Raw genomic sequence first — 70552 nt, forward strand, 5'->3', positions numbered from 1 at the left:
TTGGCCACATTACCCCAATCTCAGAGACCAGAAAAATTAGGTATGGCAATAGCCAAGGGTCTCAAAGCAGAAGTCAAACACCGGCATCTGACAGTTCCAAAACACCCGGCCGAATGAAGTTCAATCTCCTATCTTCCTCTTCATATTGGCTAAACCAGATCAAGCTGTCTGAATCTGCTGCTAAGCACTCAATTTCACTTGGATTCTTCAAACTTGCTTGGGAAGCAAGATGTGAGGTAACAATATCAGTAGATATTACAAACATAAATTTTCTGCATGTTTCAATTTTCTTTCCTTTTACTTCTTTAGGTTCAAATATATTTTTCATTAATTCACCTTTTTTGTCTGCCGTATTATCTTTACGGATTGCAATTTGCCGCAGAAAACAGTATCTCTGCCTTGTTCTTTTTGTTAACTAATTGAACCCTGAACCCTTTTTCGTTTCATGATTCCTTGGTTCAATGGCAACAACCATAGCCGTTCCCGATGATGCAAGACGAGCTAAAATCTTATGTGCAAAGACATGAGCTTGCTGAACTCGGAGAAGTGAAAGAACTGCTTCAAAGCTATTACATTGCAGAAAATATAGAGCAGACCCCAGTTTCTGAAAGCATTTCGCAGGTGCTAGAGGAGGAGGGAACTCGATCCTCTGATGATGGAGTACACTGCTGTTCTTCATCCATCATGGATACTGAAAAAGTGAAACCCGAATCATTGGAAACCGAATCCACACCATTATCTCCTGTTAAAGCAGAGCCAACAAAGAAGGAAACTGGCCAAAAGAATAACCTCGGATCCAGGTTGAGAGAAAATCTCAAAAAGAACTCTGCAAATTCAACACCTGTTTCTGAAAGGGGGAGCTCTAGGTTGGTTAAAAAATCAAAGAAGCCAACTAAGCAACAAACTAAGAAGGAAAGGAGCGAGCTCAAGAAACAACCACAAAAATCTGATGTTATTAAAGGCAAGAGTCCAAAAATAGTTAACACTGATGACATTTTTTTAGTTCAGCTAGTCTAACAATATCTCGTGATCATTTTCTTTCACAGTTCCAATTAGCCCTACAGGTTCTGTAGACAATGCACAGGGAAACAAAGAAAATATGGTAACTTACTATTAAGTATAATTTTTGACAAAGTTGTGAAAAGGGGGTTATGTGACTAACATGTTTTGCTTCTTTCACGTGTAGGACGTTCGGTCAACTGATGAGATCAGTTTGTTGACAGAAGTCGCGTAAACAAGATTGCAGATCTTAAGTTTGTAATTCTCAAACTTTGCCTACTGTACTTTATGTTTGCCCAGTTTGTTGTCTATATATATAGGAAAACGGGTGAAAATTGTTGTCACCGTTTTGTGCTTCGTGTCTTGATGTGTGTTAATCAAACCAAACTGTATTGAATATTCTGGCAAGTGCTTTTTATATAATAATATATATATTTTGCATACACATGGATTTCAGACGTAATTAGCATGTTTAAAGTTATTATTTCTTAAATGATTATACGGATTTCAACGTTATGATATGTTTTGTGAATATATACGTTAAAATCCATAATGTTTAAATTGGAATATGATATATAACGTTTAAATTTGAAATATGATGCCTAAATATGTCATAATAATAATATCGTCCAAATTGAGAAAATTTTAACCTGAATTTAGATTCATTTTAACCAAACAATATATTCTCTCTTTCTTTAGAAGAAAATTCGTGTTTTCCAACATGTTCTTGGGACTGAGGTTGGCTGATATTTTCTGTTTTTTCAAATGATTAATGTATGGGTTTGAACATAAATTATGTTAAACGTGATTTTTATTATAAGAATATGAAAGCACAACTTTATTTAAACTATTATAAAAATTGTCAAACTTTTAGTATACATATTTAAATAATAATGTCAAATATTCTTTGAAATGATGAGTATATTTTGTACGCTTAAATGTTGTAACATTATTAGAAGCGAACCATCATTAACTTATGTAATAATAAGAAGTGATACCCAACACACTTTTTAATATATTCTTTATTATTACTTAAAATTTACTAATAGTAAATAAATTGTGTAGGATATAACTTTTGATTTATATTCTAATATTTTTTACCAATAATGTTTCAAAATGATAGAATAAAAAAAGCGTTTTACCAATTGCATTTTAAGGTAAATAAACATATACAACTTTTTCTTTTAAATATCAGGAAAATTTCTTACAATCAAAATCAGTATGAATTCAGAACATAATTATTAGCTTTGTCTAATTTATTTAATTTTTTAAACTTTGATGAGATTTTTCCACATTCTATGAAAAATAAAAGCTAAATTTACATATTATATTTTATTCGTACAATATACAAACTAAACAATAGTAATTTATTTAAGCTTGTCATTGTTTAAGATTTCTGCCAGACATTCCACCAATGTTGTCAAACAATTAAGTGCATGTTTGTTTGATTATCATAAAACTGTGTAAACTATTCCCACCTTCTAAACTATGCTCAGTAAATCCATATTTGTCAAGCAAATCCCTCTATATACGAAATAAACCTATGGGCTTCCTATATATATAAAACATATTTGTTTGCAATATATTAATGTTGAACAATTCAAATAATATTTTAGGTTAAATATAAATAATAATAATTTGTTTGCAACATATTATATTAAATAGATATATTTATATTTTTTTAATCATTAAACAAGACCTAAAGAGTCAAACTTACAAAGTCATTGAAAAATATAGCCCTCACCGTGACCTTATTAAAAAGAATAGTTTCTTAACAATTACTTTATTATGTTGTATTATAACTGTATATAATAATAACCATATACAATAAATGTATTACATGATAATATAAGAAAATGTGTAATTGCTAATAAACTTATTTAGGTTGATAGGACAGACTTTTGACGTTATTAGGTCCTTTTTATGCGAATCAGGTCGAGTTTAAAACAAATTAAAAGTCATTCTTAGATTGTTTTTTCTTATTATTATTTTAAGGTCATACTCAGATATAATAACGTCTAACCTAAGTTATTTTCACATCTAGAGCTGTGATCAATCACCTCATTCAGGCAGATACGTCGACTTCACAGTCACACAAGAGAAGGTTGAAAGCAAAATCAAACATGCAATGTGACAATGAAATCATTGAAATTGAAGCTAGTTTAATAAAGCCTTGGTATCATAACCAGTTCAGAAGACTACAACTTATACATTGAACCGTGTTAGACAATAATCCAATTCAAATTGACAGAATTCTATAATATAATACATGAACTGACATGAACAATGCATAGACTACGATTGATTAAACATAAGGTAATCCTAACATTCAAAACAGTAAGGAATGACATGAAATTCAGTAAGTTGGCACAATGATTCTTATAGGCAGCAGTCCAACCTAATTCATGTCTTCAAAGGCCCACAGACATATGACGGGTGGTGAGCTTAGTCAGCTGTCCAACTTTGCTCCACAATTTCTCTAACTCGTCTATTGTACTCGCGCTTGTTTGCACTAAACGTCCGAGCTGCTTCTGAATTTGCAGGAGAATTTGGGTTGGGATCACAAAGTAATGACTGCCACAGAGTAATAATTACTTTTCAGAAGTAATGGAAACATTTTAACTACTATATATCAAACATGTCAAAGACTAGTACCATGAACTTAGCAATTTAGACATGCACAATTACTTCTCAACTACCCTGGACTGAGATATCACAGCCACGTTATATCAGAATGGAAAACAATAAAGTGTAACTTATCCCCAATAAATGGTGTGCACTCTGACAACAAGAGAATACTGATACCATCTTCTGTTACAAACCCAGAAAAAGAAAAAAAAAACGAAATAAAGTTAATAAGAAAATGAAATATGAACAGAAAAGGGAAAGTATTCTCCTTACAAAGGTTTCCCCATCACAGAGTTGTCCCTTTCACAACTGAGCTAAACCTCCGTTTTCAGACAATAATCAATTACTGATCCATATTCTACTCCCCTACCCCCACGCTGTTAAACTAACTGCCCAACTGATCATGTTACTAACTCTAGCAACTTTGCCTTACTTGTATCTCTAATTAGTTGGCATTGCTGGGCCTATTTATTTCCTATCATTCCTCTGATATTGACCCCATCATGGTCCTAGCACAGGGAGACATTGGAACATGGTGCTTACCTTGTAGCGGAAGCACACTTACCAGGTTCAATTACCATTGTCCAATGAGTTCCAATAATCACATTTAGCGCATCCTTAAAATGCCTCATCATGCCTAGGACCTCCCCCTTAAAGAAAATGAACCCCCCTCACCAAAAAAAAATATGACATGCTTCTATCTTATATGTTTGGTTTTGTGATTTATATTAGCAAAAAATTCCATTAAGATAAAAGCTCACAAAGAGGATGATCTGAAATCCTTCTAAATACAATAACCATGAAGGGAGGGAGGGGGAGAGGAATTGAAAATACATCATATCCGAACAACAATGCAGTCTCTTAAAAGGTCAGACCTAAAATAAATTCTTACAAGCTCCTTATACCCATAAACAAGGAAACTAAAAAAACGAAGCTGTTCTATTAAAATGTTTCACAGACTTAAAGGCTTAAAATTCTGGAACTACACTACAATTGACAGTAATGAGTTCAAACATTTAGCAGGGATAAGAAAGGACTGACAGACGATAAAAGAATCATTAAAATTGAGAGCGAGTAAATCAAAAGAAAATGCCTTGAAATTTGTAAAGAGAAGAAAATGATAATCTTATAAAGAAAATCATGTTCCTGAATTGCATTCTCCATTTTTTGTTGAAACTGTGAAATTAATGGTGTAAAAGGGAAAGCCAAGTTAACATTGCAAATGAATGAAGACATGAATCAGCAAACAGCAAGGGACATTTAAAAGGAAAGGTAATGCCTTGAAGCAGATAGCACTTCAATAGACAAAAAGACATAAATAATTTAAAAAGCCACAGGATCTTGCATTAATTTGTGCAAAATGTTGGATGGTCATGCATAGGTCAAGGCGGACAAACCAGACCTCAAGTCTGGAACTAATTGTGCAGATATAAGTGCTTGCTCTTCTTATTGTAATATACTAACAATGAAATGAAAAGAAATGTAGAATTGTTGACAATATTATACAAGATAATACCTGGATAGAAGTGAGTATTGCAGCTACGTCGTATATAGGACTCCATTGATTTTGTAATATATCCAAACAAATACTTCCATCCGCATAAACTTCCCACAGAAGAAAAACGACATTACTAGTTAGATAGGTAATTTATGTATAAGAAGATTAATCATTTCCACCTAAAACTTACTGTTTGGATGAAACATTCGAGAGACAAATCGTACAGTTGGTGGCTTGTTAGGATAATCCTCAGTAAACTGGAGAGTCAACTTAAACGTGCCTAAATAATTCAAAATGTGAAGACATTGTTGTGATAGGGTTAAGAGAGAAAAATGTGACTTCCAAGTATATGAATAAGATTTACTGATTATGAGCATCCAATTTTCATTTAACTTTTCCAGACCATAATACAGCTTCACGAAGAAAGAAAAATTTAGTTTAATATTCCAACAAAATATCCTTCTCTTGTTAATGTAAATGCAATCTCTAATATTAACATAACAAGAACAAAAGACTTATTCCACTAAGTCATCACCTCTGACAGAAACATAAACCAATATAAAAAAGAAACAATATAAAACTAATGTATGACAATATAATAAACAGAAATTAGAATTAATACTGCCAAATGAGAACCCAAAAAGAAAACAGTGGTAGCAACGAAATTGTTCCAAGATAGTAGCTATGGTAAAAACAAGCTCATCAAATATAACCTAACCAGTAGCGTAGCATGCAATGTACAAGATGGCTAAATAACTGATATGACACATGCATAAAAGAATTTCCAAGATAGGAATCATAGTAAGAGGACAGACTCACCTCCGTCCCATGGAGTATCATCAGGACTGCAATCCAAAGCAGACAAGAAAGCAGAAATTGCTTATCCATCCATACTTAAACAAAGCGGGGGAGGAAAATAAAACAAAACGAAGTGACTATATTATATAAGTAAACATCGCACCGCATCTTCTATCCAATTCAACTCACCCAAATATGACAGCATTCCACAGCATTATGTTGTTATCCTGAGGGGCACCACTGATTCCTGCAGGTGGGTCTTGTTGCAGCCTCTTGAAATCTCTCATGAGCCTCTTCCTAGAGGGAGTAGACATTGCTACCACCGAGAAACACTAACAGCCACAAGAGAGAAAACACGAAAGACTTCAATTTTCTTTTCAACAACAAAAAATAGAGGCAAAACCTAGTTCACCACTATATGCACAAGAACACACACAGACACACATATACATATATATATATATATATATATATATATATATATATATATATATATATAGAGTATAACTCTCAAAATTTTCACAATCATTCCCAGGACAACGACTCAGGCCAAATAGTTTCACTGGTCTCGTACTAAAGCTTCATCCGAAACATAACAAGAACAAACCCCAAAATTTTGAAAAAAAAGTGGAAATTTCCGAGGAACATTGAAAAGGGGGTTTTGATGCAGATCCACCTACCAATCATCGACCGTTAGGCCATAACAAACGCAAATTGAAAGGAACAAGATAACAAATGAATAAAAATAATGATAAAAAAACGAAGTAATTGAAAGTAGAGGTAAAAGGAGAAGAAATTGAGTCACCGATGTGTGTGAGTGGGAATGATAGTGAGAAAGAAGAAGCAAGAGCAATGAAAGATGGAGGATTGTGGGATCCAAAGTGGTGGCGGCAGAGAAAAAGTTAATAATGCTTCAATCTCACGATATTGATACGCGGATTTAAGAAGCGTACGTGCCGTAACTGTGTCTATGTCTGTCTCTCATCAGCCTTTCCAACACCCCGTTTAAAATATGGCATATGTTTTGCTCCAATTTTTCACGTACGAGTAATATTAAATTGGAATAAAAAGCATTTTAAACACATTCAACTTTTACCTTTCTACATACAATTAATAAACATCAACTATTATTTTACCTTAATTAATACTTACTCTTTTATTATTACTTTAATAGGTCTTCTCATTAAATTGATATTTATAGTTTTTTTAACTCATTTGATTAATAAAATAAATTTTAAAACAATTGTAAAATTATATATTTATAAAATGATTGCATTCTCTTTATTACTATAAATTAATTTTAATTGAATATTAAAATTAATTTTATTATTATCATTATTAATATTTTTTAGTATTATTCCACACTTTCATTTTTTTTCTTTTGTCATCCAACACTTTCTCTCTCCCTTCTCTCTTCAATTTCTCTTTCACACCTCATCTATTCTAAAATTTGATCACGTCATGTTGTGGCTGGGGAGTCAGGTTACATTTCTACCCGATCAGATTTTCAAACAGAAAAAGTGCATTTTTATTCTAAAGATTCTTTATTCTCTATTTTTCTTTATGATTTAGTCACCAATCTTAGTGGGTCAATTGAGAAAATTGTTTCTCTCAATTTGATTAATCTCATACTAAAATTTGGTAATATTTGAAAAAATTGCTATAGGTACCTAAATTTTAGAGTGGTTCCTCCGTTTGAAGTAGAATTTCCATCAGAATAAGGAATTTAAGGTAAAAATTCTGAGGTCTTGTGAGATTGCTTATGGGCTGAAAATCAACTTTAATAAATCAAAGTTGGCTACTATAAATGTTGAAAGAAGCTCCCTTGATCTATATGCTAAATCTCTAAACAATACTCTGATGAGGATACCTTTCAAGTATTTAGGACTAAAAGTAGGAGGAAATCGAAGAAAGAAACAGTTTTGGAAGCCAATTCTAAATAAGTTGCGCGACAAGTTGTGCGCTTGGAAAAATGGATATTCTTTTCATTGGCGGGAAGGATTTGCTTAATCAATTAAGTATTAATTGTCATCCCTCTATTCTATTTATCCTTCTTTAAAGCAATAACGGTGGTTTATAACAAAATTATTAGTATTCAAAGGAGCTTCATATGGGCGTGGGGCAGTGAAAAAAGAGTTATTTCTTGGGTTAGTTGAGAGAATGTTTGCAAACCTATGGAAGAAGATGGGTTGGGAATTAAAGATGCCAAAAGGTTTAACAATGCTTTACTGGCAAAATGGAAATGGCGGTTAGTGTGTAATGAACAAGGAAAGTGGAAAGACATATTAGTTTCCAAATATGGGTTGGAATCAGGTTGTAGGAAAATCCAGTCTTGGTGGTAGCGAGATTTATTCAAAGTATGCGGTGAGGGAGAAGAAGCAGGGTGGTTCCAAAAAGCTTTACAATGGAAAATTGGTGTCAAGGATAGAGCTGGATTTTGGGAGGACGGGTGGCTAGGTAGAGTAACCTCATGTGTTTGTATCATAGGTTGTATTCTTTATCCTTGGATTAGGGGATGGTAGTGGGAGAGGTAGGTTTATGGGAAGACTCAGGGTGGAGTTGGCATTTAAGGTGGAGGAGAATCAGGTCTGAATGGGAAGCTTTGCAAGAAGAACATATGCTTAGAATTATTTCTGCGTGTATTTTTAATAGGGAGCTAAAGGACAACCAAATTTGGGAAGGAGATATCTCAGGGGAGTTCTCGGTTAAATCTACTTACGAGTGTATAGCGTACCAGGACTCTAGTAACTCTCTTGGCATTTTCAATCAGTTTTGGCAAGTTAAAGCATTACTCAATGTTTTAGCTATTGCCTGGAGGTTCTCTTGAACAAAATGTCAACTCGAAGAAGTTTGATTAGAAGAGGAGTGGTAGTCGGTTCAACTATATGTGAGATGTGCCAAGATTTGGAAGGGTCGACTCAACATTTGTTCTTAGAATGCAGTGTTGCACAGAGGGGTTGGTCTCTGTGTTTTAGATAGTTAGGAATTCTGTTCGTTCAAAATAAGGATTTAAGAATCACTTTGAAAACTTTCATTTGGTTCATATGAATGCTAAACGGAATATGGTTTGGAAGGGTGTGTGGGCGACAGTCGTGAGAGGCATTTGGGAGCAAAGGAATTCTATTATCTTTAAGCTAGGGAAACCTGATGTGGAAGAAGTCTTTCATTTAGCACAACTTCAATAGTGGTTATGGATGAAAAATAGGATGCATGCATTGTCTTTCTCATTCTCGGTTGATATTTGAATACAGACTTATGTATTAAAAGCTATAGGTAAGTGACAAGGTTTGTTTTTGTGCCTGTGTATTTTTAGATCTGGTTGAGAAAAGGTTGTAGATCAATTATTTATAGTGCCTGTGTAATGAAATGTGCACATATATCTAGTCTCTAGTAGGCACTGTTGTTGAAGGGATCTTTTCTGCCTTGAGAGGGAGGTTTTACCCTCTGCCTTAAGAGACAAAATAGATTTGTAGTTTGCATATGTCTGCGGCAATAGCTTGCTCTCAGGTGGAGATTCATCATAAAGTGGAAGGGTGAGGAATTTTGTTGAACCTGGCTTTAAGTCATAAGCATGTATCGGCTTTAATGATGCTGAGGTTTTATGTTTGAGGCTTTAATTTTGTTAATACATTTGAAGTGGTGCCAACTCTGTGCTTATACAGTTCGGAAGGTGTATATATATACTCCAAAATTGGTTGATGGTGGATTTAAGAGTTGTGCAACATTGGAGTTGTAGGGTGGGAGATGTAGGAGAAATTCTCAGAAGATTTCTTTTTATGTATATGTGTTAGTTTGGTGTCTTGATGCAGATAGATTTGGTCTTGGAAAATTTGATTTGTTTCTTTGTTTTCCTGTGATGATTGGTTACTGGATGATTGGAGTGTGGGAGTGGGATGGTGTTGTTGGAGGTGCTTTGTGTATTAAAGGAATATTTGTATGAGCAAAACATGTGCCTTCTACAAAGTATACAACTTTTGTAGGTGCTGAAGCTGTCTTTAAAGCAGGTAATGGCACTGATTAAATATTTTGGGGTTGAGAACTAACATTGTTTTGTTATGGAAGGGTGGTTTGGACCCAAATCTGATTATTGCTTGCTTTGCTCTTTAAGAAGTGTAGGCAGTGTTAGGTGGTCATGTAGGGAGTTTTACCTTGCGTTCTTTTCTGATTTGGATTCTCTTGTTACCTGTGTTACGGGCATATCCTGCTTTGGTTAGCTATACTATGATATTTGTATAAAGGTTCCTTTTTAATTTATATTTATTTTTTGTTGAAAAAAAAATGTTTGGGAAACCGATCAAGTACCTGATTAAAACATGTACCTGATTAAAACATGAATCACACAACTTAAATAATGTTGGTTACAAATAATAAATAATATGGTTCCAAATAATAGAACGTTCGGCAAACCAGTATAACAAATGGAGTATTAAGATGTGTAATATTGAGTTAGTTTTAAAATTCTTTTTTAATATGATTTCAGAGATAGAATTTATTTTAATCTAAAATTTGTTTGATTTATCAAGTTATTCTTTCGGTGTTATTTAACGGTCCATAAATATATTTAGTACGAAATAACGGATCTTGATATGAGAGAATATATTGAAAATCTTAAATAAATGGATGATGATATTTTGACATCCAATTTATACTCATAATAAAATATTAATATTTATAATAAAAAATAAAAAATTGTCTTTAATAAAAATATGGACAAAATATAAAATATTAAAATAAATTTTAAAATTAAAAAAATTAAAATATTAATATTTAGTGGAGTTTAGGTGAATTACATCACAAACAATCATTTTCCCCTTATGTATACAAGTCAAAATCAACCAGCCTCTCAGATTTCCTACCACTAAAAAGTAAAACTCTATCCAAAATGAGAAAAACTGTGCTTGCTAATCCATTACTGCACAACTCAAACTCTCCAGTATTTAATCAAATGCAGTAGCTTCTGGTTCAGTCTTTGATAAAGTATATTTCATCCCAAAATAAATAAAAAAAGGAGTAAACATCTATGTTCATAATTTATTTACGTGTTTGTGCTGAATTTTACTTAGCATATCTTAATTAATTACATCAATAATCCAAGAAAAAAAAACTAAAGTAGCTGGTTATAGAAAAATCACCAAATGTTTAATTGGTGGTGTCGCTATTATCAGCAGGAGACGCAGATGCAGATGCACTTTTGGGGGTGGAAAACGGCAAAGACGACGGCGGTAGAAACATCAAACTTTTCGTCTGTGTATTATTCGCGGGCGTTTTGTTCAAGAAGCTCGATGCACAACCATTGACTTTCGAAGTTGAACAAGGCAAGGTAGAAGAGGAATTATTAGACGCGGGAAACACCTCACCCCACTTCATTTTCTGACCCAAACTTGGACTTTCTCCAACACTATTACCACCTTGATTTCCTCGAACACCACCACCAATAAACGAAGTGAGCGCTGCAGCCAAAGCTGATTGAAAAGTAGGATCTGCTGTGATCACTTTCGTTGCTGCAGATATAGTATCAGCTGGTACACCACCTTGAGGAACGTTTGGAATATTGCTGTTGTTCTTTTGCATGTAGGATTGGTATATATTTTCCACTTGTTGTCTCCCAAAGTTTACATTCCCAAGTATGTTCCTGGTATTATATGGTGGTTGAATAGTATTATTATTGTTAAGGAAGCCGTTGCTCCACGACAATGCATTGATTTCTGAGGAACTGCTGAAGCTTAGGCTTGAGGAAGAGGGGTATCTGGGTTGGTTGTAGTTTGAAGAGAATCTAACGAAGGGTGATGAGGAGGAAGAAGCTGGGTGTGAAGTGAGGTCGAGAGTGATGGTTGGATGGGAAGGTGAAGATGACAGTGCAGGGTTGGACAGGTATAATTGCCTTGGTTTTGAACCATCTGAAAGATAGAAGTTGAGGCCGTGGAGATTGGTAGCAGAAGTGGCTGCTGTTGTTGAAGGTGTTGATGCAGAGTGAGAGGTTGATGAACCAGAAAGAAGCATGGATGCTGCTGCGGAAGTTGTGGATGCCATGGCAGTAGCTGAAGGTGGAAGAGTGTGGTTGTGGGTCCCTTCATACGTGGTAATTAGAATGGACATGTCATCAACGCATCTTTGCACCTGAAATATGCACATCATCAGTTGCATTTTAATCCTAGTATTTCCATAAATTATCACAAAACAATTTCAATATTTTCATAGACGTCTTCAATTTTCCTTAATGTGGGATACACATCCACATTAAGTGTTTGAATTATGTTATATATTTTCTTTATTGCACTATTTATTTTTATCTCTTTTATCTACATTAAAAGTCCAGCCATTTTTTGTAGAAAAAAAAAATGTAAACAAATAAGATGAAAATAATATATGATTGGGATATATATATATATATATATATATATGGATAAATATAGATATATAGATAGATATAGATACCTGTTTTCTGACAGGACATGATGGTGCAATGGTGCAACGATAGTAAGCTCGAGGGCAAGGATTTCCCTTTGCGATCTTCTGTCCATATTTCCTCCACTGGCATCCATCATTCATCTGTTTCAATAGTATAGCAAAGCGTGAACAAATGGCTCTCTATATTGAAACTCTTAAATACTATAGAGTTCTCTCCTATTTATATGTTTGTGCAAAGTGTTTTGTCTCATGCATAATTAGAGGGCGTGAAAATATGTTTTCTCATGACCAAAGAGACTAAATAGAATGAGGTGAGAGAATAGAGATTCACTGTTGGAGTGTCGCATCTTGCTCTAACGCAAACTCGTGGCTTCTTCATAGGGTTTTGCTGAGCAACTTCATCCTCTGTGTCCCTAATTGTCTTCTGTGTCTCCTTACTGGGAGGCCAAGTTTCCCCAGCTTCTTCCTTTGGAACTTCAGAACTGTTTTCTGGGATTGGATTAGGCAAAGCTTCAGTTGTGCTTCCTGACTTTGATTTGCACAGTCCAAGAGTCAAGTCTTCGTTAAACCCTTCATCATCCTTCAATTTTTTACAAACTTTTATTTTCTCATCGTTTCTTTGATTGTTAGGAACTCTTCCTAGGCTGAGAGAAACTAGATCCGATTCCTCTAATGTGTCTTCTTGGTTATCATTTCCTTTATTCCTTTTTGTCCCTTGCTTAAGTACGTCTTGAAATTGCATTTCAAGTGTCCGATACTCACTCATTATTTTGTTCAAAGACCTCTTTAACCGCTGATTTTCTTCTCTCACCACACCCATTTCAGCTTTCGTGCTCTCAAGCTGATCATCAACCTACAACCACCCATAGAAACATATATATCAGTACTATTTGTTCTTATACTTACTTCCTGAACCGTGGGAATGAGAACATAGAATAAAATAAGAAATCATTGCATCATTATAAATTCAACCTCTTCCTTTTTGTCTGCGGATGTGCTAGGTCCAGCCTCCTGTTTGGATCTTTCTGTGTTAGCTGCGGGTGCTTCCTATATCACACAACCAATAATCATCGCATTAAGTTTTTGATATAAACAAGGTTATGTCATATACTCCAATGATTCAAGAATGTTAAACAATGTTCTTAAAGATAAACAACTACCTTGCTTTTACATGATATATGAAATTTGTGGGGGAAACTTGTGATTGCAGGCATTATTACGAAGGACAAAGGAAAAAGAGAATTCTTATGTAGAATGGAAGGAACATATTTGTATTGAATGAAGAATTATATGACTATAAGAAACTCATCTAGAATGTTTCCCGTTTTATTTGGCCCGGTGTTAGAATATATTGGTTTTAACTTGCACGTGCTCGATGAATTATATCATGTTGAAAATATCATTAGTTTTCTTTTCAGGCACATGCGTTGGTCAACTCTTACCAGAGGTCATTGATTAATGAAATAACCCTTTTAGTAATGTTTGCCAAAAGATAAAACGTTTTTAACAATTTTCGCAAAGGCCATGCATGATTGGACATTTACATCAATTTCTCAACCGAGTTTTTTTAGCTTTTGGTTTAAGATTTCTATCAAAAGAAGAAAAAAATGGTTTTAAGATTTTCTGTACAAAGTCATTAGAAAGGTGCTACTCCTTGATTAATGTGCACCGAATAGGATAATTCTTTAAGGGAGTAAAGCTCTTTCACTTTATTTATTTCTTTTGTTCAGAAAATTCGTATTAAAAATCTTATTTATAGGAAATTAGTTTCCTTACAACCTAAACTAATAGACGTTAATATTGACGGGGTTTCTTTTGAATATAAATCTTTTCTTCGAGTTGACTAGTTCAATTACTTTCATGTTTCAAGTTGTAGATATACACACAATTTTCCTTTCTTTATCGTTATAACAGATAAAATTAAGAAAATATATGGATTTTGCCAAACATATCCACAAAGATTAATTGGTTGTCATTTTAGGATGCGCAAATTACTATGGTGGTGATGATACGACAAAAAAAAGAATCCAAAACTGTTTTCGGGAAAACCTATGCCCTGATAATCGAATTAAATTTCTTGTGAGGATTGAAAACAACCTCCAGAAACCGACCAAAAGAAATTCAACACTGTGTGTTTCAATTCTGGAAAATTATAAGGAGGGGGAGCTTAAGAAGGAATCAACATTAAAATATCAAAGTATCCAACAATCAACTATGCTTCTTTAAACAAGATCATTCTCTATAACTTGCTGGATTGGATGAAAATCTTAAAGGATTTCTAAAATAAATAAATAAAACTCCTACATAAACTAACACAAATGAGATGCATGCTTATAAAAAAACAAAACAAAAAATGATTTATGGATGTTTTTGTCATATAAAAGATAAAAAAGATGGTCCTTAAATAGATGGATATTAATTAGGAAGAGAATGAAAATCTTCACCTGGACAATAATCTCTTGTTTATGAGGAGAATCTTCAGCATCACCAACAGTATACTCATCACTTCTGTTTTCTTCCTTGAGTCCACTTCCTCCGTCACCAGATCTCTCCGAAGCAAGCTCCATATGTGGAAATTTTCTTTCTTCGTAAGCCCTTGTTCCTTCCTGATCTGGTTTCTTCTTCTGGGTCCTCGAGCAAAGCCCTTCCTTGTATATTAACATAAACACTGGAGAAAAAAGGGCCTGCATGAAGTATTTGACACATGAAAAAAATTGACTAATTAAAACGAAAAAAAGAAAGAAAATTAGTGATTGGTGCCACCTTTGAAGTTTCGTACGTTTTGTAAAGTCACATGGCCCAAATGTCGACAACAACGGTTTTCAGGTCAAACTTTTGCCACCACCAGTGACCGGAGCCTCCCTTAATTTCTTATATATTATTTTAATTTATTAATTTCGTGGTCTTCTCTTGGAGTCAAGCATTTAATCTAATGCGCCTTCCTTGCCTTTGGCGTATATGAACAAGTAAATATATAAAAATATAAGATTTGAAGATATTTTTTTCTCATTCATTTTTCTTGAACGAAAGTTATAGGAGTGAAAAAAAGATGTGTGAATTTGAGTGTAAATTAGATTTGGGTGTAGGTATTACAATAATTCACTGTCCCGATTTTGTGATGGACCCAACTGCATCTAGATATATAGGAAAAAGAAAATTCAGGGGGAGAAGGCGAGGGTCAAAGTAGGGTTGTGAGAATATATTCTTCATTGCTTCATGCTGATGTGGTGATGACAGTACCTTGATACTAAGATTTTAATCTTTTAACAACTTGTTCGTGGGCATGAATTAACCATATATTTGTTATGGTTCATTGACGTAAGAACTCCAAAGGTAAAGAAATGGTGAATGACCTATCATGGGGACGGGGATTTGTTTGAACAGTACTTTCTGTAATATTCAACTATTCAAAATTCACCTTTTTTTGTCGTGTACACAATATTAACACGAATGTGTACTTGGTTAATGTTGCAAACGTATTAATTATTTTTCTTTTAACCTTTTCAACCAAAAAGTTGTGATTTTTCTTAGATATATTTAGTTAAAGTTTCATAGGTGTTCTGATAGTCTAGTCAAATTTAAGAGGTCAGACAAAAAAAAACAATATATATATATATATATATATATATATATATTAATCTATTAAGATATTTTTGAGATAAAACTGCGAGGAAATCCAAATTTCAAAATGTATAATACTATTAATCCTAATAATATTATATCTCTTCATATTTTTAGTCTGAATAATAAATTTTTGTAACAACAAGCTTTTATGATTATAAGTAGAAACACTTTTTTAAAATTTACAATTTTAAGTAATTATTTTTACTTGTGGAAAATACTTATATTAACTAAATATGAATATTGTATGGATAGTATTAATTTTTAAATTAGAAACAATGATATGGAAGAATAAGTATAAAGAAAATTATTATTTTTCTTTTTAATTTATTAAAACATTCTTAAATTATTAAGTAACTTGATTTATTTTTTTATTATTCTTTTTTATTTTTTATTTTGTTACACATTTTTTTAATTCTCTTTCAATTGTAAAAGTGTTTGATATTCACCAATTTCACTCGCATTTTTAAATATTTTTTTCTATCACAACTTTAACTACACTTTTTTTTGTCTTCGATTTTGTTTAAGATTACATTTCAATTAACGAAAAGTCAATTTTATTAAATTAAATTATTTATAACATTTCCCCATTTATACTCCTTTTAATATTTTTTTTATTTTTTTATTTTCATCAACTCATAATATTCGACTCTCAATTTTTAAGTGTTAAATTGTATAAATCTATAACCCCAAAATTTATTTTCATTTTTCTTTTTAGTTTTTTCTTTCTTTTGCTTCTACACAATATTTTATTCTCCTCTTTATGTCTCCGTATCCAACAAGTTCATTCATTCTGAAGCTACTTTTTTTCTTTCAACATTGTTATAGAATTTTAAATATGTTTTTAGCATTACCTTTGTTTGAGATAAGATACAAATTTCATATATATGATGGGATGGAAATAAAGTTATCATGTATATAAAATGGTATTGATAAAAGGAGGAAAATTTTGCTGAAATTGTTTGATTTTGAAGAAAATTAAATTACTAATATAATTCTTACGGACAAACAATTTTATGCAACGACATATTATTGGTTCACTAAATTATCGCTTAGTATAATAAAGCATATTGTTAAATTTATAAATCTAATATTAGTATACAAATTTAGTATAAAATCTGTCGCAAGTAAAACAAGTTTACAACTTAGAATTTTTTAGTATACATATTAAAATTGTTTATGGTGACACTGCTGACCATATTAAAAGTATCTATGGTCATGAGGTTTAAATTATTGCGCAACTGCATCGTGATGCACTGGGGATAATACTTTTCTATCACTCTTAGATTTTTTAGTGTTTAAGGTTTTTAATTACATGGTAAGGTGAAAGCCTAAAATTATGAGCCTTAGATTAAAATAAAAAGGGTGCAGATATAATTGCAAAATATATGTAACTTTGATATAACAAATTCTTATTTTTACTTTTAACTTTGAACAAACATGTAACTTTACAAATTTTTCTCTTTTTGTAACTTTCACATCTTAAAAAATAAAATATAAATTATTTTCTTCGGAATTCGGGGAAGGCAACTTCCTCCATTTTTATATTTTATTATTTAATAAGGATATAATTAATAATAATACTTTAAAAACTTCAAAGATATATGAAAATTTATCTAAATATAGATAAAGATATTGTTTTTCATATCGCAGAAAAAAACTTTCAATTTATCAGTATCCATTTCCATTTAAATTTTCATATCTACGAGCCCCCCACTACGCCCAGTTTTTCTGGTCACTGATTACTATTTTAAGCATTAGAAGAAAGCCTAATACACACACACGCACACTCTTTTATCCAGATTTTTAAGATATATCTCCTAATTTATATTGAGATTGGACATGTATTTTTACTTTTTTTAATGTTTACAATAATTCCTTGTATACTAGGTATAGTTTTTATTTTTTTGTAATAAATTATTTTAAAGAATAAAAATATTGTGTAAGAGTAAAAAAGTGAGGAAATAAATATATAACAGAAAATATGTTGAAAGTTGAGGAAAATAACACGATACACTTAAAGAGAGTTAAGGTTATATATGACCTGATCCAGTGAGAGGAAATTTAAAATCCAAGTTGTGAAAGTATGGAAAAAACGATGTAGAGGCATATAAAATGGTCAATGGAAAAGACCAAAGGGAGTATAATAAGATTAGTCAACTAATGGGCTTGTAGATTAATTGATTAACGTATTAAGCATTACGTATTTAATGTGGATCGCGTATTTGTTTAATGACAAGTAGTTAATAGTATAGTATGAATGTGCGTCAGCGCAGCCATAGAAAATGAGGGAGGTAAGTTAGGTTGGCAAATGACAGATATAAAATAGTGTGAAGTTTCGTGGTCGTATATTTTGTGTATCTGTATCAATAATTTAATACTGTATACTAATTATCCACTTGTATGGCTGCGCTGACGTAATTACAAAATACTAATTATAAAATACTGTATACAAACAACCACAAACATTAACCTTTTTTTCTTTGTCTTTCTCCTCCGACAAACAAACACAAACATTAACCTTTCATAATTTTCTTTCAAAAGTTTTTAGTGTACATACCGCACTTAAAGAATCTAATTTAAGATCTTTGATAAAATATTCTTAAGGTGTTGTGATAATCATAGTTTTTATAAATTTAAAAAATATTTTTTAACACAAAATAATTAACGTAATTACAATATATAATATTATTTAAAATTCTTAAAATTCGATGTTAACTTGATAAATTGTTTTAATTTAAACATATCATGATCTTATAAATTTTGCATACCAATAAAAAAAATAGATGTATTAAATAAGATTTATTATTCTCATCTATCTTGTATAGAACTTTAATTTACATATCAGAGTATCTTTTGTAGGTACCCTACCCACACCAATTGGAAATTGAAGATATCAGAGTATTACCAATTAAATAAGTAGCAGCTTAAGAAGACCCATAGAGGATCAAGACATTTTTTACATTAGTAAGAACACCTAGATTTATTTTAAGTTAGTCACATTTAACTTCTTTTATTATATTAGGTACCATTTTAGTGACTAAGATACCATTTTAGAAACTAAAATAGTTTTTGGTTTCTAAATTAGTTTATATTATTGTTTCATAGTTTATAAATTGATATCTAATTAGTTAACAAGGTTTTAACTACAAGTTATTATATTAAAGTTGGTAGCAAAAACCTTAGTAGCTAATTAGATACCAATTTAAAAACTATTTAACAATAATATAAACTAATTTAAAAACTAAAAAAATAATTATTCTCTAAAATAATATTTAATTTAGTAAATATGATAATTAATTATTTTTTGTCTTTAAAAATAATTTTTATCTAATGATTTTCATTGTAGGAAAATAATAATGGTCAACTTTTTACTAATAATGTTACCAAATTAAGGTTGTTGTAAATATTTTTACAACCATAAATAGTTGTCCAATTTTAGCGTGATGATGTATATTAATGACTCGTGTCGTGGATCTATTATCTTTAACAAAAATTATCACCCAAATTACGTGGGGTCTTAGGGTAAAACAATATTTTCATTGCCTTCCTACAATGTCTAAGGTTGTTTATAATTACGTTTATATGATGTTTGTGATGTATTTAATAGACAATAAATATGATTAATTATAATTATTAAATTAATTTTTTAAAATAGTTTAAAATTGATAACTTCTTTATATTCTGCAATTCCTTTTTTAGATAATCAGTGTGATTGATTATAATGACTAAATTAATTAATATGAAAAGTTATATACTGAGCAGGTACAGGTATAAATTTAAAGGATTTTTTTTTTTTTTAAATAGAGCTACTAAAAAGATTAGGTGTTTTTATATATATATATAAATAAAGATGATAATATAATACTAAAAATATAAAATAAGTATATACTACTTTACATATGTCAGATTTTGTTTTGACTATTCCTTTTTTTTAAATTGATAACTAAGTTATCAATTTTTGGATTGAGTCATTAAACAATAAAATTACATTTTTTTAAAAACTATAGAAGTTAAAATATAAACATAACTATATATATAATTATATAATTATATATATAACTATGTATATAATTATATATATAACTGTATATATATAATTTTATATATATATATATAGTTATATATATATGATAAAAGTAAGAGAGAAGGTTGAAGGTTGTAAAGAAGGCTTATTTTCAGAATAACCACTTAACCTTTATTTAAAGTGACTTTGAGATTATTTTCCAAAATTTATCGAATTGGATATTGTATTAATGTGTATAATATTTTGTGGAATGCGTTTTTAAAATAATTTTTTCAGAACAAGTTTTTTGCATGTGTTCTATAAATAGATTTTTTAAACGACTTTTTTTCTCATCTTTTTTCTTTCTGTCTCTCATCTTCTTCTGCAGTATCAACATTGGTAACGGCAAAGTGATGTGGTACAGTGATGGAGGAGTTGATAGGGGGTAATTCATTAATTTCATCCAATTGTGGAGGTACAGGTTTAAAAATGGGAGAGTGGAGGAAGAAAAAGCATTTAAAAAAAGAGGGTAGGATCCAATTGCTTTATAATTGAGGGGGTTTCTCCTGCACCCCATCATTTTGAAAAAGATAATTTTATTCCTTTTAAAAATGACTTTCGAATTTTTTTTTTCGGAATATTTCCAAAACTTACTTTCCAGAACAAATTTTATGAATTTCAAATTTATTATTTTGAAAATTAAAAACATGTGTTACATAAAGGATATTTCATAATAATTTTTTGCCTTCTAAATTTTCTATTCCAAAAATACACTTTGCTTATAGAATCTCTATTCCGAAAACATCTTTTGCTTACAAAATTCTATTATCAAATCATCCAAAATTGTCAAGAATAATTATAGTATTTCAAAAAATGTAGGGGTGCAGAAAAAAAAGCCCTATAATTGATTATATGCATAGTTAGTCATACTAAACCTCTTTTTTCATGCTTATTCTATTTTGGCTATTTTATGTTCCAGTATGGTACTTTACTCTTATTTTTTTTCTTCTTTTTTGTTTTCTATTTCTACTTTATTTCTCTTCATATATGTACTGGTAGAATCCGTACGACTGAGACCATATCTCGGATCCGATCATTACACCGACCGACACTACACAACCAATTATGCTTAAGCATAATTAGTGAGCCTAATCAACAATCAATAGCTAAGTAATACACTTCTAAACATGACCAAACTCTCTAATCTGGCCTAATAAGAAAGGCTCACCACAATAATATAAATAACACAAATTTAAAGAATCATGTACGTCATTATACAATACTGAACATACCAAGTGTCGAATACTATATATGACTTGAGTGTCAGAATGTTTTTTACGGGTACCATCCGAATTTGGATTACGTAAAGATCGAGGAGTAGGATGAACAAAGAAGAGGAAAAGAACTTGTTTGAGAAAAAGTACAAACCGACCGACCGACCAAGAAAGTAGAGGAGCAACTCGAATAGTTCTTTAGGCCCTAACCTTATTTAAGAACAATATCTCTTCTCAACTAAACAACACTCATTTTTATTTTATTTTTAACCTCTATTTGCTTTATTTTTTCCCCTCCCTATTAAAGGTAGCATTAGTAACACAAAACTTGACAACCGATTTAATATATAATATGTTTTTGTGAATTGGAAAATCAATTATATTTTTTAAAAAAATATTAAATATTTATGCAAAAAATATTCAGTGAAGCATATTAAAAATGTTCAAATAACGTGAACTCGTCGATAGTACTAGTTAAGAACTTCGGTTTTTGTCATTTCACGTCAATGAAATATTAATTTAAGAAAAACCATATCTTAATTTTTCATCAACGAAGCTAATAACAAACGTTGAATAATATTTATTGTGTTAAAACTTTGGTTTAACTTTTATATTTTTAGCACGAAAATCAAGATAAACTTATAATATTTTCTGTATAAAAGTCAAACTCTCTTTAATCTTTTTATGTAGGTTTATATTAAATTAATACTTTTAGTTATGAGTAACTTCTATTAATATATATTTAATATCCTTTCATAAAAATCAATAAAACCAAATGGAAAGTTAGTTAATAATAAAATATTATTTTAATATGTGTATGCACTCTTGAGTTATTTAAATTTAAAAATAATTGTTAAACATTAAATATATTGACTTATAGATTGAATATATACTTTATAAACAATCAATGTATATAAGACCATATTAAAATAATATTTCATATATAAGTAACTTCTATTAGAGTTAAGTTTAAGAGTGGAAGTTGGTAATAAATAAAAGTATTAATTTAACTTGAGATCCTATAATGCTTAAATTTAAAAACAATTATTTATAAACAGAAGAAAGTTGCTCAACTTTTTTCAGTTCATACATAACTCACTGACGGAACTTAGATCAAATAAATATTTTTATTCTTAAAGCAATTTCTATTAGAAATGTTTTTACGTTGGATAGGATTTACCATATCATATAATTTTTTTTAAAAATATTTTGCAAGTTTTTATTTTATTACCTTTTTTTTTATTTTTTACAATTTAAAAAAAATAATTCAATTACAAATTTTAGCACCAAAATTATTATATAAGACCCGATCTTACAATTTAATACTCTTATTAATTTGTATCCCAACAATATCTATTGTATTTTGAGTGTGTTAAAATTAATATCTATGTTTATATTAATTTTAATTCTATATATAATATTTTTTTATATATAATTTAAATGAAAAATATCGAAAACATAATATAAAATACAACTTGACACGAAATTGAAGAAACAAAAGTATAACAATATTATAGAATAGTAAAACATACAATATATTTAGTGAATTAGTAATTTATATATATATTTTTTATTGTCATATATGTAAAAATTACAATTTTAAAAAATATAATTAAAAACAAAAATGAAAACATAAAATACATATAAATTGTTATATATTAACACGTTTCTATGATTTTTTTTTTATAAGATATGACATCTGAGATGTTTAATCGCAAGAAAATAAAATACACTAAAAGAAAGTATTTATGAAAAGAAAATAGAATTTGAGAAAATAAAAGTTATTTTAGGGAACAGAAAATAAGAAAGCGCGAGTCTTTCCAAATCTGTTACGAAGAATAGATGTGATCTCCACGTGTACACACCTGTAATTGCTGAACACGTGGGGTTTTCTTGGTTTTTCGTATTCTTGAACGCATATATATACAAGACAGCATCCCAGAACTTTACACGCTAAATTCTAAACTGAAAGCCCGTGATCGTGGTAGGAAGAAAACGATCAGAATGTTGAAGCTTTTGGTTAGAGCAGCTAGGGTTTCAACTTCACGCAACCACAGTGGCTTTGCTGCTTTCAGTTTTTCTAGGTATCTCCTTCTACTTTCCCCTGGAATTTCACCATGGATTCGAGTTTGATCCTCGTTTAGTTTCTGAGATTTAACTTAATCGATTCGATACTCAGCCTGTTCTGTGAAACGGTTGAAATGTGCTCTTTGGAAATTATATTCTTTCGACGATAGACTTGGTTTCTCTTGTTAAACGATGTTAGAAATTTACATTCTTACATGCATTTAGGTTTCTCTCACCAGACAAGAGAAGAAAAATGATCTTGGAAATTTAATTCTTTCGACGATAGACTTGGTTTCTCTCGTTTAACGATGTTAGAAATTTATATTCTTACATGCATTTAGGTTTCTCTCAACAGACACGAGAAAAAAAATGATATTGTACTTTATGGTTAAGTCGTTTTCTGCTTACAACAGCGATGTATACGACGATTTTGAAATGTTAGTTCTGTATATAAAAATTAGTAACTAAGGATTTAGGACTAAGCCATTTAGTTTATCATTTCCTAAGCTGAGTGCTGTCCAGAAATTAACAAGGCTAACATTAGAAAATGTATTCATTGATTTATTTGTAACGTAATCACTCTTTCTTAATCTGCTATGTCTATTCAAACTGACTGGGTTAGATCATTTTTTGGAATTCAGGTCAAGAGCAACTGGAGCATTGTTTTATTTTATATTGTTTAGACAAATAACTCATAGAAATGCTAGCAAAGTCATTCTGTAATTTCATACATTTCACTTCTTGAAAATAAAATTTCAAAGATAAAGTAATAGCTTTAACTGGTAACTCTATTTTATTTCGTTTATTTTGTTTTACACTATCTGTTTATTACTTTATTTCATTACTATAGATTTTAAATTGTGTTTTTTGAGCGCTGAATTCATATTTTTACATTATGTAGTAGATGTGTTCATTCATTGCAATTTGCAACTGTAGAAGCAGAAGAGGTATCAGGTTCTAAGCCTGCTGAAGTTTTGAACCTGGGTATGCATCCTGACTTTTGATGTTTTTGTTCTTTGCATATAGGCATTAGTACCCTTATGAATGTCATAATACTCTGTGATAAATTTGGTGCTCCAAAATTTGAAAAGGGTTACCATCATAAAATGGGGTTAAATCCTTTTCCATCTACATTTTTCATGATTCCGCCTCCAAGGTGTCAAACCTGCTTATCAAGTTTTCTTTCAAATTCAAAAGCAGTTTGGTAAATATTATGTTCATCAAAGAATTTGAAATGTGATGGAAACGAAAGGATTCCTGAATGTTTTTCTCATAATTCTTCCACATATCAAAATCTAAATGGTACTGAGTGTTATTGTAAATTTCTGCACCACATATATATAAAGTACATTAATTTTTTTTTATCAAACTTCTTGTGCTGTGATTTGTTGGCTATCACTCTGAATGTATTATCTCCACTTTCAGTGCAAGGTAAATGGGTAGGATCTTCAAATTGGAATACAATTCTAGATCCCCTAAATGGAGACTCATTTATTAATGTTGCTGAAGTGGACGAAACAGGCATTCAGGTGCATCCCTGTAATGTATTATTTGCATTGTTAACTAATATTTATTTTGAAATATGTTCCACTGATTGCACAAGTAAAGAACTGCTGCTTAGTGAGAATTCAGCTCTATATGTTCAAGGCTGTATTCTTTTTATTCCTTACTCATCCCTCAAACTAAGAAATATAAGGCGTTTATTAGTCACCACCCACCAGACCTGTTTTTTTGAATAAGAGGTTCAAGTTCAACCCTTAAACCTCTGTTTGTGAGACAGGGTTTCTATCACCTTGTGAAAAATGGAAAGAAATAAATTTCTATTTGAAGGCTATTTATGATTTTGTACTTGATTGGAATTCAACAGTAGTTTGATATTGACTAAATTTTTCCTTTTGTTTGACTTATCAGCCCTTTGTGGAAAGCTTGTCCAGCTGTCCCAAACATGGTGTACATAATCCTTTTAAGGCACCAGAGAGGTAGGTGCAGAGATTCCTTTGTATCTCTTCTTCATTTTCTTTGTAGAAATAGAAACATATAAAAAAAAATTTGTTGGATTTATTTATGTTTGTCTTGGTCAAAATGAAAAAAAATGATGGGATCCTCATCCTACAGTGTAATGCTTTACGTTGTCTATTATAGGACTGTTGCCCTAATGGCATTTTGCTGCGGAGTTATGCATAGGGGGATGATACAGCATTTTTGGTATTTTTGTCTTGATTAATCCCAGAGGTTACAGCATTTTTGGTAAATGATACAGCAGTTTTCTGGATAGCGAATAACATGACAAATTAGTTGATTTTCTTTTGAAACGGAAACGTGATGTGATTTTCAGATTATTAGTTTGTTAGGTGTGATTGGAAATGCGTAGGGGTGTTTCCATAATTCCTGACTTACCAATGGTTGGAAGGTAGAATGAACTTCGTAGCCGATTGGTTTTGAACTTCTGCTAAGAGGAGTAGCTAAAATACATGGAACCCTGGTATTCGAAAGCCACCTATGATAAGAATGAGAATAAATAAACTTTCTAATGTCACAGCTTTCATTTTCACTCCAAAAAAGCAACTGAGTTGGGCATTTTAGTTACTAGTATTTTATGCATTAGAGCATGATATCAATGCTCATGCTCTTATTTTGACTATCTTTATGAAATTTAATTTGGTTTTTGCTATAAATGTTTTGCAGATATCTCATGTATGGAGATATATCTACTAAGGCAGCTCACATGCTATCACTTCCTAAGGTTTCAAATTCAAGAAAGATTTTTTAAATTTTATCGTTATTCTTTTAATGTTACTTCATTATGTATTGTTCCCTATTGTATTCAACGTTAACTTTTCTTTAATTGGATGCTTTAAATAATTTATACTACATGGCCTTCAGGTTTCAGATTTTTTTACAAGGTTAATACAAAGAGTTTCTCCAAAGAGCTACCAGCAGGCTTTTGCTGAAGTGTACGTGACACAAAAGTTTCTGGAGAATTTTTGCGGGGATCAGGTATATCAAAATAAGACATGCTAGTGCTAAATAAATGAAAATATGCCATTCTTTGTATAGAACGATGGAAGAATCTAAATTACACATTGACTGATAGATATTAATCAATTTCCTATCTTTTGTTGATGCTTAGATTCCTCATTAGTGAAAGAAAAGAATTTAACACTGATTTATGCACATGTGCAGAGACACTTACACATAAGCTCACAATTCCTGTTATGATTTTTTCTTTGTTGTTTCATCTTGACAGGTTCGTTTCCTAGCAAGGTCTTTTGCCGTACCTGGAAATCATCTTGGGCAGCAAAGTCATGGTTTTCGTTGGCCATATGGTCCTGTAAGTCATGATTATAATTGATATGCGTGATATACTGTCATACTATGTCCTAAAGGCAAAAAAATGAGTCTGTCATTCTCTCATAAACAGTGCTTTGTTTTGTGTATCAAAATTATCAATTACCTTGTGGTCACACAAGTCAGTTTATGAGTAATTGGTTAAGTGTGCTCTAAGGGATGGAAGGAAGAAAAATAAAAGTAACTGTTCCAATATAAAACCTAGTAAAATATAATAATTCTGTGACTTCAAGTTATTATTAAAAAGGTGGATTATGGTGTAACTGTTAGTATGTGAATAAAGACTTGATGACCTTGGCAGGAGTTGCTGATTTCCCTTTGGTTCTTTAGGTCTTTTATCCCAAAAAGGAAAAAAAAAGAACATTACATAGAATTTCAGTAAGTTACATATGATAATATTGCAAAACCCTGGATTCAGGTATTCTTACGTACTAGAAAACTTAAGTCTTTTATGAGGTAAACTCTCTGATTGCTATCTTTGATCAAAGGTAGATTTTGTCTTCTACAAAAAAGTTTATGCTTTATAGATGTGACTTGACTTCTACTTAAGAAGAGACATTAAAAATAATGAGACGCTTTCTTATTTTGAATTGAATTTTGCTTAGATTAGTGATGCAATGTGGAGAAGTTTTAGAGTTTTTCTTGAGTGCCTGATTTAGACTTTTTTTAACACTATAAACACTCACCTTTCACTCCTACTGTAATCTTAAAGCTGAAATTCTGTTCTGTAGGTGGCAATTATTACTCCTTTTAATTTTCCCTTGGAGATTCCCGTCCTTCAATTGATGGGTGCACTTTATATGGGCAACAAACCAGTCCTTAAAGTTGATAGCAAGGTGAGTTCTTTGGGCAATGATTTTGGGATACTTTATGACATTGCATCTAATTCAAAATTCATACAGGACTAGCTTTAAGGCTGCATTGAATATTAATTGCAATCAATTATGATGAAAATAGTTGTGATGCGAAGTTTTTATAGCTGTGTGCATTTATGTGTGTTAGGGAGGGGTTCATGCCTAAAGAAACCATTGTATTTATTACTTTTTCACATTCTTGTTTTGGCCCTTTCAAACTGTTTGATTTCTGAAATGTTAATCCTTCTAATTCTGAGTATTTTTTACTATTGTTCTAGGTGAGCATTGTCATGGAACAAATGTTGCGCCTGCTTCATACCTGTGGCTTACCTGTGGAAGATGTAGACTTCATAAATTCAGATGGAAAGATAATGAACAAGCTGTTACTGGAGGTTGTTTGTTCATCCAATGGTTTGATTTTGTATTACATTCATGATTCTATTTGATGATGATCTCAATGTTAACTCATATTGACCTCTATTTATAATTTTGTCGGATGATATTTGTACATGGTTACATGTTCCTTTTGTAATATGATATCGGATCATGAAGTAGTATTAAATTTACAGGCAAATCCACGAATGACCCTTTTTACTGGTAGCTCAAGAGTGGCTGAGAAGTTGGCGGTTGATTTGAAGGGCCGTGTTAAATTGGAAGATGCTGGATTTGACTGGAAAATACTGGGTCCTGATGTCCATGAGGTTTCTTACAAAATATTTTTGGATATCATAAAGGCACTAATTCAATTTCAGTTCCATAATAGTTTCTTTATGGTTTCTTGGTTCAGGAAGATTACACTGCGTGGGTATGTGATCAAGATGCATATGCATGCAGTGGTCAGAAATGCTCGGCCCAATCATTATTATTTATGCATGAGGTTTGTCACATTGGATATCTTGCAAACTTCATTCGTGATTAAATGACCCCAAGAACTACTGTGAAAATGTACATCGGCTTAGTACTTTATAAAATGCACTTATGTATTGTTTTTACTAACTTCACGGCCTCAATCTCTCTGGTTCAGAACTGGTCTAAAACTTCCTTGCTATCTAAGATGAAAGATCTTGCTGAAAGAAGAAAGCTGACAGACCTGACAATCGGCCCAGTCCTCACAGTAAGTATTAGATGTCTGTCATTTTCCCTTTTAGTAATTGAACTTGGATATGACATTTAAAGTTGTTTTTGTGACAATCTATGATGGATAATATATGCAATGTTATCAGAACTGGACGTACCATCAGCTGTCATGGTACCAAGTCAATATAGTACCTGTTGAACCAGTAGGCCGTTGCTTAAACACATGAACCGATATTTATTAAAAATATAAATTGTGGAGAAAATTTAGTTATATAAATTGACTGTCATATACTTTCCAATCAAATGTCTTAGCTTGGTGGTTATAATTCCTTTTACATTGTCTAGAACTGGTGTTTGTATCTCACTCCATGCACTAATTTTTTACTTCAAATTTTAGAATTTAAAATTTGATTCTCCCTGGAGCCGAGTTAAAAGAAGTTGAATGCAATTCCCCTTTGAAAGACAAACTGAATTATATGAATGGATTTTATGTATGTGCAATGTAATAGTTTCAATTGTCATCCTTTAATCCCTTTACTTAACATTTACAAAATGCATAAGCTATCCGTGCTTTTCTGTAATGATTAAAGAAGGGAGAGAGGTGAGGTGAGTGGGAGGAAAACATAATAAGGGTCTGCTTGCAGGTTAACTACCAAATGTCGCCAGCTCTGCCATTGATTTAGACCCGTCTTTAGAAATTAGTACATTAATTCGACATTACTAATAAATGTCTAACCTTAGTATATTCAAAAAGAAATTATTTTTTGGAAAACTGTTTATATCCAAATAGGATGTTCTGATATTTATTTACTGTTTAATTTACTTGATTTGGAGTTCTTCATGATTTTTCATCTTATATGTTGCAGGTTACTACTGATTCAATGCTTGAACATGTCAATAAGTTGCTTGAGATACCAGGATCAAAGCTGCTTTTTGGAGGTCGACCCTTGGAGGATCATTCAATTCCGTCTATTTATGGTGCAATTAAACCAACAGCTGTTTATGTTCCTCTTGAAGAAATTATGAAGGATAAGAATTTTGAGCTTGTGACAAAAGAAATATTTGGACCCTTTCAGGTACGGAAAAGGAGACTAAATATATGAAAATAAAGTTTGCAGATGCATATTTGAAAAAAAAAAAGTTTATTCTATTGCTACGTAAATAATTTTTTTTATATTTTTTCAGATTGTGACCGATTACAAAAATAGTGAACTATCAGTTGTATTGGATGCTTTGGAAAGAATGCATAACCATTTAACAGCTGCTGTAGTTTCAAACGATCCTTTATTTTTACAGGTAAGAATTTGATCAGATTTTTAATGTATGTCCCACTCCTATCAATTGCTCATTTTAATCATGAAATCATTAACTCCTCGCGTTTTCATATGTGATTCATGAAATAAAATTATAGAGGTTTAGACTATTGGACTATTTATCTATACTGCACATATGTAAAAATATGTTCTGTATAATAGATCAAATTGCCTGCAAGATTTTGTGGTAATTAGAGTTCAACTCCAAAAGCTTAGATGACTTGTCTGCCGAGCACATAAATAAGTGTGATATGAAATTTTCTGAAACATTATCATGATTTGCAGGAAGTTATTGGCAAGTCGGTAAATGGTACTACTTATGCTGGTTTAAGAGCAAGAACAACTGGAGCACCGCAGAATCACTGGTAATTTGATTTTTTTTAAAATTATTTTACTTGTGAATAAATAATTAATGATGTTTTGTTGAAACTAATAATTTCATTACAGGTTTGGACCCGCTGGTGATGCAAGAGGTGCAGGAATTGGAACACCAGAGGCCATAAAACTTGTATGGTCTTGTCACAGAGAAGTTATCTATGATTATGGGCCGGTGCCAAAGAATTGGGAAATTCCTCCATCTACTTGAAAACAAATTCCTATGATAGGAATAGTAGGAATGCAAGACTAGGATTCTATTTGTGGCAGAAACATTGAGATTAAGATTGTAAGTTAGGAGGAAGTATGTTAACATGTATGCCACAAAACCCTCAACATTTTTAGATTTTTCAATAAATTTATGGAAATTGAGTTTTGATTAGGGTTTTTTTATTACTAATATATTATTGTGCTTATCATTGATTGAGGTTCTGACATGATAAAATGAAGCAACTTCTATTGATGCCAAACATACTTGAATAAATCATGAAAAATCAGCTTGAATTTTAATTGATTATTGTCACAATCTCATATTTTATTATCAACTATCAATATATGTATAGTGAAATCAAAATTTAATTATTTCTCATTTTAATTATCATCAAATTGAAGTTGATGAATTTATGATAAATCATGTTATATCATTCCATGGATAAAAATTATTTCTTGAGCTCAAAATTTAAGTGACCATTTATGGAACACCTCCTATTCTGAAACTATCCAAATAAATCTGTCAAAAATAATTTGAATATTTCGAAAACACACATAAATGTAAACCAACCTTACCAACTACTTCTTAATATGTTTTTTTTTAAGTTGTGACAACTTTATTCTTTAAACTATTCACCTATAAAAGAAGTACCCACTCTTACCTGGAGCCAATTTAAAATCATATTTTCTATTGATCAACACCTTCTGCATCAAATTGATTGAACCACCAACTTTGAATTTCATTATATTTTACTATAACACACTTTTATTGTAATAAAATAATCATGTATCTTTATAAGTATATCCTTTCTTATTTTTAATAATATAAAGAACCCAAAGAAATTTAATTTTTTTATACCAAAAACCAATTTCAACTACGAAGACAAGTTGTGTAAATTGTTGTGAGGCTAAGTCTTACTGCATGATGATTGAATTAAAAAATCTCAACCTATCCAAAAGTTCTAAACAATATACACAACTTCAATAGAACTGAAGATGTTACATTCGAACAAGATGTTAATATTTTATTAAAGTCATTATATTTAAATACGACAAAGTAAAATTAATTAACAAAAGTTATCATTGTTATATTCCATTTTTGTTGATTAATTTTGTATTGAAGACGTGCATTACTTTTCCTTAAAAAGATGAAGTCGTATTTCTTATTCACAATTTCAATCAATCAACAACTACTAGTTAAACAAGGCAAAGCCATGTACAATAAACATCGATGAAAATTTTACAATTAAAGTTATTTTTACATCTACGTCTTATTTATTGATTTTAAGTAGGGGTGGCAATATAGTGAACCCATCTTGCATAGGCCCGTCCTGTACTTGACTCGCTTGTGGGCTGATTTTTCTAGCCCGCATAAGAGTTGGTTTGTAAAGAAATATTTTAAAAAAATTAAATAAAACTTTTGAATTTATATTTATTTAGATGCATTATGTAAATGTTCTCATAATATTATTTTCATGAGACATGCATAGTAAGATGTTATTAGAAATTTCAGAATATGAAATATAAGGCTACATGAAGAAAATATGGAGGTGCAGAAAAAATGTATACATTTTAAAGTTATGTGGGGTGAGCCTAAGCGGGCCGGTGGGTTAAAATAAGTAACCTGACCCGTGTTTTTTTCAGCGGGCCGCGAGCCAGCCTGCTCAACCCACACACTTTGCCACTCCTAATTTCAAGGTCTAACTAAAGTAGTGTTTGATAAACACAACTTTTCTTATATAAAATTATACACACTAAATACGAATTACTTGTTTTTATATTTTTTAAAAATTATGTTTATTATAGTAATTTTTTTACAATATTACGCTAAAATGGTAAAAAAAACAATGTTATCATAATCAATAAACTATTATTATATTATTAACATGGTTAAAATTATCACTAAAATAACCCACCATATTAAAAAGTGAACTTTAAACTTAACTCAACATTATAGAATCGACTTATAATGTGAGGTTTGCACCTATTTATATATTATGAAATATTTTTTTATCTATAGTTGATGTGAGATTTCCAATACTACCACTAATGTGTTAAGTTAAATTTAATGGTATTTTTTTAATGATAATTAAAGTATATTTTTTTTTAAATTATGTACTCTACTAATATATATTCTTTTCAATATGTTATCGTCATCTCTTTAACATTAAATTTTAAATTTTCTTCAAAATTCAATAAATTAAGTATTTTTTATAGTTTGTTTGATCAAGAGTGTCAACGTAAATAATTGACTTGAAGATAAAATAATAAAAAGTAAAGTAATTTGATTTGATGAAAAAATAATAAATTTAATTAATTTTTTATTAATAAATGTGATTAATTTGATTGAATGAATGAAGACTTGATAAAAAAAAATTATGCACATTAGTAGAATAAATTAACTATATCTTTTAATTGTTATTTATAATTTTATTAAATAATTACTTCTTATGAAATCATACCACAATTTATTCTTATCAAATACTAATAAAAGATCTTTTGATTGTTTACTATATTACATAATTATTTTATTTTATTTCTATCAAATAAACTATAAATCCTTTATTTTATTTTTATCCCTCTTTATTCTCTTTCCTCAATGTAAACAATCTTATTTTTTTTACTTCTATGATAATCCAAACGCACTTTTTAATAAGTAAAAAAATTTCCCTAAATAAAAACTCAGCTCTGATTTTAAAAAATTCTGAACTTATAACTAGAAGTCATTTTGAATTGCGCCTAAACATATAAAACTACTAAAGACCTGAATGGAATGTTTGATATGAGGATATCATAATTAGTGATATCAAATTTAAACAGGGTAGGGTTATCTCAAGTATGAGAAAATAAAGTAATATCTCAAAAATAATAATTAAACTTGCTAAATTATTGAAATCTAGCTAGTTACCTTTTAATCAAAATTATAATGCATATCTCCTCAATATATAGAATTATCAAAATAAATAAAAAAACATAAAACAAAAGTAAAGTAAATAAAAATATAAAAAATAATAAATATAAATAACAACAACAAAATAAACATACAACCTTAAAAACATTATTACAATAAGCAACTTAAGACTTTATAAACTATGAAAAATATAATTTGAGGATCCTTAAAATTATATACAACTTTTGATGTGATGAGTTTCAAAATAAATATATATAATAAAAAATAATTGATAAGAAAATGATAAAATAAGAAGAAGAGAGGTTTCTTAGTGTAGGTTACATGAAAAATATACAAGAAGTTTCTCTCATAAATTACACAATCTAATTAGGTAGGATATTAATCATGAGATTATATTATTATTAAAGTAATTATACATAATTGATGCAATATCGTATAATATTACATACAATAATTGCATATAATTTAATAATTATTATTTTTTTAATATAATTTGAAATTAAATAATATAAAAAAATAATATTAATGAGAGTTGTAATGTGATGATATAAAAAAGTGAATTGTCCATCTATCATTACCCATAAACTATTATGTTATTAATTAAAAAAAAAAATACAGAATAGAACATTAAATAAATGATACAAGTTTAAGCAATTATAATTATAACTATGATTACAAAATATCAAATATAATATTTTTTATAATAAATTTGTTACAAAATGTAAAAGAATATTTTGATTAATTAATATTTTTCCCGTTTAATTAACATATGCGTATATAACTTTTAAAGATTACAAAAATGAAAAAATATTTAAAAATAAAATGATTATTGTAGATTAAAATGACAAAACCCTAAATCCTGGCATCGCAACAGAGAGGGGAAAGGCTGTTCCACCATTTGGTTCTTATTGCCGACAGAGAGGAAAAAATAGTCGCTCCTCCGTTTTGCTGTTCTACTTTGGTCTCTATCAACTGCCACCTTTCTTCGGATTCCTTATAGTTTTCTTAATCTTATTTTCAATTCTTTCTGTATCTTCCTCTATTCCGCTTTCTTCTGTCAACGCCCGTCAAATACCCTTCCAATTGCGCCTGTGACTGTTGCAGAGGTAACTCTTTATTCTCCGTCTCCTCAAGCCTTGTTCTCTCTGGTTCTTAATGAAAAGTTTCGATTTTTATTTTCATCCTGTGCTTGCGTTCTATGTGTTTGTGTTAATGCTCGTGGGTCTTTGACATTGCCAAAAGGTTGTTGCTGGTGATTCAGTCCTTTTCATCTGGCATATGTAATTCTGATATTTATATTTACCTGGCTTATTGGAGATTCAACTCTTTTCTATTATCCCTGGTCATCTAGTCTGTTAAATCTGTATGATACAAAAGTTTTAGTTACAGATAGTTTATTTTCACTAAAAATAAATTTGTTGGAGGGCATTGCCTAGAGTGTTGTACATGTATTAGTTCTCCTTTATTTTAAAATAATTCTTGTCTGTGGGAGCCTCTTGACCTGATAAATATTTATTATCTCACTAACCTGCTTGTATAGCAATATGGACAGTAATTGCATATATTGTATACACACTGGGTGCATGATCAAAACATACTAAAAAGAACTATAAGATATTGTGGTGTGGTGGTAAGGTAACTATTTTTCCTGTTCTTTTTATTTGGAGTTGAAAAAATCAATTATGCTAGGGCATATGAGAAATATTCGAAAAAAAAAATGTTTTTGTCGTGTGACTTAGTGAGACAATTGACTTGGTTAATTACTTAGGTCCCTTTTACTTCTTTGGAGAAATTAAAAATGGTCTACGATAATTCGAAGTTTTAAAGTTCCATCTTTTTTTAAAATAGTCCCTGTCATCCTATGATGGTAGGGTGGATTTAGGGACTTTTTATTTTTGGTTATTGCACATGATTCCATCCCATTTTTAGCAGTGAAAATAAATATGTTGAACTTGGATCCCTTTAAATTTAGATAGATTCGTGTGTAGTTCTGACACCAACAGTTGCGGCCGTAGCAATCGTGTTATGAGCTTCTGATTGTAACTACTAAACCATACCCTCTTTCTCTTTAGCTTTCCTTGAGTTTGGATTCTGTTCTGTCATCTTATTTACTGTACTGATTCGTTGGTTTCTAACGATTGTTACTTAACAGCTTTTGATATGTCATTCAATGCCACCTTCACTACTTATTAGAGATTCTATATGTTTAATTTTTTTTTCTCAACCATATAGTAACTGTTTTTATTTCTGCTGATAAATAGAATGAATTCCTTTTCTGTATAGTGTCCTCAGGCTGAGTGTTTGAGGTTTATTTTTCTGTTTGCTTTGCAGGAATCTGGAAATTTCAATCATGACTTTGTTAGAAGTAATTAAGGATGCTTCAATCAATTCAAAACCGCTTGATTTACCTTTGGACTACCCAATTGTTCTGAACCCAGACAGTGTCTTACCCAAGTTAAAGGCCGAAGTTAAAGAAGAATCTTCTTCATCACTCGTAAGGCCCCTTATTGGGTGGCATATTCCGCTAACTGATGCTGAGATCATTGACATTAACAAAAAGTTCTTTACAGAGCTGAATGCTAAGCTCACAAACACTAATAATTTGGATAAGGATGAATTTATTAGTAGTTTGAATTCTTATATGAAAAACATCAGGGACACAGTAGGAGTTGTGATTGAGGTTGATTCATCCAGTAGTGATTATTACAATATTTTAATTGATAAGCTTGGAGTATACATGGGTAAAGATGTTGTTGGCCTGGTATTGAATGGGTGTGTTTCTTTGGAGATTTGGGAAGTGGTTGGGGCTTTGATTATTAATGGTATTATTGAGCATTCTTGCTATTCGAACCTGATCACCAAGTTAGTGGAAAAAAAGCGGTCTGATTTGATCTGTTTGTGCATAAAGTATGCTTTCGATCTTGGTTCATCAGAAATACTCACCATTTTCCGGTTTTTTCTTTCTCCATCCAAAGATGCTTATGACAATATTGTAAGTGTGAAGAAGGAGTGGGAGAGGCAAGCGGTGTTAGCGATCGGGATTTTAAGTGGTAGCAAGTTGAAGAGGAAGAAATTGCTTATGGCAAAGGAGGCTTCCATTTTGCTTATGATGGCATATGATGGTTTCTCTGCGTCTGAGACTTGTTTGCATTATCTGATTGCATCATCCAACATCAATGATGTGATGCTATCCCCTTCATTCAGTAAGTTGAATGGCAAAGAATTACTAAATTTGATTCGTTATTTAGCCAAGTGGTTGAAGAAATATGAGAGGTTTCCTCAAGCAGGACCATGTCCAAGAGCCTCATCAGTTTTGCGTTTGGAGGCTTGCGATTGGGTTCCTAAACTTGAAGATGTTATAAAATGCCTTGGGTTACTGCTAGATGAGAAATTTTCTTCATTGGTGTTACATCCACTGTTTCACGAGGAGCTGAGATCAATTGAAGGAGTGGTTAGTTGTTTAACTGCTGAAGCCAAATTTTGTCACTTGATAGCTGATGCAGTGGACAAACTAAAGATCAAAGACGAAAATTTGTAAGTCTCTTCTGAAGAAGATTCATCTGATTTGTTTTTTCGCATCTTTGCTAATGATGTACCCGTACATGAACAATGGTCAATGAGCACAAATCTTTATTTTTGTATCATCTACAAAATACGTCGATAGAGACCAAAACACAACTCCTCGTCCTAATTATCCAGGATGTGTATTTTTGTGGTTAAGGATCATGATTGTCATTTCGTTTGGAGATGCATGTCTTCACACAATCTATCTTTGATATCCAGAAAAATGTTATCTTGAAAAGTGCCTTTTGTTTGTTTTATTTATTTATATTAGGATTCTATGTCCGTATATAATACTGTTCGAAGATGAAATAGGAAACCAATATCAATTGGTGATTACCAACCTTTAGCAATAGCAGTAACTTCGTAATATTAATACCATGATTTAACCTTTTTCTGAGTCACTTATTTGGTATGTGTATGCCTTGCTTTGTGATGCATATAATTTTTTTTGTGATCCACATTTCTAGTGTCACATTATGACTTGCGAGGGAGTTTTTGTATGTATGTTGCCTCGGCACAAAGCAACAGAAGGAAGGTAAGCTGAAGTGAGGTACGCCTCACAAATAATGAACTAACTGTATGGTAATCCGTTGAGATGAGTAAAAAAAGAATTGAGAAACTATTTCTTATGTTAAATATAACAATGAGTCATTTGCAGACTGTATTAATAAATTATTTTTCAAACTTAATTTAATTTGCCATAATTATCTTATTTAGGGAGTCAATGAATTTTTAAGAGTAAATTTTATTATTGTCTGTTACTTTTTAACCCAAGTTTTATGTCTTATTTCAGTGAAAATGCAAGAATATATATTATATTTGGTACTATATATTAGAGGAAAATTGGCATGAACATATTTTAACTTTATAATGTAATTGAATTTTTGGAGAGAGACATATGCAACAATTATTTAGTCTTTATAGACTACTAATTAATCTTTTTCCGGACAAATAGACTCCAACATGTATTAAGGATTGACCTTGATTTTTATTCATAACAGTCGCACTAAATAGCTTAAAGAAACTACTTAAGCTAGGTTTTCAAATCTTTTACAGATAAATGCAGTTAAAAGGTAATAGTAAAATCATTCATATTCCTCTTCAATCTCTGGTACCCTTGCTAAAACTGAACCATGATATTTCTGTTTTCAATGATTAGGAACAATAATAACATTTCAATTTTCAATTGCTTAAAACAAAATTTAAAATGATATTGATTCCACAACTTCTTGGTTTTATATATGTAATAGATTTGGTTTTACATTTTTTAAGGGGTTTATAACTACTTATACCCTGATCAACCAAAAACTACATCCCTTGACATTCAATATTAGATTCTAAGCACATACGTTTGTTTTTGTTAAGATAGGATTTATAAATAAGAGAAAAACTTTGATGATTTATGTTTGAGAAGCTCAAAATATTACTCTATTTGTAAATTAAAAAAGAGAGTATTTACTTAGTTTTATATTCAAATATTGTAGTTGAAAATAATAATTAGAAAGTGAAACTTATTAAAGTTAATCAATTATTCATTGATAAGATTGATTTTCTATTCAATAATATAAGTTAATTCTATCTTAATTATTTGACAAATAAGTTGTCTTAACATAGGATAATACCGTAGAATTATAAAAAATTAATGAATGTTTATGTTTTTTAAAAAAGTAATATGCAACCTTGTTTTATGTTCATCTAGTCATCATAAATTAACATGTACAATAAATTTATTGACTTTTATAATAATTATTTTTAAAATAGTACAAAAATAATTTTTTTTGGTGAATTTAGTCGTTCAAATTGTTACTATTAGTGAAATTCTCTTTAAAGTTAAGGAAATGATATCTAAAATTGTAAATTATATTGGTGTTTTTGACATAGTAACGGGCAATCAAATTAGTTTCTGAAATTTAGAAAAAAATAATAAAATGGTTATTGAAATTGTAAATGATATATTAATTTAGTTCCTTTGTTATTTATTGGTGTCATCTAATTTAATGTTATTAAAAAATGAATTGATATGTGAAGTGTTATAATTATAGTGACTTATTTATAATTTTAAATAGAGTGAAGAATATATTAGATTTCAAAGTTGTAATTGGTTTATCGATCTTTCATAGTACTTTTATTTTTCTTTTGCACTACATTACTGAAAAAAAATTAACTAACATTTTACTTTTTTCATCAGTGAGATTGTTGTCCGAAGTTCAAATCATTGGTTTATGATATATTTATTTTGTGTGAATTGTAGATTTTTCAACTCCAACTTTGTGTCATTATTTTATTTAAGAGTTTTCTCTCCTTTATTGTCTCACTTTCTTTGTGGGAGAAGTTGTCTATTGCTTTAGATCAATTTTTTCAATCTAGGATCCAAATAGAAACAATTAAATTGACTCAGTTTTTTAATATAATGACATCTCACATGGATTCAACTAATTAAATTTAATAATAATTGGTTTAAGTATTCAATTTATAACATTCAAATTTAATGAACCAAACCAGGCCAATTTAACACATAGATTGAAGGGTGAAAGGAAGGAAACTTGGTTTTCCTTTACTCAATTTTTATTGCACTGTTGGGCTTTAACATTTTCTCATAAGGTTTAACTTCATTGTTGGGTGAAGTTTATATACTTTTCATTTTTTTGAGTATTTAGTACAAGGCTAAACTTTTAAACCTTAAAGTAACATTCTCCAATATCTTTTTGGCACATATTTGATGAATGTAATATTCTCATCATTGATGGAAATTTCATGGTCAGATATGAAGTGGTGATAATGGTTCTAAACTACTTTAGCATTCATCATCTCATGAGTATATAAGAGATATTGACTTTGATGAGTATATATCTAACAATAATTTGTCAAATTTTCTTATTGTCGCTACAATTAGTGAGAAGACATACACATAATTTCATTGTACCCTTTCTCCAACAAATTTGAACAAATGTTCTGGGTAAGACTTAATTAAGTAAAACAGTTAGCTTTGATGAATAAATATGTTAATAAATCGATAAAATATGTTAATCGAGCTACCTTGATCTATGAAAGATTTTCAATCTCCACAAATTTCTATGTAAAGATAATTGAGGGAGATACCTTTTTAGACGTGATTCAATTAAATTAAATCCACATTCACATTAAAACAACATCACTCATATAACTCACATCTTAAACGAGCTTCAATTTTAACAAAGTGCACTCGCCTTGCAAAACTTGTTAGTTATATTAACTTACCCACACTCACAAAAATATAATTAAAAATATTTTTAATAAATTTTCCGATCAATAATATAACCACTAAATTATATAAGCAACACTTTTAATTATAAATTCAAGGATTAAAACTATATAAAACCATTAAAATTGTACAAAAGATAAATTTATATCACTTGTTGTTTATGATCCGTAGTACCATTTGATCCAATTACATGCGACCATGCAATGCTTTAGATATACGAAGACCTGGACAATGGATAACATATGAGAATTCATTCTAACTGCAAACCTTGTACCATTTCATGTAAGAATATTATGTGGCACCTCACGATTATTTATCTTATTAATTGACCAATTACCATAATTATCCTATTATATTATTGGTAATTACTTGATGGACGTAATTACTATTACCATAAATAATTAGGGTTTCTCCTTGGGTGTATTATAAATAGAGATTACCAGACAACTAAAGAGACACCCTCATATTCTAACATCACACGGCCGAAACTCATTCCCTAAAGGGATTTTCGAGCCTCTCATCTCTTTGTCTCTCTACTCGCATAATTTCATTCTAAGCGATACACCCTAAAGGGGAACCCGATCAAGATCATGTCTTCGTCCCTTAGCCATACGATCACGGGTCTACCAGGGAACCCGATCAAGATCATGTCAAGATCAAGATCACGGGTCTACCAGGTATTATTTAATCATCATTATTCTCGTTTCATTATATGATTGAGGAATCCTAATCCAATATGTGGTATCAGAGCGTTTATGTTGCTTAATCGATTCTTCTTTCGTTTTCCCTAAATTTGGAAGAAACGAGGATTTTGATTCAACCTATTGATTTTTGATGTTTTTATTTTGGTATATTATTGAACCACTTATTTTCGAAAATCCACCTTGATATCATAAAATAAATTTTAATTTTTTCGAGATCCATAATTATTTTAAGATTTTGAAAATTAAAATTTAATATGAATGTTATGTGTTCTTCATAATTTTCGTGAGTATTCCCTTATTTGGAATGAAATTAATTTTGATTCTATGTTCATCATCATTATTTGTTGTTCGTATGAATTTTCGAAAATTAGGAATAAAGAATTTTCAGAAATTAATTATTCCCTTAATTAGGAATGGATTTGATTTGATTGTGTTTTACTAAAAAAATAAGTAAAAATTGATATCATAGTCTCCAAGTTTTTTCTTATTTAGGATAGTATATTCTTGCGTTATTAATTTTCGGGTATTATTATTATTATTACTATTTTCGAAAATAGCAGTCATGTCAAACTTGGAAACATATCAATCTAATTAAAATTTTGAAGACCAAATCTAAAATCAAATCCTTAATATTTCGCTACTCACCTTATCGGGTTTACGAGTAACATATTTACGCGTTTCCTTTTATTTATCGAATTAAATATGGTAAATCTTATGATACCGTAATTATGTTTAAAAGAATACTTATTTTGTTAAACTCTTAAAAAAAAAATATTAAGTTTGACAAAATTAAAATTAAATTTTTTGCTTAAACTTAATAATAGGAGTCTCCCTTCTGTCCAATGATGATGGGTTATGTCTTGTTATTTAAGTCTAATTAAGCACCTTCACTTACTTGTGAGTACACTTAATTATTAAATATTCACATGACATTTGCCTAAAAATACAATTACTTCTATTCTGTCCAACGATGTTTGTTGCACTTGTGTTTTGCAAACTTAATATGTGCATAAACTTAAATGTTCACTTCTGTCCAAAGATGATGTGTCACATTCTTATTGCACATACCTTACTTATAATTGTTCATTATGCTTAAATAATTGGTAATTAACCAAAGTGAAAGCTGATTATTTAAGTAGAACCTAATCTAGTCTATTATTTTGATGTTATAATAGATTTTATCACAACTTCATTATCATAATGGTTCTTACTTATGTTTGCTTTAGATCTAAGTTTCCCTATGTCACTCTAACTTTTTCCTTAGCCTAAGTATCTTAATTTGTCGTCTAACCAACCCCTAATATGGAAATTGAGACCTTGACTGGTGAAAATCAGTGAAGGTTTCTTAGTCCACTTCATTATGACTTCTCTTCCTTCTGCGTTTGAAGCCTTCAAAGTCAACTATAATACTCAGAAGGACAAATGGTCCATGAGTGAGTTGATTGCTATGACTGTTCAAGAAGAAGAGTGCCTGAAGCTGGAGAAACCAGATGTTGCTTACCTCGTGGCTACTGAATTGAAGAAGCGGAAGGGCAAATTCCATTGAAAAGGAATCTAATAAGGTCCCTAAAACTGATGCAAGTGCACCCTCCAGCTCTAACAAATCCACTAGCAAGTCCTACTGCAAGTTCTGCCGCAAGGTAGGACATAAGCAGTCTAAGTGCTCAAGCTTTAAGGAGTGACTAGCTAAGAAAGGTAATCATCTAAATATGATAATTGAGTCCTTTAATTTAAATGTTCCAACCAATACTTGGTGGTTTGACTTGGTTTTATGGTTCGTGTGACCAATTCAATCCAAGGATTCCTTACAATCCAGAAGCTGGAAAGAAACCAAAGAACACTTAAGATGGGGAATGGACAAAAACTATTTGTCGAAGCTGTGGGAACCATAGAATTACTTATGAAAACTGGAAAATGTATTAAACTTTATGATACCTTATATATTCCCGAAATTACTCATAATCTTGTATCAGGACCAAAGTTAGACATTGATGGTTTTTATGTTTCCCATGGTCATGTCAAACTTACTATTTCTTTAAATTCTCAATTGTTTGGTATTGGTTTTCTGGATAATGGTCTTTATAAGTTAGAACTAGATGATAACTTCTCCAAATCTTTGTTATCATATAATATTAATGAGAACTTAACAAAGACCAAGAGAAAACGAGACTTAGAAACTTCATCCATGTTGTGGCATCAACGTTTAGGCCACATTTCACGAGATCGCTTATCTCGACTTGTGAAGGATGAAGTCTTACCATCTCTCGATTTCACTGATTTTGGAACATGTGTCAAATGCCTCAAAGGCAAAATGACATCCACGACTAAGAAAGGTGCCACTAGGAGTTCAAAATTATTAGAACTTATTCATACTGACATTAGTGGCCCTTACAGCATCGTTGGAATAATAGGACATAATTCATTTATCACTTTTATAGATGATTATTCTCGTTACATGTACTTGTATCTCATTAAGGAAAAATCTGAATCACTTACAACTTTTAAAGATTATAAAACTGAAGTTGAAAAACAACTTGATCTTCAAATAAAAGTTGTGCGATCAGATAGAGGAGGTGAATACTATGGTAGACACACTGATTTGGGACAAGCCCCTGGTCCATTTTATGAGTTTTGTAAAAGCCAGGGGATTGTGAACCAATACACCATGCCCGGTACTCCTCAACAAAACGGTGTTGCTGAAAGGAGAAACAAGACCCTAATGAACATGGTGCGTAGTATGTTAGCCAACTCCAATTTGCCCTTATTCCTCTGGACCGAGGCATTAAAAGCAGCAGTTCATATACTCAATAGAGTTCCTTCCAAATCTGTCCCTAAAACTCTTTATGAACTTTGGACTGGAAGGAAACCGAGTCTTAGATATATGAAAGTATGAGGCTGCCTTGCTGAAGCTAAAGTTTATAACCCTTTCTTAAAGAAGCTTGACATGAAAACAGTAACTTGACACTTCATCGGGTATCCCAATCACTCAAAGGGTTATAGATTTTATTGTCCTTCCCACGTCACCCGCATTGTAGAAACCAAGCATGCTCATTTCCTAGAGGATTTCAAGATCAGTGGGAGCAGTGACAATCCTTACTTGGATTTACTAGAAGTACAAGAGGCGAGGGGGGGTGGGGGGGGGGGGGAGATTTACATCGACTACTAATTTGCCTCTGATCACTCCTCTTATACCCACTGCTCGCGTCACTGCACCACTTACTCCACGCTTAGAACCTGATGCTACTCTGAATCCATCCGAGAATGAAGGCACCCTGAACGACAAACATCAATACAATGCAAAACCCGCTAATCATCTCAGGAGGTCATCTAGAACTAAAACTGCTACTAATTTTGATGATTATGTAACCTACCTGACTGAAGCAGAAATGGATGCCGGAAGGTATACTGATCCTACCTCTTACAATGAAGCCATTACTAGTGATCAGTCTTCTGAATGGAATAATGCCATGCTCGATGAGCTTGACTCCATGAAGAAAAACAATGTTTGGGATCTAGTAGAATTACCCGACGGAGTAAAACCCGTAGGAACTAAATGGGTGTTCAAAACCAAGCTAGATCAGAATGGAAACATTGAACGCTTCAAAACAAGATTGGTTGCAAAAGGGTTCACTTAGAAATGATTATCAAGAGACCTTTTCACCTGTTTCTCGAAAAGATTCCTTAAGGATTGTAATGACCCTCGTAGCTCACTTTGACCTAGAGCTACATCAGATGGACGTCAAGACCGCTTTCCTTAACGGCGACTTGTATGAAGACGTGTATATGCAACAACCAGAAGGTTTTAAACCTGAAGGTCAAGAACACCTAGTCTGCAGGCTGAAGAAATCCATTTACGGGCTAAAGCAAGCCTCACGGTAGTGGTACATAAAGTTTGATGAAGTTACGAAGAAACAAGGTTTCCTTAAGAATCAAGTGGATCAATGCACCTACCTCAAGATGAGTGGGAGCAACTTTACTATACTTGTCCTTTATGTAGATGACATTCTATTGACAAGTAATAGTATAGACATGTTGCATGAGTCAAAGCGCATACTTTCGCATAATTTTGACATGAAGGATCTCGGAGAGGCCGCTTATGTTATTGGCATCGAAATATACCGAGATAAAGCTAAGGGGATTTTGGGATTATCCCAAAGGGCCTACCTTGACCGTGTCCTCACTCGTTATAACATGCAACATTGCTCTCCTTCTGTGGCTCCAGTAATTAAGGGAGATGTTTTCGGTTCTTTTCAATGTCCGAAAACAGAGGCTGAAAAAGAGCAAATGGCGATGATACCTTATGCATCTGTAGTTGGAAGCATTATGTATGCTCAAGTCTGTACTCGTCCGGATATCGCGTACATTGCTGGAATGCTAGGCCGGTATCAATCTAATCCTGGTCTAGATAACTAGAAAGTAGCTAAGAAAGTACTTCGATATCTACAAGGCACAAAAGACTATAAGAAGTGACAATTTAGAAGTGGTGGGTTATTCTGACTCTGATTTTGCAAAATGCAAAGATGAAAAGAAATCCACTTCTGGGTATATCTTTATGTTAGCAGGCGGGCTTATCTCATGGAAGAGTCATAAGCAGCAATTAACAACAACCTCAACAATGATGGCAGAATATGTTGAAGTGTACAATGCAACTTGTCATGGAATGTTGTTGCGAAATCTTATCGCTGAACTCAAAGTCATTAACTCCATTTCCAGGCCATTGAAGCTTTATTGTGATAACTCAGCCGTCGTTAGTTTTTCGAACAATAACAATTTGAGTGGCGCTGGATTATATCTTGATACAAAGTACTTGTTCGCACGTGAGCGAGTTGAGGAAAATAAGCTTTGTGTTGAGTATATTAGTACTAAAAATATGCTTGCGGATCCGATGACTAAAGGTCTCCCACCTAAAGTATTCGAAGAACATGTTTCGAAGATGGGATTATCTAAAGACCTTATTTAGCATATTTGTACTTACTTATGTTTAATAAAATTTCCTCATTTACCTTGATCTGTGTGTCCTTAAATATGTTTATACATGCCTAAATATACATAGACACTAACTGTACAAATCAAAGTCTAAAGGGCTTATTTATCAAGTGATCCTAAAATTTACTTAAGTTTTAAATTTGTATTGTAGTATGATTAATGGGGGTCTTGAGTTGAATACTGATTCAAAGACTATATTTCTCTGCTACAATTACAGTTTAGGACTAAAATGAGTATTAAAATCTAGCCAGACTTATCTAATGCTCATAATAAATAATCCTTTGGCCAAGTGGGAGAATGTAAGAATATTATGTGGCACCTCACGATTATTTATCTTATTAATTGATCAATTACCATAATTATCCTATTATATTATTGGTAATTACTTGATGGACGTAATTACTATTACCATAAATAATTAGGGTTTCTCCTTGGGTGTATTATAAATAGAGATTACCAGACAACTAAAGAGACACCCTCATATTCTAACATCACACGGCCGAAACTCATTCCCTAAAGGGATTTTCGAGCCTCTCATCTCTTTGTCTCTCTACTCACATAATTCCATTCTAAGCGATACACCCTAAAGGGGAACCCGATCAAGATCATGTCTTCGTCCCTTAGCCATACGATCACGGGTCTACCATGTATTATTTAATCATCATTATTCTCGTTTCATTATATGATTGAGGAATCCTAATCCAACATTTCAAACATGAAATCTTATTTGTTGTATTACCTCATCACTATTAGAATTACTAGTATCTTATGTAATTTGGAATTTGAAAACCAAAATGTGCTTCTTGGATCATAAGAGCAATGTTTTACACACTCAAACACCATTATAACTAACAGAAAAATAATTGAACCAAACACTTTTGAGTTTAAACCAAAACGAGTGGAACAAAATCTATTTAACAATAGTGGTAGATAAAAAATAGAGGAGGCTAAGTCAGGGTTGCCCTGTGACTCCAAGTGTTGATGAAAGTAGAGAAGTTTCCAGTGTTCAAAATGAATTTGCGAAACACATAATGGAGAGTGGGTTGGATCTTAAAATCAAACACAAACTTTGAAAAACCTCTATGGATATCTGGAGGTAGTGGAGACAATGGAATATATTGAAATATGGTCTCCATGGCCCACATTATGCAGCACAATGATCTTCCTTGCTGCTTAATTGTGTGTGACAGATGGCACATTATTGAATTGTAATTGTGCGGTGGACGCATTAGGTTATGCGGTGGAAAAGAGAAAAGGGGTAAAGGATAAGATAGAAGGAAAAAGTATTATATTCGTATATAATGTGAAAGGAATACAAGTAATATATAGGCTCTGTTAAAACAAAAAACAGAGAAACCAAAACTCATAAAACCCAATATCCCCCCTCAAGCTTAGCGGTAGATGTTGATCAACCCAAGCTTGGAAATAGCAGAAATAAAATCACCACGTTCAAGTGGTTTTGTAAGAACATCAGCAGTTTGATGGTTGGAGGAGATTGGCAGTAGCTGGAAAAGTTTGGATTGTAGTTTTTCACGTACAACATGACAATCTATCTCTATGTGCTTCGTTCTTTCATGGAAGCTTGGATTGTGAGCTATATACCTTGCAGATTGATTATCACAATAGACAACAGCTGGAGTCTGGACCTTTATCTTGAACTCATCGATCAAATACTTCAGCCACTGAATCTCACAGGTTAAAGTAGCGAGGGCACGATATTCTGCTTCGGATGATGATCGCGACACAGTAGACTGTTTCTTGGATTTCCAGCTAATCAGCGAAGAGCCCAGAAAAACACAAAAACCGGTTGTTGATCGCCTAGTTTGTGGACAGCTTGCCCAATCTGAATCACAGAAACCTTTAAGCTGGGGATCAGAACTGGCAGAGAAGAAAAGCCCTTGTCCAAGAGTTCCCTTAATGTAGCGTAGAACACGGTGTGCATCACTGTGATGTTCTGAAGTTGGTGCCCGCAGAAATTGACTTAGAAACTGGACACAATAGCTTATGTCGGGCCTGGTATTTGTAAGATATAGTAGCCTCCCAATGAGTCTTTGATAAGCAGTAACATCTTTTATGGGAATTCCTTCTTGAAACATGTTCTTTGTATCCTTCATCATAGGTGTGGCACAAAGTTTAGCAGCAAGTAGACCAGCATCGTTGATGAAGTCTATATTTCCTTTGGGAAACATGAATGCCCTTATTAGATCTGGCTATCTCGAGACCAAGGAAGAACTTCAAATCGCCTAAGTCTTTGACTTTAAAAACTTTGTCTAGGTGCCGTTCTTGTTGGATGATGAGGGAAAAAATACGATTTATACTGGGTAAAGGCTCCATTAATAAGATTTGTGTCTTAACAATAAGATAAGTATCGTTCAGACCTTTTAACAAACACAATGCGTACTCAGACTCTTTATACCTCTGGATGTGTTTGGTTAACGCACAACTGCATTTGATCTTGCACTCACAATCAGGAGTTGGTCGTAGTGCTTCAAGCTCTTCCCATAAGATTTTCAAATCAGTGTAGAATTCAGTCACTGGTCGTTCACCTTGCCTCATGGAATGTATCTCTTGAAGAAGATCCGAAATCCTGAAAAGATCTCCTTTTGAAAAACGTTCACGTAAATCTTCCCAGAGTTCCCTCACATCCTCTATGTAAACCACACCCTGCGCAATTTGTTCACTGAGGGTTCGTGTTACCCATGATATAACCATCATGTTCCACCGTTCCCACGTTTCTTGAAGAGGAGTACCTGTTTCTGGAGCGGGTAGAGTGCCATCAATGAATTTGTGTTTGTTCTTTGAAAGAAGTGCACGACGCATAGCCCTACTCCATTGATGATAATTGTTGCTGTCAAGCTGAAGATTGATCAAAACGGTTCCTGGGTTTTCTCCAGCATGCAGATAGTAAGGACTGCCTGGATTTTGAGCGGGATCTTGACTAATACTTGGATTCTGGGTGGGATCTTTACTGCGGCTAGTGTTACCTTCCATCACGAAACACAAACAAAAATACAAGAACCAGAAGCAGAAACAAGAACAAAAGAAATAGCGGAAGCAGAGCGGGACTTTAACCCGCTCTGATACCATATTGAAATATGGTCTCCATGGCCCACATTATGCAGCACAATGATCTTCCTTGCTGCTTAATTGTTTGTGACAGATGGCACATGTATTGAATTGTAATTGTGCGGTGGACGCATTAGGTTATGCGGTGGAAAAGAGAAAAGGGGTAAATGATAAGATAAAAGGAAAAAGTATTATATTCATATATAATGTGAAAGGAATACAAGTAATATATAGGCTCTGTTAAAACAGAAAACAGAGAAACCAAAACTCATAAAACCCAATAGAATATGAGAGTTGGATGCAATTCACAGTGAAATAAGGAGGAGGAACGTAACCTTAACAAGGAAACTAAAAATATGATGTATTGAACTTCGTGGATAAAACATGTTTAGTCCATTGTTAATGCATATAAGGTTATAAAAATTCACATTTCATGTTTAGCTTAAAAATACAAACCTGCACTAATGTGAGAGTGCCAGTATTATAAGTAATCCACATGCTTTTGTCCAAAATACCCAACTTTAATCATGGTGTGCATTGCCACTATCGGTGAGATCACATATGGTGAAAAATACCTTAACAAATTGTTCCATCATATTTTGAAAGAGTTCATAACTTTCGTGCTTAAGGTTTTCCAAAGCCACCGAGGTTGCAACATGAGGTTAGTTAATTGCCAATGAACATTGAACTTTGTTGCAAAAGTTCAAAGAGTCAATTGAATTGTTAAACAAGACTTAATATCATTGTAGGGTTGCTCCATTGTGAGTGGTGGAAAATAACTGCCCTGTAGAGAGACGTCTGACTTGTGTTTTTAACGTTCTAAGGTGTTAATCCATTATAAATTCTAATGGTTGAAGATTTTTGTCCGTAATCTAAACTTTAGACAATTCAAATGCTCATATTAAGAAAATAATTGGAAGGAGTCCTTTTGTAGGTGAAACTGATTCAATTTGAAGTTTCATTTCATCAACCTATTAGAAGTAGTTATAGTGTGACATCTCTCTACAATCAAAACAATAACGAACAAATTTTGAAAAAACTATTAATTTTTTAAAAAAATTAACAATAATTTTACATACAAAATGATCAATTCCAATCATTTCTATACTATAAATACATAGATGGTTTAAAATTTCAAATAGAAACAAAATAAATTTAATGTTATAGTATAAAGATAAAAAACGTATTTAACCGTAATATATCATTAATATATATATATATATATATTTAAATGTTACTCTCTATTGTAAAACGGTTGCTATGTAATTTTTCTCATTGTTAAAAGAAAATTCAAACAAAATAATTATGATTTAATTAAAAAGTTGAATAGTTAGGAATATATGTATTATATGATTAGTAAGTGATTTAATTAATAAAGTTGAGAATATAGTATATTATAACTTAATTGTATAAATAGTTATATTGTGAGGCAGAAGGGAGGGAGCATAAATTGTGGGTTTACTGAAGGGTTAATCTCTGGTTAAGGGAAGGAAGGAGACAACTTTCTGAAATAAAAACCTCTTCTTCAAGAATCCTGTGTTTCAGTAACAATGGATAATCGGCAATGGCGTCCCACTCCTTCCCCCAATCTCTGCCCCACTTGCTCCCTCACCCACTTCCCCTTCTGCCCCGCTCCCCCTCCTCCTCCTCCCCCACCCTATCACTCCCACCCATTCCCACCCGATCACCCACACCAATCCCCTCTCTCTTACGCCCCCGCCAACCCTAATTTCCCAAACTTCAAGAGACCCCGAATCCACGACGACAACAACAACCCCGTCAATTTCTCCGACGACCAGCGCAGATTACAGCTCATTCGCGATCACGGAACCAACCCCTCTCTCCCCCACACTCACGCGCCACACCAATCACAACACACTCAAAACGCCTTCCCTCCGCACGACGCCGTTCCGCCGCACCACCTTCACAATGCCCAATTCAGATCTTCCCCGCACCCCTTCCACCCTTATTCAGACCCCTCCCAACGCTTTCCCGACGTTTCCCCCGCCACCTACCATCACTCTCACGCTCCTCACGTTGGCATGCCTCCACCACCGCCTCATGTTAATTTCCCGGAAGGGAACCACCACAATCAACACAACTTGAATGGAGGAGTTGGTCACTATCCTTACCCGTACCCTGCGGGTAACAACAACAACGGTTCTTGTGATAATAACATGGAAGCTTCAAGATTTTTCAGGGGTCACCCTCAGCCTCCTCTTCCTTCTTCGCCGCCGCCACCTCTTCCTATGGAACCATCCATGAATCAATTGAAAACGTACTTTTCACCGCCCAAGAAACCGGCTTCTCTTTTTCCCGTTCACTTGAGCTCATCTCCTTCGTCGTACTCGCAAGTTTCCGAACCACATTCTTTACCTCAGCCCTATCACCCCGCCGGTTTTCCTTCCGAGGCAAGTTTCTATTTTTTCTCAGATTTGTAATTTTGAGTTGTTACACTTGCACATTTCTTAGTTTGCGTGTGTTTATTCTTTTGACCAGGAACCGTCGAAGCAGTACTCGGGAGATTCCCAACCTTTTTCGTTAAACCAGTTTTCTGCTGTCAGACCTAAATTTATTGATGCTTCACATTTATTTCGGCATCCTCATCGGGCTTCGCGGCCTGATCATTTTGTGATAATCTTTCGGGGCCTTCCAGGTGTGGTCTGCGCTGGAGTTTCGTTATTTGTTTGTCTGTTCGTGCAGAGTTTTTTATATTGTTGTGTTGAGGAAGTGCTGTTGTGCAAGTTTTCTCAGTTCGATGTTTTTTTTTTATCAGTAGATAGACTACTTGTTTATTTATTATATAAAATGAATAGGAGTTGTGGATGCAAATTCATCAGTACAATGCTTGCATGTTTGATTATTTCCTTCTGTTGGGATCTTTATTGCGCGTTTGAATCTGTTACAGGTAGTGGTAAGAGTTACCTGGCAAAGATGCTGCGTGATCTTGAGGTTGAAAATGGCGGTGATGCTCCTCGAATTCATTCAATGGACGATTATTTTATGACTGAGGTTGAAAAGGTTCACGACTCCTTTTTTATTTTTATTTAGACTGATTTTTCTTGTTGTTCTCTATGCGATTTTGATCAGTTCATAAGTTCTGGTGGAAGTTGTATTGATAGTTGTATTTTCTCTTAAAAGGTCGAGGATAGTGAGGCATCAAAATCTTCAAGCTCAGGCAGAAACAAGAAGCCTGTCACCAAGAAGGTCATGGAGTATTGTTATGAACCTGAAATGGAGGAGGTAGCGTTTCATATACTGAGCATTGTATTTTGTCATTTGTATTACAAATGTTTGCTGTCATTTGTTTAGAATTGTTGTACTAGATTTTTGTTTGTCCATGCAATTTCTCTAATTGGGAATGAGTTGTAGGGAGGGCATTATGTGATTGATTGGGTCTACTTCATTGTTTTATCTTATTATTACTTATTTTCTTTTAAAGTTTATATATAAAAAAAATTGATCATGGTAAGACTTGTTACATGGACTATATGGATTTGAGCCTTTAGACTTTTTTTTTGTGCTGTGATATTTTTGGAGTAGATTTCAAATGGAAATATCAGAAACTGCAATGATTGGTACATAGAGGACAGTGGAATCTAATTTTTGCAATGCAGAGTGTTTGGGAGCTGGCTTGCATGTTATATGGTAGCAAAATGGGAACTAGGCCATAGCAGCTTGGTTGCTAGGAATTTCTTTATTTCTTATTTTCTTTCCTTTATTTATTATGGCTCCTTGTCATATATAAATACGTAATTGCTTGAGAAATACTGGAAAAGTCAATGTTTTAAGTTCTATTGTATTAGCTCTTGTTTGTGATATTATGCATTTGCTTCAAGTTCTCTGTGAATTCCTTGATATGCACTTAATTACCTTCTCTGATTATATATTTTTTTGTTTTACACCCAATCATGACAGGCTTATCGGTCAAGTATGTTGAAAGCTTTCAAGAAAACTGTCGAGGAAGGAGTTTTCACCTTCATTATTGGTATGCATCACATTAAAAATATGATAGCTGGGTTATTCTTAACAAATGATTTCCACTTTTTCGGATATTATCTTGTTCAAGTCATTGTTTTGCTCTTAATAGAAAATTCTGCCTTTTGTCCTGAGGTGCATGCACATTTATTGTGAATTATCTGTTGTGTTCTTCTTAATAGAATTGCAACCAGTACTGATTTGATCTGCTCTGGTATGTGTTTATGTGAAATTACCTAAATAATCTTTTATTCCGGAAACCAAAAGAAATTGTTTTCTTAGGTGAATTATAATAACTTAAAGCATAGAATCAGAAAATGGTTGAGGGAGCTATGGTGGCTTGTTAAAAAAATTAATAAGTTCAATGATGTGGCTTCATTTTAGATTAAGTGGTGACGCAGTGTCCATGCACTGCCTATTTATGCACTAACCACAGATGCAGTTTTTTGTTCGGCAATGTGACCCTTTTCTTGGTGGTATTTGTGCCTCATCTTAGTGGATGACCGCAATCTGCGGGTAGCTGATTTTGCTCAATTTTGGGCAACTGCAAAGGTATACCCTTTTTTCTTTCTCGCAACCTCTGCCATGTGTGCTCAAGACGACTCACAATATCTTTGCAATACTCTCTCCTATGCTCTCAGAAATAGGTGTCGACATATGTTTCATGTGCCTTGTAGTTTACCTAGTTTTGTAAAGCATGTACAGTTTCTTGTTATGATTTTGTATGGAAAACTAGCAAACAAAAGGGTAGAGGATAAGAACTGCATTCAGTATTAATAATAAATGCAAATAACCAAGTTTTACCATTAAAAGTGATCTATAATTATGCTTCACTGTTGTTTGTCTTGTTTAATTATAGAGAGGCCAATCAGTGACTGGCCAAGGACATTGATGTAAGATGTGGAGGGTAGGGTTTACTTGGTTTACAGCAGAAGAAACTTAAGAATATACTTAGCCAGGATATGTAGGTATTCTATTATTTTATATTTTGGATGTGATCCACCAATAGTGGAGGGGTGATCGTGATTTTCCTTTTTCTGTTATTATTTTTGGTCTCTAGCTTTGGCAGGTATAGTTGTCTCCATGGACCATAGCTGTGTGGGTAGGGAGTTAACCATTTTCTAATTCTCCTACATTCCTACCTTATTGCAAATTCAATAGGACTGTTCACACATTTGGCTCCCATCATAAGACTTTGTATGACTCATGTTATGCACAAGGCTGTTAAAGATTATAGATAACGAACTAACTTTAAATAGGGAGGTTCATACTACTTCTTCTCCCATGTTCTTTTGTTTTAAATGTGCTACAATCTACTGAAGTTTCAGTCTATATGTATTTGAATTAAAAGTTGGTTTGATTTTGACGTACATGAATAAATGCTAGTAGCCTCTGTGTACTGTTCCAGTGATTAGTACATATTTCATTACTAAATAGATACATGAATTAAAGAGAAGGTACATGAGATCTGTTTGTTCTGTGTTTCCTTTGCTGATGAATATTTCTCTTGCTTTCAGAGATCGGGCTACGAAGTTTATATTTTAGAAGCTACATACAAGGACCCAGTGGTGCGTTTACTTGTTCTTTCTACCTATCATCTATTTTTCTTTTAGCCTTTAAACTAACCAATAATTCATTATCTTAACAGAGAGCCTTTCCTTCCTTCCTTTTGTTTTTCTCTTTCAAAACATGGGATTGACTTTTTGTATATTGAGTTTAAAAGCTTTGGTAATCATTGATGACCGAATTCTCATATATAAGCAAATAATTCTTATAGTTGCTGTTTTGATATTTTTCTTCAGGGTTGTGCTGCTAGGAATGTCCATGGATTTACACAGGAAGACATAGAAAAGATGTCTAAGCAATGGGAAGAAGCTTCGGCATTGTATCTGCAGCTTGATGTGAAGGTTTGTTGTAGATCTGGTGTTATTTGGTTGAAAGTGTGGCATTATCAAGCCATAACATTAGTGCAAACTGTATAATAATGTCTTATTACTAGTGTCTTCATTGTTTATCTTTATTCACTTGGCAGTCATTATTTCATGGAGATGATCTAAAGGAAAGCAGGATACTAGAGGTAATTAAAATATTTGCACATATTTATCTCTTGAGCCTTTGTGTGTAATTTAGTGTCAAGACTTTCAAATATTATTCTTTTTTTTGGAGTGTGGGTTAAAGAAGAAATTATGGAGAGAAAGGAGAAAAGGCACAACCAAGGGAAAATAATAATATTTCGTGGAAAAAAAATTCTAGAATGTTTAGTCAAAGGCGATGTTATGCAAGCTTACTTCTGTGTATTTGTTAGCATTCTAATGACCATGTTTTATACCAAATTTAATATGGTAAATATTAATAATTTTTTGTTTTGTAGTAAATTATTATATAAAACATTTCATGTTTAGAGGTACAAAATGAATCTAACGTAAATTCAGAATCACTTGTTAAAATCTGTCTTGTGTTTATGAAGTGTATATATACTATTAATGGAGTGGTTTCTAATTGAATGATATGTGTGGTTACCATATAAATTACACTACCGTACAATGTTGCTGGAGATGTTTTATTTATTTCTTTTCATGCCTTCTGTTAATTGGGCTCAATTATCTGTCCGTTTTCTGGGCACTGATTTTTGGCTCATCTGAATTGCAAGTGTCTTTACTCTGATGTGTGTTCATAGGACTGAGATTGACACAGGCAGATTATTTTTAATAATAAAATGCTCTAGAAAATATAAGTGGAACTATCGTAGTTTCACTATTTTGTTTGTTGTTATGGCTTTAGTCATCTAGCTATAATAATAACTAGATTTGTTTTAATTTGTAGTGTATTGTATTTTTGACTTCCTTGTCGGATGTAGAGTATGCATTGTCAAATACCTACACACCTTTTGTTGCTGAATATTCTATAATATTTTGCAATGAGAAATTCTGTTTGTTTTTACAAAATTTTCAAGTAGCGCACCTGGACTGATTGGTTTCATATTGCACCTATTCCAGGTTGACATGGATATGGAAGACGATGATCTGGGTGATGTATTACCTCCAGTTCAAGGGAGAGAAGCTGGGAAAGTTGTTGACCCTATTGTTGGGGAAGATGCAAGTAGGGTGCTCTAACCAGTTGCTATTTGTGTGGCTGTATTTTATCTATTTGCGGTGCATCTCATCACTGATATCCAACTCTACTGTAGTTGTGTATCTTATTTTTCATTATATATTGGATATGATCATGCTTGCTTAGAGTTGTAACTTTGAAGTGCCTAACCTTGCTAAAATTAGGACCATAAGCATTCAGGTTAACACTGGGATGGGTGGTGTATCTTGATATTTTTTTATCTTCCCCCTTTATGTGTCTCAAGAACGGTGTGACAAAGTCATTGTACTTTTTAAGGGACGATGTACAATTTCTAGTGATAATTGGCATGATATAAATTTTCATCTAGGGAGGACATGATTAAAAGGAAATCAAGAAAATATTAACACCTATTTTATTTTATGTATTTTGTAAGTGAATTAAACAATTTGGTTTTAAAGCTGTTTTACTGTCACTTGTCCTTGGATTTCGTTAAGGTGAGAAATACTAAGCTCTCTTAAATGGAATATTGTGTACTATACAGTGGAGTCTTATTATTTTTCTTTGGGATTTCTGGAGTATTTCACTTACAATGCATGCTCATCATATTCCTACTTGTATGCATGTTGTTTTCAATTTCATAATTAAAATATAAACTTGTTTATGCCCTTTTCTTAGTAATGTGTAAAATTATGTTAGTACCAACTTAGTATCACCCCTTTCCTCTCTTGAATTGGAAATGCATTTATTTTGAACTTTTTATACAAATTAAATATGTCCAAGCTATAATACCATCCCTGGATTATAATTAGATTAGAGGTTTTTGGGTGGGTTTAAGTACCATGTTTGTCTTGTTTTTTTCTGTTTGATTAAGCTTTTGAAGTTTAGGTTTCCTGAAAAAGGCTGGGAAGAACTGGGATGCTGAAGGGGAACATCCAACGGAAGTCAGGGAATTGGGTAAAAGCAAGTGGTCAGAAGATTTCGGTGAAGATGACATTGGTCAAACTGAAGGTATGAAGGGCAATATTAATGCTCTGTCTGGGTTAATTCATCAATATGGCAAGGAACGAAAATCTGTACATTGGGGTGATCAGGTATGATATATTTGTTTTGTGCTGTTATCTGAAAGCTTAGAAAGTACTATTTGAAGTCTCCTTCAATCTTATAGTTTGGTACCAAAAATTGCATTCTTGTTTAAATTCCTCTGGAAAGAAGGAAGGGAAAGGGGGTCATGCAGGGATTGAATCTTAAGTCATGAAGTGCTGTATGGTAAAGACGGAGGCATGAGCTGTCAGCTCATTGGTGTCCGTTTTTTGAATTGTATTCATCTTTCTATTTTTTTTCTCTTGCTTGAGGCGTTGAGGGTATCGAAATGTAGAAAAAGGAAAATTACTTAAAACTATAATATATAAGAGAGAATTTCAATTTTAGGTTTGGCTGTTGAAACACGGCTACAAAAACAGTGGTAAAACCTGTTTTTTTGGCTTTCATTACTTAGCCATTTCCTTAATCTCCACATCCCCGCTCCCCTCTCTTTGCAATTATTCTTTCAGGGTGGCAAGACAGGGTTTTCAATAGGGGCTGCAAGGAAGGTAAATGCTTTGTCTATAGTGATCGGACCTGGTACTGGATACAATCTGGTTAGTGGTTTGATTTCATGTTTCTTAAATTTCAGGAACAGCATTCTATTTAGTTGTCCTTTTCTTTTTTGGTGTTAGTTCTGATAATAATCTATCTTTCAAGATTTTGTGTTGGGTCTGTTTTCCATCCTTTTCCGGAAGTAAATAGGCTGTATGTTTAAGCATTCTATTAGCTGATTTGCCCCAAGTTGAAGATTTTTTTCACGGGGAAGATCCTTTATATAAACCTTTCCATTTTATATTAACGTACAGAAATCTAATCCATTACCTGAAGAAGATATTCCAAGCCGTAATAGTGTGGAATCAAAAAAGCATAGCATATTTCAAGAACGAATCCGGGCAGAACGAGAATCCTTCAAAGCTGTTTTTGATAGGAGACGACACAGGATTGGCGGACTTGATGTGGAGGAGGACTAAAAGAGAGACGCAATGCCAAAAGGCTTTCACAAAGTATGCACTGGACAAGTTATTTCCAGGATTTGAACCCGTCACAAGACAAGTTCTTACCTGATGTAATCAAAATAGAGGGGTTAATCTCATACTTTCATTTGTTAGAGAAGTAGTTTATGTGACAAAACTGAGTTGAATTGTTTGGTTGGCTAAAAAGAACGTGATGCCGCAGGCTCTGTTTTTGTGTGAAATGATGTAAATCTTGTCCAATGATAATATTAAATATATACACCGGATGTAGTAAGCTCAAACTCGGCGTGTGGGTGTTGGTTTTTCTTTCCCTTTTTTCCCTTGTACCAGCTCCTTCTTTCACATTTATAGGCATGAGTTACGCTGAAAAATAATTGGTGTGAAAGTCGTCTGCAAACGAAATATGCTTGTGTTATTGTATCCTTCAAGTACGAACAGTCGTGCGTGATGATTTTATAGATACAACGAATATACAATGGAATCTATTCATACACTGAGAGGATTTGTTTGCTCTTTTACTTTCTATCCTAAGTTATTTTTTCTTCTATTCTTTAAAATTAACATCAAAGGGAAAAATAAAGTATTTTTTTTTCATAAAATAAACAGTACAGAAGTGCGGGAGCTGAGACTTCGATTCTAATGCTTCTTGGCTTGCATGGCTTTGCAGTGATGTCTGTCTTGTAAAATATTGCATCTTTTCCTCACTTAGTAAAGAAAGGTTCCATTCATCATGAAGTCACCCTCCGATGTCCTCAACAAACTCGGGCTCTTAATCCCATGGTTACCTAAATTATGGTGCACAACAGTATTATAGTTTCGTTACTTACAACAGCCCATAATACACGAAATAATACGAAAATTGAAAAGTTATTTTGGCAATCTAAGAAAGTGAGATATTGGTGAAGTATACTTAAGCCATTGTCTTGTAGTCTTTGTTGAGAATATTAAAGAACACCCTCTCCGTTGGCATCCTCAGAACCAATCCTGGATTAAAATGATTGAAAGCCAGAGGTGTGTGAATTATTAGAATCAAATATAATTAAATATATAGATATTATATAATCAATTATTTTGCTTTTCTTTTTAATTTGTTAATATGTTTACAATTATATATAACTATCTCTTTTTGTTCCATAGATGTTGTGGATGAATTCTAATGTCTCAACATTGTTCAACTTTCTGCTATTGATGTTCTATAATAATTTTTATATACTTAATTAAATGAATTATTTTATTTATTTTTCTTATTATTTAAGTAGAGAGGACTCCTACAAAAAAAGCAACAACCTGCATAACAATATGCATATAGCCAATATTTCTGCAGTTAAATACCAATAACAAAATAACGAGGTTCTGAGAGAGGTGGAGGAAAACTAGTGTTACAGTTAAATTTATGTATTTCAATTGAATACAAACACATTTAACAAAAACAAGTTACCCTAATCTTTCCAAAACCCAAAACCCTAAAACTAAAATTAAAGTTGTATCATTATACTTAAATTTATTTAATTTTTTTAGTGCCATCTCGTCTCTTTTCATCATTCCAATCATAACCTCATCTTTTTTAACATTTTTCATTGGTGAAATTGAAAAGGTAGATTATTTAGTGCATGTATGTTATAAAAGATAGATAAATTTATTAAAAAAAAGAGTTTCTTTTGAAAAAATTCAGTTAGGTTTGCAGTAAACTAAATACAAAACACCCTAAACGAGTCATTAGAAATTTGCAAACACAGTAAAAACAATTGTGCATATTGACTATAAATCTCCCAAAGAAGAAATTTTTTTAAATAATATTTGCACCATAATTGAACCGGCTATTATTTCTTCCAAACTTATTATTTGCATTTGCTTATAAAACAAGAAATCCCTTATTTCATGACATAGGTTCGAAGTCACATGTTATAACGTACATATTGTTACTGCCATAAGCACATACGAATATATCCTCATTGTCGATAGTAATTCGAGTAGAGTATATCAAATTGACCCTCCAAACTAAAATTAACAATTTTAAGCTGTATTTATGTATTGATAAAAAAAATGACACAAACCAAAGATATTTAAAAGATCAAGAAAATAAATGAATTATGGATATGTGATCAGTCTCCGCCGAAAGAGGGTAACTGGAGATAAGCAACGCAAGGAATAATATGCTTTTGCACGTGTTACAAGACTACATAGGTCAATACTCAATACCACCCAAAACTTTTATGTAGGAATAACTCAAGTTTCGAATATCAATGTTCAAGCAAGCAAAGCAACCCAACCCATCAACTTGATCATCAAGGAAACATATAAACTAAAGCACCCATCAATACCACCATATATACCATTCCCAGGTTGCATGCAAAATATAACATTCACGCTTCTTCAATACCAACTTCTTGCCATCTTGAAGCTCATATTAGTTTTTAGTTCGTTCTGAATGGCCAGTGCTAGGGGTAATACAGTGGTTGGAGGAAGAACTTGGGCACGAACTCCAGTTGTAGAACAGATAGTACCTAATTCTGGATGGACACATGACTCTGCGGGCCATTACCTTCTGGTGGATCTTCCCGGTATTTCAAACACCTAATTCACTTTTGAACAAGGAATATGCGTATGAACTAAGAAGAATTCCATAAACCCAGTTGAGATACCAATGTGAATAGTTTATTTGTACTTTTTTGGCTTGCTTGTTTGTTTCCCTTGAGAATCACCCAACTGAAAAACCTGTCTTCTTTTAAGGTGCACGCGTGCCATTTTTTTTACCAAGAAAACTATTTATTTAGTAGTTACATTTGCAATTGGTAGGACTTCTTGTGCAGTTCTCAATAAGGATTGAAAACAAGAATAACTGATGTTTTTCTTTTTCTCGTCTTGCTTATTCAGAATTCAGGAAGGAAGAGGTGAAGCTCCAAGTTGATAGCTATGGCCGTATTGTTGTAAAGGGTGAAAGGCAAATAAATGCATGGAAACAAGATCATTTTCGGCTGACTTTTCCTGCTCCACTGGACTCTGATATGGATAGGATAGCCGGAAAGTTTGACGGTGGAATTCTTTATGTCACTATCCCCAAGCAAGTAACGCAACATAGCAAAGTAAGTGAGCTCAGGAAAGTTGGAAATGGCAAAGTTGAAAGGGCAGAAGAAAATGGTAGCCATCTGCTTGGAAATGGTGAAGTTGAAAGAGCAAAAGAAAATGATAGCCATCGGCATGGAAATGAAGTTGAAAGAACAGAAGAAAATGATAGTCCAGGGCATGGAAATGGTAAAGTTGAAAGAACAGAAGAAAATGATAGCCATGCCAGTGAACATGACAAAGATAGAGAGGAAGAAGTAAAAAGAAATGAAAACGAGTGCATCACAGAATTTCCAGAACAAGTAATAAGGAAGTGGGAGCAAGAATCCATGTTAAGAGGTGCAGCTGAGGTTTTGAGGGAAAACAAAGGAATTGTAGTAACAGCTGTTGTAGCCTTTTCCTTAGGGTTGTTGGTATATCGCAAATTCAACAACACTACAAGTTAAGTCCTTTGACCTGAATCAACAAATGTATATCCCTCACTCCATTTCAGGTCACGTGCCTCTTACATGTATGTAAATAGAATAAAGTACCATGCAAGTATTCAAACATTAATAGTAATATCTCCGCTTTATCCTTTGCCATCTTAAATTCTGCATTGACAATATGATATGGTTTACAACGTCATCAATCTTTTATCACATTAAATAAATCAAGTTATTGAAGGAATTTTAAGAGAGTTCATTGGGATAGGTCCGTGCCTGTGGCTTAATATACCTCATCATCAATATTGACCGTTATAATTTATTTTTGCTCATATTATTATGGTCTAATATCAAATGGCTACCACATGAAAGACTCAAAGTCTTGCCTCGTAATTAATTCGCAAATGTTACGAATCTAATGGTTACCATACGAAAGGTTGAAAGTCTCAACTCGCAATTAATTCACATAGAATTATGAATCTATAATTGCTTCAATTTACCTTGACAAAGCACATACAACTTTATCATCAGTTTATTTATGATCAAAATCAAGCATCAACTTGTAATAATCTAATTTAAACAAACTTTTTGAAACCAATCCAAATTCCTTGTCTACATCGGCCCTCAGTTAAGTAAAAAGGAAGAATGAAAGAAGGAAGTTATTAAGCATATCAGATCCAGTTGGTGCATCTCATCAAGGCAATCTTAGAGAAGATAAACCAAAACAAAATTATCTTCCTCAAGAGTTCAAGTTCCTTTTTCTAGAACGCTCAGTTTTTCTTTGAAGCTACTATTCTATAATCTAATGTGACTTCTGTACTGTGATGAATCCTATCAAAATATCAAAGCTATAACCAGATGCCATCACCTCTTCTTTTCAACACCACCTTTGCATAAATGATTTTTTAAACTACAGTGTTTTTTCACTGACCTCATCCTGTATCTTGATCCATATTAATTCTGCTGATTTTGGAATAGCATCATATCCCCAAAATTTACTTTTATCTTACAGGATCAGATACCGCAAGTAGTCGACCAATTTAAAAGAGCAAAAGACCGCATTGGATGTTGATTCGGGAAAGAGAAGCTTCTTTGGCATATGTGCCATAAAGTTGTGAATTGTGACCTAATGTTCCTAACTTGTGAGAGCTTATCTAAAATAACCAAATAAAGCTTCCCCATCCTGAGCTTAACAGAGAACCGCTTTAGTTCCAGAACTTAAATTGTCTGGCTGCTTCTTCCGGTCACAAACTATTTTCTTTCTATTCCTGCTGCTTTTGTTAAAATATATTAATCTACAACCTTCAAAAAGATTTTTCAAATTTCTTATTAAAAGGCAAATGATACATCAGAATAATACAATCCAAAACCTCACGAGCCAATTCCGAAATGAGGAAAAGAAAGAGCTTGCTGAACACAGTTGGTGATATATGGGAATTGTACCTCCGGGAGCTTCCCGAACACTAGTATAACACTAATAGACAATAGTTGCTTGACTTAGAAAAAGGAAAGGTGGTTAGAGTTTGGAGATATAGATGTTGACAAGCGATGCATGGTGAAGAATAAGAAACCAAAGGAGGAGAGGGGTATAAAGGTGATGCTTTGTCGTTGAACTTTATCCAAAATGCAAGTGCTTTTTGACAAAAAGGAAGGGCCCAAGTTGGGACGCGGAATCATGTGCTTCCTGCCAAGGCTTTTTTAACTTCCTTTGACAATTTGATACGGTTATTGACTCAAGAGCCTGTAGTTAAAAAGGGCTAATTACTAGTGAACGTTCATTTTGTTACGAAGGGGGATGGACATTTTAGATATGGGAATTAGTACACAATCTTTGTAAGAATAATATATTACATGAATACTTGCTCTTGAATGCAAGAATAATATTTCACACTTCAATCGTACTTGGAAAACAGTAACTTTAGATTACTGGATCAAGAGCACAAACAATAAATCAAAGGTGAAGGAACCGTGAACAAGAAAAAAGGGAAGGATATATAACAATATGAAAATGATATAGTGATATAAGGAAGATTTAGTGAATCCAGAATTGAAACATTATTACACAAAAAGTACAAAAATCTTCTCTCAACTTAAATATAATGTAATGAATGATCAGAAAGCGCACCTGTACATTAGCAATGGATGTCTTAAACCTACATATATATATTTAGAATGAGGAATGGAGATTGGTGCAAGAGAGAGAAATAGGTATTGAAATATTAAAATGTAAATCCTAATATAGTCTAAAATAAAAATGAAGAAAAAGGTGTGAGGTCGATAAGGAAGGGTGAGTGGAGGGAATTGAAAAAGTGGGAAAGAGATCCTTGGCGAGAGAGCATGGAATCTGATGTACGTACGCACTGTCATCACAACCAAGCTCAAAACCAAGAAATAAACAAAAAGAAAATATATAAATAAATATAATTAAAAACAAAATACACCGCACAACGCAAACACAAAACGATCCTTTCCTCACCTCTGTCAAACGCTGATCATAGTGACTGACCGCTATCAACGGCCTACTGTGTAAGTCCGTTTATCCATATTCGGCGCATTCAAGGCTCCACCAAGATGATAAGATGACGACGCCGTTTCAGCAACCACCCCAAATCGTACGGAGACTGGTCGTAGAAGTCATCGACGCGCGCAATCTTCTCCCCAAAGATGGCCAAGGTAGCTCCAGCCCTTACGTGGTGGCTGACTTCGACGGCCAGAGGAAGCGAACCACCACCCGCTTCAAGGAGCTCAACCCGGTCTGGAACGAGCCGCTCGAGTTCATTGTGTCCGACCCGGATAATATGGAGTTCGAGGAGCTCGAAGTTGAGGTTTACAACGACAGGAAGTTCGGCAACGGTGGCGGACGCAAGAACCACTTCCTCGGGAGGGTTAAACTGTATGGAACTCAGTTTTCCAGAAGAGGTGAAGAAGCTCTTGTTTACTACACACTGGAGAAGAGGAGCGTCTTCAGTTGGATAAGGGGAGAAATTGGCCTCAGGATTTATTACTACGATGAAATGCTTACTGAAGAGGAGAGACAGCCGCCGCAGCAGCCGGAGGAGCAGGGTGAGAGACCGGAGCAAGAGCGGAACAGGCCGCCGCAGGGAATGGTGGTTGTTGAGGAGGGACGGGTTTTCGAGGCGCCTGGACCGATGGAGCAATGCGTGCCTCTTCCTACTGGTCTTCCTCATTCGCCGCGTGTTGTGGTTGTGGAGGAATCGCCGCCGCCGGTGGTTCATATTCCACAGGAGCCGCCTTTGTCAGAAATGTTTGAGCCCCCGGTGTCGGAAATGCAGTTTCATCCGGAGATGAGGAAAATGCAGGCCAACAGAGGCGAGAGGGTGAAGATTTTGAAGCGGCCGAACGGGGACTACTCACCTAAAGATATCTCTGCAAAGAAATCGGGTAATGAGTCTGAGAGGGTTCATCCGTTCGATCTGGTGGAGCCGATGCAGTATCTGTTTGTCAAAATCGTGAAAGCTCGCGGGGTTGCCCCTCCCAGTGAAGCCCCGTTCGTGAAGGTTCGGACGTCGAGCCACTACATGAGATCGAAGCCAGCGAGTTTTCGGCCCAACGATCCCCCTGATTCGCCGGAGTGGAACCAGGTGTTTGCGCTGGGTTACAATAAGACCGATGCTAACAGCGCCACTCTGGAGATTTCCGTCTGGGATACCTCGACAGAGAATTTTCTAGGCGGTGTTTGCTTCGACCTTTCTGATGTTCCAGTGAGAGATCCTCCCGACAGTCCCTTGGCACCGCAATGGTACCGTCTTGAAGGAGGAACCGCCGAACAGAATCCAGGTAGAGTTTCCGGCGACATTCAGCTATCTGTTTGGATTGGCACGCAATCCGACGACGCGTTCCCAGAAGCGTGGATCTCAGACGCACCGTATGTTGCACATACTCGATCTAAGGTTTACCAATCGCCAAAGCTCTGGTACCTTCGCGTGACTGTAGTGGAAGCACAAGACCTGAATATTGCACCGAATCTGCCTCCACTGACAGCGCCGGAAGTGAGGGTGAAGGTGCAACTTGGGTTCCAATCGCAGCGAACAAGGCGAGGATCAATGAACCACAGAAGCTTATCGTTCCACTGGAACGAGGACCTTCTCTTCGTGGCCGGGGAGCCTCTGGAAGATTCTGTCATCATTCTGATAGAAGATCGTACTACCAAGGAAGCAGCTCTCCTAGGTCACATCGTGGTTCCGCTGAGCTCCATCGAGCAACGAATCGACGAGCGCCACGTTGCGGCGAAATGGTTCCCGTTAGAAGGTGGGCCATACTGCGGGCGAGTGTTCCTGCGTCTCTGCCTAGAGGGTGGCTATCACGTGCTGGACGAGGCGGCGCACGTGTGCAGCGATTTCCGTCCCACGGCGAAGCAGTTATGGAAACCGGCGGTGGGAATTCTAGAACTGGGGATTCTGGGCGCTCGCGGGCTCCTACCGATGAAATCAAAAGGCGGTGGAAAAGGGTCCACCGATGCTTACTGTGTGGCCAAGTATGGGAAAAAGTGGGTCCGAACCCGCACCGTAACCGACAGCTTTGATCCACGCTGGAACGAGCAGTACACGTGGCAAGTTTACGACCCCTGCACTGTCCTCACTGTTGGAGTGTTCGACAACTGGCGCATGTTTGCTGACGTGCCAGAAGACAGGCCCGACTGCCGTATCGGCAAGGTTCGGATACGTGTCTCGACGCTTGAGAGCAACAGAGTGTACACCAATTCCTACCCCCTCCTAGTCCTCACGCGAACCGGGTTGAAGAAAATGGGGGAAATCGAGTTGGCGGTTCGTTTCGCCTGCCCCTCATTGTTACCCGACACGTGTGCAGTTTACGGCCAGCCACTGCTTCCACGAATGCACTATCTCCGGCCGCTCGGGGTGGCGCAGCAGGAGGCGTTGCGTGGGGCCGCGACAAAGATGGTGGCGCAGTGGCTGGCGAGGTCAGAGCCAGCGCTGGGGCACGAGGTAGTTCGGTACATGTTGGATGCAGACTCGCACGTGTGGAGCATGAGGAAGAGCAAGGCGAATTGGTTCAGAATCGTGGCGGTTTTGGCTTGGGCCGTTGGTTTGGCGAAATGGTTGGATGATATAAGAAGATGGAAGAACCCTGTGACCACGGTGCTGCTCCACATGCTTTATTTAGTGCTTGTTTGGTATCCAGATTTGATTGTCCCCACAGGGTTCTTATACGTGGTCTTAATTGGGATATGGTATTACCGGTTCAGGCCAAAAATACCGGCTGGAATGGATACCCGGTTGTCTCAGGCGGAAGCGGTTGACCCGGATGAGTTGGACGAGGAATTTGACACCATGCCAAGTTCGAAACCACCGGACATAATCCGAATGCGCTATGATAGGTTAAGAATGCTAGCAGCTCGAGTCCAAACGGTGTTGGGTGATTTTGCAACCCAGGGAGAGAGGCTTCAAGCCTTGGTTAGTTGGAGAGATCCCAGGGCTACCAAGTTGTTCATTGGAGTATGCCTTGCTATAACTGTCACACTCTATGCAATGCCACCAAAAATGGTGGCCGTCGCCCTAGGCTTTTATTACCTCCGCCACCCCATGTTCCGGAACCCAATGCCCTCCGCCACCTTGAACTTTTTCCGGCGACTTCCTAGCCTCTCTGATCGCTTGATGTAGATTATTCAAATTCAATCGCTAGTTTTATTTTTTATTTTTTATAACAGTTTTATTTTAAGGTGACATTTTTTTTGGGATGGGAATTATTATTTTCCTATATTGGAGCAGCAAGGGTGTGGAAACTTGAAAGGAACAGGCAGCTGTTTTTAGGGACAGTGTTTGAAAAAGGTGTCTCAATAACACTTTGAGGAGAAAAAAGGGTGGAAAGTGGCTAGTTGTCATCATTTGTTTTTGTTGCAATCAAATTGATTGACTGTGGCCACTGTTGAAAACTCGAAATAAGAGAAAGAGAGAGAGTAGGGTGAGAGGGTGAGATTGGAGAGACAGACACGGTGAGAGAAATTTTGGGTACTGCAGTGGCTTGGCTCTTCTGTGGTGGGGACTTTTCTGTCATCATGTTTGGGATAGGAAGCCATATAATATTACCTTTGGTATCTCTCTAACATTTTAAAAAATTTAAAAATGCATTGCGTAACAGCTCCTTTTGCTGTTTGTGTTGTTTCTCCATGTTGTTGTCTAATTTTAATTTCAATTGCCACTTTCCACATTTTTGGAATCACATGACCTCAATTGCTATTTCAGTTTGTTGTTCTCGACATAAAAAAAATGATTAGATTTTTGCTTCTCTCTTTTAATGTTTCAACACACACTTACTTATTTCGCCTCAAATACACTTTCCTCTTATAAATAATATTACTTTGCAGTGACACTTGAAGTTGTGCATGATTCCTATATCTAACTCAGTCTTATGCTGGGAAATAGGAAAACATATGATAGGTGGAAGGTGACGGCTATTTGATTGGAACATATGTGCATGGTAGAAAAATGAATTCATATGCACATGACATCTGCAATCAGCATTGGACAATTCAAAGGTAAGTTATGCTTTCAGCAGATTTTGAGGGAAAAAAATGTATTGAGTTCAAAGTAGTGATTAAGTTTAGGTGCCACTGATTTGCGCAAACATGGGCTTCCTCTGTAAACTCTGTCGCATACCATAAATGATGCATTGATTAATACACTAACGCGTAAGAAAATGTAAGGCCCCATGACATGGTTACCTAAAAAACAATGCCAGGCCTGTTTCTCTATAACGGGTAATATTGTGTAATGTTATTTCTATTTCAATTCTATAAAAAAAATAATTATAATTATATTTATAAGTAATCTTAATTTTATAATTTTTTTCTCTGTTTTTTCATTCTTTATAATTTTACATATTTTTGGTTAAATAAAAAACAGTTTAGAAAGGTGAATAGCTCCATGACTAGGAGCATAAAAGAAGAAGTCTCAAAGAAGAAGTCTTCTTTTCTCTTAATCTTAAGTCTTCTACAAAAATGTATAGGTGTACTTTCTTTTTCGTATTTTGCACCATATCAATTCTAATTAAAATATCCCTCTAAAATGACAAAAATAACTTTAAATAAAAAAGGGTGTAGATAAAAATTACTTATGAATCCTTTATCTGAAAATATTCTAGATTTCTGGAACACATTTTTCAATTCTAGAAATTTTTATCCAGAATGCATTTTCAATTGTGTTTTGGATTTTTTTTTTCCGGAATGTATTTTTTTAGTTTTGGATTATATTTATTATTCTATATTTTCAAATTCAAATTTAAATGATATGATATGAATGGACCAAGAGATTTAAAGAAAAGCAAAAAATAATGACCATATTTTTCGAAAAAAAACTTTAATTAAAAACCCAATCACAACAATAAGGAAAACAACAAGAAAAGAACTCTAAACACATTTCGGAAATGCGGTCAACAAGGAAAAAACTCTAAACACTTTTCGGAAATGCGGTTTATAAATGTGGCTAAAATCATATAAACAATTCATTATTTCTTTCATTTCTTTTTTCTTATATTTAATTATTATTATTAACTCAATAAAAATGTTATAAGACTCATACTTTAAAAAATTTAAATTTTAAATGTTATTATATTTCTAAGAATGGAAAAGTTAAAAACCTTGCAGCAACAAGGATTTTAAATTAAAATATAGTAATAATGGGGGACCTTTTTCTCATTACAAAATTACCAAGGACACATATATATTGTGTCATTTGTGGCGTCCACTGAATACGTGTAAATCACCGCAGTAGGTTTTTTTTAGAAATTGGGACATTCTTAGCATGGATTACATAACCTAACGGATATATTCTAAATTTGGTTTAATAGATTTCCTTTTAAGAATTTTTAGGAAAAGAAGGAATAAAATATTATTTTGTATGTGTTAAAACCAATTTATAAATGAATTAAATATCGTGAAAATAAATAATAAAAAAGATTTCTATAATACATAAGTTAACTTTAGTTTCACTACTTATTGGCATTTTTATAGAAAAAAAAAACTAAATAAATTCTTATCTTTTATATTATATGGAGTTATGTTACCCGCTCAATAACTAATTTATTGCAATCTTGGTTTGAATGTGGAAGACAAACATGAAGGTAGGTGAAGTTGAGGATTCTATGAAAAAGAAGAAAAAAACTAATTTCAAATTTAAATTTGACTTTGTATGTACTATGTAGGTAGACATTACAATAATTGTAAATTAAATTAACATTTATCATTATTTTAGTCATTTAAAAATAATTGCAAATTTAAATTTTCAAGTCTGATATAGTAAATGATTTAAGTCTCACTAAAACAATGATCATAAATAGTTAACTTAAGAATTGAGTGTGAAATGTTAGAAGTGATTAAATTTACGACTAAAATGAAATAAACATAAGTACTAACTTTATTTCTATCCAACATTAAATAATTTCACCCCTTTTCAATTTCTTGTGAGTTTTGAAGCTTTAGAGAAAAAAGTGTGTAATTTGAATATGAAAGTTGTTATTGAGGTGCTCTTTTTATCTAACTGAGGTGCCACCACAAAAAGACAAACAAAACCAAACTAGAAGAAATTTTAAAAAAATGAAAAACAGGCCAAAGGCTTTGCACTTCCCTATGTGCACGATTATATCAATTTTATTTTAGTATATATTTTGTTATTAAGTATTTTTCCAACATTCAGTTCTCAATTGTAGTGAAGTGTTAAACGCAATTGGTGGTGCACAAAAAAAGTGAAATTAATTTAAGCTACAACTGAAATAGTAACATAAAATATTATTGTCCCATAATTTTGTCCATAGTATTAATATGAAATTACGCATAAGACTCGAATTCAAGACTTGAGTTAAGAAATATGAGGACGATTGCGGAGCTATTCTGAGTTTGATTACCGTACAGTTGTTAAATGGTGACAGGAAAAAATGTTTGCAGAAAAGCTTAAGCTCAAAGCAACAATGACTTTACTTACTACAAAACGGTAACGGTTAGATTTTGCTCCATTTGCCTTGTTGACCAGCATCTTG

The 70552-nt window shown here is 33.2% G+C and overlaps 8 protein-coding genes and 1 pseudogene across 13 annotated transcripts in view; 7 read left to right on the plus strand and 2 right to left on the minus strand.

Annotated features, from left to right (window-relative positions):
* The window catches only part of LOC137807783 (uncharacterized), a 2824-nt gene extending 1382 nt beyond the window's left edge, over window positions 1-1442 (plus strand). Inside the window, exons 3-6 of the mRNA XM_068608573.1 lie at window positions 1-236; window positions 478-961; window positions 1047-1102; window positions 1187-1442. The exon at window positions 1-236 is cut by the window's left edge and continues 113 nt beyond it. Of these exons, the coding sequence (XP_068464674.1) occupies window positions 1-236; window positions 478-961; window positions 1047-1102; window positions 1187-1234 (824 nt within the window). The 3' untranslated portion in view covers window positions 1235-1442. The remainder of the gene's footprint in view (window positions 237-477; window positions 962-1046; window positions 1103-1186) is intronic.
* Window positions 1443-3130: 1688 nt separating this feature from the next.
* On the minus strand, window positions 3131-6954 carry LOC137807784 (ubiquitin-conjugating enzyme E2 2-like). 2 transcript variants are annotated; one of them, XM_068608574.1, is made up of 6 exons: window positions 6729-6954; window positions 6113-6255; window positions 5945-5970; window positions 5316-5405; window positions 5144-5232; window positions 3131-3573 (listed from the first exon to the last, which is right to left on the minus strand). In XM_068608574.1, the coding sequence occupies exons 2-6, from the start codon at window positions 6235-6237 to the stop codon at window positions 3445-3447; spliced, it is 459 nt and encodes a 152-aa protein (XP_068464675.1). In that variant the 5' UTR covers window positions 6238-6255; window positions 6729-6954; the 3' UTR covers window positions 3131-3444. The 2 variants fall into 2 exon arrangements, with proteins under 2 accessions (XP_068464675.1, XP_068464676.1); XM_068608575.1 differs by having other exon boundaries at window positions 6604-6730.
* A 3905-nt stretch (window positions 6955-10859) lies between these two features.
* Window positions 10860-15223, minus strand: LOC137807785 (WRKY transcription factor 72A-like). Of its 2 annotated transcripts, XM_068608577.1 has the most exons (6): window positions 15095-15223; window positions 14776-15015; window positions 13304-13378; window positions 12663-13184; window positions 12359-12472; window positions 10860-12040 (listed from the first exon to the last, which is right to left on the minus strand). In XM_068608577.1, the coding sequence occupies exons 2-6, from the start codon at window positions 14992-14994 to the stop codon at window positions 11063-11065; spliced, it is 1908 nt and encodes a 635-aa protein (XP_068464678.1). In that variant the 5' UTR covers window positions 14995-15015; window positions 15095-15223; the 3' UTR covers window positions 10860-11062. The 2 variants fall into 2 exon arrangements, with proteins under 2 accessions (XP_068464678.1, XP_068464677.1); XM_068608576.1 differs by lacking the exon at window positions 15095-15223 and having other exon boundaries at window positions 14776-15081.
* A 7792-nt stretch (window positions 15224-23015) lies between these two features.
* LOC137807786 (delta-1-pyrroline-5-carboxylate dehydrogenase 12A1, mitochondrial) lies at window positions 23016-30648 on the plus strand. 3 transcript variants are annotated; one of them, XM_068608578.1, is made up of 16 exons: window positions 23016-23316; window positions 24201-24283; window positions 24725-24828; window positions 25211-25278; window positions 25985-26042; window positions 26183-26296; window positions 26547-26630; window positions 27379-27483; window positions 27780-27893; window positions 28071-28202; window positions 28289-28378; window positions 28526-28615; window positions 29445-29654; window positions 29764-29874; window positions 30177-30256; window positions 30339-30648. In XM_068608578.1, the coding sequence occupies exons 1-16, from the start codon at window positions 23237-23239 to the stop codon at window positions 30475-30477; spliced, it is 1662 nt and encodes a 553-aa protein (XP_068464679.1). In that variant the 5' UTR covers window positions 23016-23236; the 3' UTR covers window positions 30478-30648. The 3 variants fall into 3 exon arrangements, with proteins under 3 accessions (XP_068464679.1, XP_068464680.1, XP_068464681.1); XM_068608579.1 differs by having other exon boundaries at window positions 23047-23316; window positions 24204-24283; XM_068608580.1 differs by having other exon boundaries at window positions 23183-23316; window positions 25442-26042.
* A 3570-nt stretch (window positions 30649-34218) lies between these two features.
* On the plus strand, window positions 34219-37189 carry LOC137807787 (uncharacterized). Its single transcript, XM_068608581.1, has 2 exons — window positions 34219-34493; window positions 35719-37189. Exon 2 carries the CDS (start codon window positions 35738-35740, stop codon window positions 36923-36925), a length of 1188 nt encoding a protein of 395 aa, XP_068464682.1. The 5' UTR covers window positions 34219-34493; window positions 35719-35737; the 3' UTR covers window positions 36926-37189.
* Window positions 37190-50388: 13199 nt separating this feature from the next.
* On the plus strand, window positions 50389-58336 carry LOC137807788 (uncharacterized). Of its 2 annotated transcripts, none has more exons than XM_068608582.1 (13): window positions 50389-51359; window positions 51448-51604; window positions 51857-51969; window positions 52090-52191; window positions 52867-52936; window positions 53423-53478; window positions 54444-54494; window positions 54729-54833; window positions 54959-55003; window positions 55923-56025; window positions 56884-57089; window positions 57549-57635; window positions 57888-58336. In XM_068608582.1, the coding sequence occupies exons 1-13, from the start codon at window positions 50499-50501 to the stop codon at window positions 58050-58052; spliced, it is 2121 nt and encodes a 706-aa protein (XP_068464683.1). In that variant the 5' UTR covers window positions 50389-50498; the 3' UTR covers window positions 58053-58336. The 2 variants fall into 2 exon arrangements, with proteins under 2 accessions (XP_068464683.1, XP_068464684.1); XM_068608583.1 differs by having other exon boundaries at window positions 51857-51960.
* Window positions 58337-60403: 2067 nt separating this feature from the next.
* Window positions 60404-61702, plus strand: LOC137807789 (inactive protein RESTRICTED TEV MOVEMENT 2-like; annotated as a pseudogene).
* Window positions 61703-63734: 2032 nt separating this feature from the next.
* Window positions 63735-67689, plus strand: LOC137807790 (protein QUIRKY). The gene has a single exon (XM_068608584.1). It carries the CDS (start codon window positions 64123-64125, stop codon window positions 67180-67182), a length of 3060 nt encoding a protein of 1019 aa, XP_068464685.1. The 5' UTR covers window positions 63735-64122; the 3' UTR covers window positions 67183-67689.
* Window positions 67690-70378: 2689 nt separating this feature from the next.
* The window catches only part of LOC137807792 (mitochondrial outer membrane protein porin 1-like), a 2710-nt gene continuing 2536 nt past the window's right edge, over window positions 70379-70552 (plus strand). Inside the window, exon 1 of the mRNA XM_068608593.1 lies at window positions 70379-70552. This exon is cut by the window's right edge and continues 358 nt beyond it. The gene's annotated coding sequence lies outside the window, so the exon portion shown is untranslated.

The sequence above is a fragment of the Phaseolus vulgaris genome, chromosome 3 (assembly GCF_000499845.2).
Source record: "Phaseolus vulgaris cultivar G19833 chromosome 3, P. vulgaris v2.0, whole genome shotgun sequence".
Taxonomy (NCBI): domain Eukaryota; kingdom Viridiplantae; phylum Streptophyta; class Magnoliopsida; order Fabales; family Fabaceae; genus Phaseolus; species Phaseolus vulgaris.

What these genes read in the sequence shown, in the direction of transcription:
- LOC137807786 (XM_068608578.1), top strand. Translation starts at nt 23,237, where the DNA reads ATGTTGAAGCTTTTGGTTAGAGCAGCTAGGGTTTCAACTTCACGCAAC. An exon ending in TGGGTCCTGATGTCCATGAG is followed by an intron (nt 28,203 to 28,288) that starts GTTTCTTACAAA and finishes TTCTTGGTTCAG; the next exon opens with GAAGATTACACTGCGTGGGT. An exon ending in AAATATTTGGACCCTTTCAG is followed by an intron (nt 29,655 to 29,763) that starts GTACGGAAAAGG and finishes ATATTTTTTCAG; the next exon opens with ATTGTGACCGATTACAAAAA.
- LOC137807788 (XM_068608582.1), top strand. Translation starts at nt 50,499, where the DNA reads ATGGATAATCGGCAATGGCGTCCCACTCCTTCCCCCAATCTCTGCCCC. An exon ending in AATTTTGGGCAACTGCAAAG is followed by an intron (nt 53,479 to 54,443) that starts GTATACCCTTTT and finishes TCTTGCTTTCAG; the next exon opens with AGATCGGGCTACGAAGTTTA. An exon ending in ATCTGCAGCTTGATGTGAAG is followed by an intron (nt 54,834 to 54,958) that starts GTTTGTTGTAGA and finishes TTCACTTGGCAG; the next exon opens with TCATTATTTCATGGAGATGA.
- LOC137807785 (XM_068608576.1), bottom strand. Translation starts at nt 15,021, where the DNA reads ATGCAGGCCCTTTTTTCTCCAGTGTTTATGTTAATATACAAGGAAGGG. An exon ending in CCGCAGACAAAAAGGAAGAG is followed by an intron (nt 13,185 to 13,303) that starts GTTGAATTTATA and finishes GGGTGGTTGTAG; the next exon opens with GTTGATGATCAGCTTGAGAG. An exon ending in CAAGATGCGACACTCCAACA is followed by an intron (nt 12,473 to 12,662) that starts GTGAATCTCTAT and finishes CTATTGAAACAG; the next exon opens with ATGAATGATGGATGCCAGTG.
- LOC137807784 (XM_068608574.1), bottom strand. Translation starts at nt 6,237, where the DNA reads ATGTCTACTCCCTCTAGGAAGAGGCTCATGAGAGATTTCAAGAGGCTG. An exon ending in TGATACTCCATGGGACGGAG is followed by an intron (nt 5,406 to 5,944) that starts GTGAGTCTGTCC and finishes TGAATTATTTAG; the next exon opens with GCACGTTTAAGTTGACTCTC. An exon ending in CAATACTCACTTCTATCCAG is followed by an intron (nt 3,574 to 5,143) that starts GTATTATCTTGT and finishes ACTCTGTGGCAG; the next exon opens with TCATTACTTTGTGATCCCAA.
- LOC137807790 (XM_068608584.1), top strand. Translation starts at nt 64,123, where the DNA reads ATGACGACGCCGTTTCAGCAACCACCCCAAATCGTACGGAGACTGGTC.
- LOC137807787 (XM_068608581.1), top strand. Translation starts at nt 35,738, where the DNA reads ATGACTTTGTTAGAAGTAATTAAGGATGCTTCAATCAATTCAAAACCG.